We start from the raw sequence: 72,089 nt of genomic DNA on the forward strand, positions 1-72,089 counted from the left end.
GTGTGTTCTAATGTGACAAAAAAATGAGAATATATTTTTGTTTGTTGCATAAATTTGTTTTTTGAATTCAAATTTACAACATTTCATGAAGGAGTGCCTTGTGTTACTATAAATGAACCATTGCAATATATGGTGAAAATGTGTTGTTTCATCAAGAGTTGAAAACTTATGAAACAACACATGCATGACCTATAAATACACATTTATGAATCCAAGATGAAATACACAAAAATTATAAATCCTCTTTCAGACACTCTTCCTTGCATTCGAGTTTTTCGTCGGTCTTACGCAAACTCGACAAAAGGCTGAATTATCCTGGGTATTCCTGCGTTCCAATTCTAAGACATATTGAGAGTGCTTGAAATACTTATAAGGAAAGTAATTTCGTTCACGATTCTAGTCTCGATTCCATTTGACTTGAATTGATTTTTCTAACAATCTTATAAGTATTCATAATGGCAACTGAGGCTCCCGTATCAAGAATCAGGAACAATAATCGTCATCATAAATTCTGGTATGTTCTTATTATTGTCTTTTGGAATTAGAGCACCGTAAAATGAAATTTTCTAAGAATTTTGTCTTATTGAGCAAACCGGTAATAATTGATATCAGAAAATCGATTGTTGATATTGTGATTTTCCAGTAGTTGTTAACTGAAATGTATCAAAACTAATTTTGAGATATAATATATAAATAGTTTTTATAGTATTAATGAACAGAGACGTATAAGACTTGTTCATAATTGAAAAGTAATATGCACGTGCCCTTACCGCATAATAATATGATCCATTACGTGTTCATAAAAGTAAAATAAAAAACGAAAGTCGTATAGGCATGGTAATTACAAGTAGTTGGTTTCATAATCCATATATGTTGTTTTCTCTTGATGTGCATGATAGTTTTGTAGCATATATGCAGCGAATATGAATTATATACTAGTAAAGCATCAGCAAGTGCAATATATCTATGGATATATGTTAATAAGTGGATACATTGATATGTTAAATATTTGAAATGCATGAACATGTTAACTAGTATGCAATTAAACTTTGATTTGATGCTATATAAATAATATATTTATGTTATATAATATGGATTGGTGGATTTATTTTCTACACAAATGAAAAGACATTTGTAGTCAAATCTGTTTATATATTTCTGTTTGAATAATAAATTTGAAATAAAATGTTAGATATGGAAATAACATGTTTATATTCAATAAGATTTATTATTATAAGAAATATGAAGATTATTCAAAGATAGTTCATAATGTCTTTGAAATTTGAGTCTTATGTAACTATTAAATTCTGAGATGTGAAATTTTGAGAACCTTATCGTGGAGGATAAGGAATTTAAGTTTTCGACAAATGAAGAACCTTGTGAGAAAAGTTATCCGCGAATTGTTGAAACACAAATCAAAAGTTCGTCAATGACTGTTGAAAAACAACTCGAACTTAGAATAAGCAGTGAGTCCGAAAGACTAAGGATCTAGGACCGGACAAAATCGATTATCGACATAATTCTTTTATCTAGTAAAAGAAAATAGTGAGAATTTAATTTGTTTGAAAAATTCATATTATTCTTCGAGTGGAAGATGATCCTGAGATTTACTATGAAGAAGTAACTTCAAGGGACTTCTCTTGGAATGATGCTTTCCAAGACGAAATAAATTCAATAATGTCAAACCACACTTGGAAATTTGCCAATCTACCTAAAGGATAAAAATCCATTGGATGAAAATGGATGTTGAGAAGGAAGTATCATGGTGATGATACACTAAACACCTACAAAGATAGATTAATGACCAAGGGTTTAGACAAAAGGAAGATATTGATTATTTCGATACATGTACACTAGTAGCAAACACAACGAAAATTAGAGTTTTGTTTTCATTATTTTCTTAACATGACCTTATTGTTCATCAAAAGGATGTCAAAATGACATTCCTAAATGGAGATCTCAATGAGGAGATTTACATGGAGAAACCAGAAGGCTATGTGCTTCCTAGTAATGAACAAAAGGTGTGGAAGCCTATCAAATCTTTGTATGGATTAAAACAAGCACCGAAACAATGACATCAAAAGTTTGACCCTGTCATTGCAAGATTCGTAAATTAAAAGGGAGACACACAAGTTAGAGGAAGAATTTTCAATCTTATCAAAACAAGAATTCAAAGAGTTTGTAATCATCAAAAAGAGGAAGATTGTGAAGAATATCTTATATCTAGTTTTGATGAAGACAAAGGTTATCAAATAAGAAAAGGATCAAAAGTGTCATGCACGTCAATGATGAAGTTGACTAAGAAGGTTTAATATAGAAATTCATGTGAAGATTTGAGAGAAGTGAGCATAACCAAGGTACTTGTTGTAATTTATATTATACTATTTTAAATTGCTCATAATTTCATCTCTCACTTCATCTAAAAACCTTCTTGCATCATCATGCATGATTATCTAAAAAATATTTCTTCATCTAATTGTTGTGACAAGTGTTTGTCCACAAAGTTGTGTGAGAACATTGTGATTTTATTGTCTCCATATTGATTATATGTTTATCATTATCAACAAGATGAATGGAACTTTAGAAACAAAGAGGTTTCTATATTCGACATTCAAGATGATAAGATCTTGAAATGATAGACACCATTTTTTATCAAAGTAAAGCGAAATAGTGGGGCTTAAAAACATATTGAGAAAACTTCCACATTCAAGATGAAAGATCTTGGACTAGTTGACACTTTTTTGGGGATCAAAGTAATGCAAAAATAGTGGGGGTTATAAACTTAGTCAAATACACTTTGTTGAGAAAGTTCTTGATAAGTTCAAACTATCACGTTTCAAGAAAGTGAATATTCAATTTGATCTTAGTGTCAAAATGATGATGAAAGACTTATGGCTATATTAGAATACATAAGTGCAATTGGTTTTCCAATGTAATGTACTAGACCTAACATAGCATTTGTACTTATTAAATGAGTAAATTTACTAGAAATCCAAATAGTGAGCATTGGAAGACCAACACAAAAAATTTTGATTATCTTTAAAAAAAAACCAAAATCTTGACCTTCATCATGGTAGGTTTCCTACCATATTAGAAGGATATACCAATATGAGTTGGATATCGAGCGTTGGAGATCATAAATTTATAACTGAGTGGATATTTGCACTAATTGGAGGTGAGATTTCTTGGAAAAGCAAGAAACAGACATGCATCACTCTCTTGACCATGGAGCCATGGTGTGTGGATCTTGCTTCCAATGGTCAAAGAAGTTTAATGGTTGAGGGACCTTCTTTCGGAAGTTCCATTGGCTAAATACAGTGTCTCAAAGGTGTTAACACAATATGTTAGTCAAGCCAATTCAGCAAGAGAATTCAGATAAGTGTAAAATGGAAAGTCTAGGCACAGAGGCCTTAGACATTCGTGAGAAAATTGATTAAAGATGTAATCATTTACTCGCATATATACGATCGATCTATAATTTGGAAAATTCATTTACTAAGCCACTGGCCAGAGACTTAGTAAAAACAACCTCGAGAGATATGGGGTTGAAACTCCTTGAGTAAGAGTTCCGACAGCGGCGACAATCCAATCTTACGTTAACAGAACATTAACCTCAATATTTTTAATGGGTAACAACAAGTCGTTGATTTGGATAATTGTCAAACATTTCGTGATAATGTTGACCTTAAAACGAGGGTTGAGTTTTATTTCAAACTCTTAATGAAGTTCAATACCGAGGGTACGTGTCTCATGGAAAAAGACACAATATGAACTTCACCTATGTGAATTTCGAGACGGTGTCGTCTCAAAGTGAGAGTTGGAGTTTCTCTCATGAAACAGGATAGCATATGGCCATAAATAAGTGCTAACTGAGATATGTAGAGGAATAGCCTTTAAAGAGTGTGTGTGAGGTAATGTCGGTCTAATCACATGGATTAATGGTTTAAAAGCATTGCTACCTAATATTCCGATTAAATTTTGCGTTATTCTCACTAAGGTTAAGTTTTAAATCAAAAAATACCTAACTGTATTAACACTCTTTATATCTTTATTTTTGGAATGAGTTTTTCTCATTATTAGAACAAGTGGGGGATTGTTGGAAATTATAAAATAATAATTACCATAGTGTGTTCTAATGTGACAAAAAAATGGGAATAGATTTTTGTTTGTTGCATAAATTTGTTTTTTGAATTCAAGTTTACAACATTCAATGAAGGGATGTCTTGTGTTATTATAGATGAACCATTGCAATATATGGTGAAAATGTGTTGTTTCATTAAGAGTTGCAAACTTATGAAACAACACATGCATGGTCTATAAATACACATTTATGAATCCAAAATGAAATACACAAAAATTATAAATCCTCTTTCAGACACTCTTCATTGCATTCGAGTTTTTCGTCGGACTTACACAAACTCGACAAAAAGCTGAATTATCCTGGGTATTCCTGCGTTCCAACTCTAAGACATATTGAGAGTGCTTGAAATATTTATAAGAAAAGTGATTTCGTTCACGATTCTAGCCTCGATTACATTTGACTTGAATTGATTTTTCTAACAGCTAGAGTTTAATTTCGTAGTCTCGCAATTATGTTTATCAATTTTTAATAGTTACACTTCATTTACATATAAAAAAATTTACTCTTTTCTCTCATTTTTCGTAAAAATATACACTTACTCTTTTAAGACAAAAAATATTTTGTTTTAAATCAATTTTATTTGTTTTGATAATTAAAGCTAATGTATGTTTTATAATATTTTTGTCAGCAAAATATCAATTTACTTTTTCTCCTATCTTCATCGTCCAATCAAAGATGTAAACATCGTTGCAAATTAATCTAATAACTAATCATACAAGATCTAGATTTTATTTGTTTTGATAATTAAAGTTAATGTATGTCTTATAGTATTTTGTATTGGCAAAATACCAATTTATTTTATCGTTGGAAGAGATAACTGATAGTCATTTATTAGGAAAAAAAAGAAATTTTCTTTATGTATTTCTAAAAAATGCTAAATATTTCTGTAAAATTTTAATAGTTTTAAATATAATCTCACATTCATTGTATGAGTATGTGCCAAAAATAGAGTTTTTAAGGAATATGATTAAATATATTTTACGTCTTTATAAACAATTTAAATTCGATTTTAACTTCTATTAATTTTTTTTAATTATGGTCCTCTTAAAAATTTGCATTCACACTTTTAATCTCTTATGCTAAAACAGTCTCTAATTCACTCGCTAAGTAAAAATTATCGTTAAAATCGTCGCTAACTATATCGCTATATTGTAAAAATTGTCGTTAAGTTGCAGGAAGGATCAAAAGTGTAAAAATCTCTCCCTATTGGATATATGATTGTGACATGTTACCTCATTTTTATGAGATCATTCATATAATGATCCTGAGGAAGTTCAACCACTGACAACTGTTGAGAAATGATGTTCTAGACATTTGATGCGCACACATACACTTAAATCTTTTTCTAAATATTAATCTATTCTCAAAATATTCTCAAAAATGGTTTCGGCTCAAGTCTAACTGATTAAGAAGCGTATTTAATCAATTAGAAGGTGAATATTCACTCTCTAATTGAATAGGAACATTTATCTAATCGATTATGGAGAGAATTCACCCTATAATCAATTAAGAAGCCTTTTAATTGAGTAGGCATCCGTTCTATATTTTTCTTTCCTAAAATGCTAGGTCATAATTGATTAACATTGGTGGTTAATAGATTAAGGAGCGGCGGTCCAAAATACTTTTCTTTTTTGGCCAATTTTTTTTATATAAAGACGACTTGTATTCACTTTAAAACAACACAAGAAATAATATTGCTCTTCTTAAAAAAATTATACACTTTGAATTATTATTATTTTTTGAAAAAACTAAATTATATTAACCACAAAACAACTGTTCAAGCACAAGATGTACTAGAAGATTTGTCCAAAAAAAATACAACCATACAAAGACAACCAAAACCCCCAACCTAGCCACCATTGCCTGTGATACACCAAAGCGGATTAATCCTCCAAACCTGGTACTCAACCCCAAAAGAAGACATGTGAGCCTTTAGCCACCAGAAGGCATGGATTTTAACCTTATTACACATAGTCATCAAAGAAAGGCTCTTATTCTGAAAAACGTGTTGGTTCCTCGTTTTCCAAATGAACCAAACAGCTACCCAAATAATATGTAAATCCTGAATACATTCTTTTCTCCAATCATCCAAAGACACAAATTAGTCATAATGAGTCTTACAATTTTCTTGAAAAATAAACTCAATCTCTAACCGCTCAGACAAATACAGCCATAAATATTTTAGTGTTCAAAAAGTGAAATATTTAAGAGTTGTGCTTGTGTAACTGTTGTTTGAATTTGATTAAGTTGTAATTGTAAATCAAGAGTATCATTATCCTATAACAATGATATTATTATAAAGGTTGAACCTGGGTAAAATTTTGGTGTAAGAAAGTTGTCGGTTAATCATGTGATAAAAGCTTAAATAGTTAGTGGAACTCTCAAATAGAAATCTTTAGGAACTAGAGTACATTGTATGGTTTAAGATCAAACCTATATAAATCATGTTGTGCATTTTGCTATCTCTTATCTCTTTTTTTTTTCTGTTATTTATTATTATGCGCTGAAATTTATGCTTAATATCTTTTCTTAAAATTGACCAAATAAATTCAATTGTTTTTTGTGAAAATTTTTTAATCACGACCCCTCCCCCTGTTTTTTTTTTCTCTTGTGTTGGAAGTAATTTGGTCAACATAAAATATTATATAGGCATGATTCAGGGTCACGTTTATATAGAGAATAAGGTTAAAGTAATTTGGTCAACATAAAATATTATATAGACAGATTCATGGTCACATTTATATAGAGAATAAGGTTAAAATCATTCTCAATTTGTCGGGCTGGAATGGGACAACTGTTAGATGTAATCAACGGTTGAGATGTGGAGGAAGTCGTGCTCTTATATGGTATTTAAAAATGAAGGTTCATATGTGAGTCACTGAATGAAACTATTTTTGTTGGATTAAGCCTATGAGTTTGTCAGTCATGCTTGTTTTTTCTATAATTTTTACATGAAGCAGGTTAATGTTTTAGTTCAATACATTCTATTATATTCTTTTTTTTAGGTTTTTAAAGGACGGTCTAAACGAGATGAACATATTCGTTTGTGATTCCTTCGTCGCTGTCTAATCTAAAATAGTTTGTAAATTAATATAATATATCTGCTTTTTTTTTTTATCATATCAGACGGAATTAACTAATTAGTAATGAAAATAAGGTGTTAAGAAATCTCTCATTCCTTAACAAATTTAATATTAAATATTATGTTTAAAAAGAAATGGATGTCGACAAATACATAAGCAAAAAATTATATACAAACAAAAAAAATCCGTTGTGTTTAAAGTATTTGAAGTGAATGAGTCTAGTCAATATACTATTGAAGTAACTTGATCATTTTATGAAACAAGCCATTTTTTTCTTCAGTATTAAATTGAATATTCTGTTTTAGAATTCAAAATTTTCAGCCCTCTAGTTCTCTAACATTAAAGCACCAATCCAAATCTCGCCATCTTTCAAGCTTTCACCATCAATTCTTGGGTATACTTTGACGAATTTCACTACAGTTAATTGTCTTGTTGTTCTTCCATGAAAAAAAAAACACTTTCTTATTTATATGTTTAAATTTATTAAAACATAATTTTATAGAGCATTTTGACAAAAAAATATATTTAAAAATAATTCTGGTAAAAATCTCCTTGTTTTTAAAAAGTAGATTGAGAAATTTCTTTTTTTAAAATCATATTAAAATCATTGTTTCTGGTATGAAAAAGACACAATTTTATTTGTCATTCGTTTGAGTGATATATAGAACCTGTTTGTTTCAGCTTTAAAAAAATGGATTTTTTCTTTGTATTTTTTAAAATAGATTTTGTAAAACTGTTTTTCAAAATATTACAAGTTTTTTTATATTCGATTTTTCTAAAATGAAACACTAATTTTGACATCCTATAACATAAACATATATTAATGAAGATTCAAACTTTGTCAAAATTGTAATTTTTTCAAAAAATTGTATTTCAAAAATGATTTTTATGAAAATCTATTTGAAATAGCTTCAAAATTAAGTGATTTTTTGAAATTTTGATATCCAAATTTTTTCTCCATAAATAAATAAGATATCTAAAATTACATTTTAAGAATAACTATTCAAACAAGATTTTCATTTGAAGCTTTTATAAAAAAAAAATTTGTAAAAATTTTTTTCACAAAATTATGTAACACTATAAAAATCTTTTTCAAAAAAAGTCAAAACAAACGGGGCCATAATAGGACAAAAAATGTAAATAAAATATTACAATTAAAACTTTTGTTTACTTTGTAAAAATATTTCATAATTATGATGCAATTGAAAATTCGAAATGAATAGTAAGCACTAAATTTAAAATGAAAACACAGGATTGCAAATATGAGCTCTAAAATTTACCAAATAAAAAAAAATTTATTATGATAAAAGATAATTTTTATGGTCATTTCAAAGGTCTTTAAATATAGAAAGCAAAGAATTTCTAATGGACTTAAAGAGACCCTAATGGACTTATAATCCAAAATAGAAATAAAACTAAAAATTGTTTAAAAATTAAAATAAAAAATTGATTAAATATTAAAATACTTTCCGACGCGCGATTTCTTCTTCAATACACGCAGTCGGCCTTCCTACATCGGTCTCTTCTACCTCTAAAGAACTCGACTCCGAGTTCTCTTCTGGATAAAGAGCCTCATTTGCTTGATACTCATGAATGTTAGCAACATTAAAGATATTGGATATGTTCATGACATTCGGGAGAGCTACCACATAAGCATTATTTTTTATCTTTCGGATCACTTTGAACGGGTCATATTTACGTGGCTCATCTTGTTATAAGTACCAACTGAGAACCTTTATTTGCGCAAAAACACCATCACGTCGTCTCCTACATTGAAAACTTTTGCCAGCAACTGCTTTATTCTTCTTCTCAGTAGCCTCTAACTTAGCCTTGAGAGCTTCTTTAACAACCATCATTTCCTCGGCCATATTATCAGTTGTCGCACTAATCAAATCAACTACATGCTTAGGAACATAAATGTAGACCAGAGAGAATGGTGATTTCCCTATAACTAAATGCACAGCCCTGTTGTAAGCAAATTTGACCTGAGGAAAAACTAAATCCCACTGTTTTGGCTTGTCACCACAGACACTCTGAATCATATTTTTCAAAGTTTTGTTGGTTACCTCAGTTTGTCCACCAGTAAGAAGATGATTTGTAGAACTCCTATTCAGCGTAGTTCCAAACAATCTCCATAGAGTAATCCATACATTACTGAGAAATGTGGTGTCCCCAAACAATCTCCATAGAGTAATCCATACATTACTGAGAAATGTGGTGTCCCTGTTTGACGTAATTGATTTAGGAATCTCGTGAAGACGTACAACCTCCCTAAAAAATAGTTTGGCTGGACGCATCAGCAATCTTCTTACAAGCAATGAGATGCTAGCTAGCAATTGTGTATTTTTCAAAATAATTTGTCGACATTTATATTGTTTCATAAAAGTATATGATTATTGCCCACATAAGAACATATTTTCTCGTTATTAGTAAGAAAAATCAATACATATTTGAAATATAAAAAAAAATATATATATATTTTCTAAGTGCACGTAACTTAATTGTCATCCCTAGTGTTTGTCATGCCTAATTGCAGGATGACAATTTCTTTGTACACTTATGAAAAACACCTCTGAAAACCTCAAAATATTTTTCGGAGATAAAAACATCCAAAAAATTAAAATTGAAAATTTTAGGATATTGGTTATTTCGGATGTGCGTCTCTGAAAACACACACACACATATATATATATATATATATATATATATATATATATATATATATATATATATATATATATATATATATATATATATATATATATATATATATATATATATATATATATATATATATATATATTAAAAGAGAAAAAGAGATATGCTCCAATATTATTAAATATTGAGTTAAGATAGTGTTGTAGGGTAAGAAAACAGGGATAATTTTTCATCAAGTTTTTGAAAAAAGTACAAAATACTGGAAATTAAAGTTTTTTTTTTAAGAAAAGAGAGAGAAATAACACTCTTTCGTCTTCTGTTTGCATATCTTAACAAAATTAATATTGGAATTAATGTGAAAGGGGAGTTCAATGCAAGGTTTGTAGGAAATACAAAGTGTTAGAATGAATATGAAACTTCAACTTACAATGTTATAAAAGTTCAAGAAAGGGCAACTAGAATAATCACTAGAGATAACATTAGATTTCTATACCTTTTGCATTAAACCATTTCATCCATCTCATATATGGTTATCATCAACATTAGATTTCTATAACATTAGATAACAACACCGAGCCAAATAACAATGGTTATCATCAACAGGTATGTCTCTTTGTTCTAGGTCAGCAAAGAAATTCAAGAAGATAAGCATATACCTGAGTGAAAATGTAACTCTGCATTTGCAAAGTTGCAATTCTTATAAAAATTTCCAAACTCCTTTCAAAATTGGAGTTTTAAGCTAGCTCTCTCATAAGCTGCAACACTCTTTAAAATAATCATCATGACTTATGAGATACAGTATTCTCTCAAAAATTATTAGCGATGATCAAAAATGCAGATTTTATCCCTTCAACTTCAGCTTTGTATCAAAGTAGAAGTGACATCTTGAGCATTGTCTACATCTTGCAAGCTCTAGTATCAACTGCTCACTAGTTCTGGCAGATTCTGACTCCTGATTGAGTGATAATGCGTTGATCATTGTCTCCATCTTGCAAACTCTAGTGTCAAAGCAAATGATGAAAATGACAACTAGTAGCCTCGCCGGGGCGTCAGAACCAGAATCGAATCTCTCAATTTCAAACATTGTGTTAGAATATATAGGGCCTTAGCAACTTGTTCCTCTACAGTTACTGTTTGTGTTGGTTGAAGATCACCCCTTGTATATTACATATAGACCATAAAAGGCGCTAGGACTCGTTCTTATTATCTTCCAACCTTCACTAGTTGCAACTACACTCATTATCTTATCTCCTGCTCTCTCCTTCTCTAGACTCAAACTATATCCACAATCTTACTTCAAATTCAGATTTTAATTATGTAGTAACGAACTAAAAGACATACAACATGAACAATAGTCATTCAAAATATTTCTCTCCATCTACTCAATGCATTGATGGTTAGATAATCCATTTAACAATTGAAACCTAAACTAAATAAAATAGAAGTGATTATGTTTATTTTCACCAATGGAACAGCTCCCCTAACAAACAACTGCCCTATAATAATTCACCAGCTACTGAAGTAAGTAGTACTAAAGTTGTAGATGCAAATAATCAACAATTTTCTGCAAGCTCATATAGTAACAAAGGCAAATTATACCAGGTAGTAGAAAATCAGATTCATCTTCATACATAGCCTTCATGAGTGGAGTTCCAAGGTTCAAAGTATTAGGAAGTGTTGATCATGAAAAATCAGTTACTATCCATTTCAAACCTCCTCTAATATATCACTAAATAATCTTAATAAATGCAATTAGCTGAGAGACTACAATTAATACTAAAAAAGAAAGAAAAAAAATATGAACACAATCTACATATATGAATTTAAGACTTGTATTGTAAATGTTGCTGAAGGATATAAATTGAAATGATCAACGGAATTTCAAAATTTGCTACACGTTTATTTATGCTCACACATTGATCAGGTGTACAAAGTTTCCACCATTTAACACAAACTTAAGCTAGTAACATAGCTACATAAAATGGGAGAGTGGTTGTCACTACATGATAGACATCAATTGAGGCAATCATGATGATGATGTCTAAGTGTTGAAATGATTTAGGACATTCACAAACATGATAAGGTTTCTTGCATGATGCTTTTTAGGCTCTTTTGTTGGACTGTACAATAAATAAGATGGAATATAATTTGTTTTTGAAAATGCTTCTTCATAGAGACCTGTCTGACTTTTCATGATATCTATTATCATATTAGTCATGCTTCTAAAGGAAAGTAGCTGCTTCATTCTTGTGTATATGGAAACAAATACAACCTCCGTCCCTTTTTATAAGCATCCTTCAAAAAATAGTGCTTAAAAAAAGACGGAGGTACTACAATTTCATTGCAGAAACTAATTCGGAAGATATAAACTTCACAATAAAAATGATAAACGTAAAAACGAACTAATCTCTAAATCTTTTAAGTAAGCATATAAAAGGAGCGCGTGTCTTTTCTTACTTGGTGCCATCAATTTCACAGCAATATCCAAAAAAATAATTTATACAAAAAAAATATTGCCTATAATCAACTATATCATTAATACAAATGAGAATGACCAGTTAGATAAGCCAGCTTTACCTGTGTCTCACCATTGGTCTTTACACGAGCACTGGCCATTAGAGAAACAGTGAAATCCTGAAGAATCTCTGAGAAAAATGTCCCTCTTAGTGACAATTGATACATATTTCATGAATGTATGGCAGTCCCCACAAAGAAGGATGTTCTTTACAATCCGGATGGGCTTCCCTGGCTTTGTCATCAATATTCCATAAGTTGCGGCTAGTTTTGAACTGTGATGGAATAGAAATTTTTTCTTTTGGTGCTCCTCCACTTCGTGAAGAACAAAGCGCGTGTCAGGTTCATATCCCATTTTTAGGCACTCAAAGATTAGAATCTCCAACCCACTATATATGTCTTTGTCTTGCGGATGAGACCTATCTCTTGCATAGAATGAATGCATTTTCTTCTGACAGATAATCCAACTTTGAGCCGGGTATTTGTGAAATCCCTTTTTTCTCATATTTTCCCTAGTCATCTCGGAGCAATCCCATCTCCCAGAAGATGAATACAAATTTGAAACAAGTATATAAGTAGATGGATCTTTGGGTTCCAGGGCAAGAATATTCTTGACAGTCCATTTTTCAATCATTGTATTCTTATGGAGTCTGCAACCATCGAGCAAAGCACGCCAAACAAAAGCAGAAGGCTTAAAAGGCATTTTATTGATAGTTTCCAGCGCCTCTTCCAAGAGACCCCAGTGACCCAAAACACTGATGAAGGATGCATAATGTTGAGATGTTGGCTCAATGTGATAAACAGTTCTCATTGAATCAAACAAACTACGGCAGTCATCAACCAAATTCAAGTTAGTTTGCCTATAGGCTGAAATTATCAAAATGAAGGTAACTTCATCAGGGGTTATGCCCTCTTCCCGCATTTTCAACCATATTTCTAATGCTTTATCGCCCTGCCTGTGCATAACATACCCAGAAATCAAAATATTCCATGAAACTATATCGGTAGAGGACATGCGACTGGACATCTTAATTGCATCATCTACATTCCCGCATTTAAAATACATACTAACAACAGCATTTCCAACTTTCACTTCAGAATGAAAGCCAAATTTAAGAACTTGACAATGGATTTGCTTACCCATATCATGATAGCCAACGGTTCCACAAAGACCAAGCATCGTAGATAGTACAACTTCATCCATAATCAATTTCCCTTTAGAATGACCAAGATGGTAAAGAGAAATCGCCTCCTTCGGTTTCCCGTTTCGAGCAAAGCCACACATCATAGAAGTCCAAACAACAGAGCTATCTTTCTCCAATTCTTCCCACATGCTAAACATCTTCTTAGCATCTACCATTCTCCCACACCTTGTGTACATTTCAAGCAAAGCCCCTTCAACACAAACATTTGATCCAAATCCAAACTTGATTGCAAATCCATGCATCTGCTTGCAAACCCCATAATCAGCAAGCAAACTACACGCATTAATCCCACCACTCAAAGAGAAATCCGTTAACTCCATGCCCTCCTCCACCATTCTAACAAACAACTCCATAGCCTTTAAACCCTCACCATTTCGACAAAACCCAGACAAAACAGCATTATAAGTCACACAATTCCTTTCCGGCATTTCATCAAAAATCTTCAAACCCAAATCCACATAACCAAACTCCATATAAGCCCTCACCATCTCCGTCCAAGTTATAACATCTCTAACACCCATCCTCTGAAACAAACAAACAACCCCATCAAGACTTCCACAATTCATATAAAACCCAATAAGAGCATTCCCAACATTCAGTTCAGTCTCCAACCCAACCTTAACAGCAATCGCATGCACTTGCTTCCCTTCCATCACCAAACCAGTTGTCATAGCACAAGCAGTCAAAACCGTCGACAGTGTAAAATAATCAACTTTCAAAGAATCTGTTATCACCAGCATGTCGCGAAACAACAGAAACGCGGTGTCATACATGAGTCCATTAACAGCACAAGAAATTACAGTGTTCCAGGACACAATATCCCTCTCACCCATTTCATCAAACACCTTAAAAGCAGTTTGATAAAACCCACATTTCAAATAAAACGACATGAGCGCGTTGGAGACAAAAACTGAATCCAAATACCCAGTTTTAACAACCGCAGCATGTAACTGGAGACCGAATTGGAGGTATAAGATTCGAGTGCAAGCGGTTAAAACCGCAACGTAAGTGTAACCATTTGGGCGAAGAGGTGAAGCGGTTATCATGTGAAGGAAGAGGAAAATGGCGTGGGGTTCACGGTTGGATTTGGAGAAAACGGAGATGAGAGAAGAGTAAGAGACGATGATGGGGCTTTGTTGTGGGGTGGAAATTGGGAGTGGGAGAATGGAATGGGTTTTGGTTTGGGTGATGGAATGGAGGGGGAAATGGGTTTTGGAGTTTTTGATGGGAAAGTGGAAAAGGGGGTGATGGTGTTTTGGTTTGAAATGGGAATGGTGGTGAGGAATGGAGGAGATGGAATTGGGGTGGAATTGGAGGAGTGACTCCATTTTTCCATGTATCCTTTGTTTTCCACGGCAATTCTAGTGTGACATTGCGTTTTCGTTTCATTTTATTTGGCGCTAGATATAGTGATGTAATGTACCGCTAGAGATAGATAAGTAAAGTAAAACAAACCAAGTTGTTGCTGAATTTTTTAATCCTCTCTTCTTTTATGGCTCTATGTCATAGTCAAAAACAAGACTGGCAGTAGATATGGAGTCTTCTATTATCTACTATTTAGCCTTTACTCATCAATTAACCAAACATCCCAAAATCTACTTTACTATCTAGCCTTTACTCATCAATTGGCAAAAATACCAATTTCTCAATATTTTATTACAAACACAAAAGGGTAAATTCGTAACTAACACCTATTTCTCATAATTTTCCTCTCTTCTCCCTCTTTTTCCCTCAAACCTAAAATTCCGCTGCCAACAACAAGCTTTCAGCATGGTTCAGCCGTGAAACAACAACAAAACAGACCTCATGTTTTTCATTTCCAAATTCACTTCTCAAAACTAACTCGGGGATTTATCAAAGGTATGACTTTTTCCAACTATTGCTTCGTGTTTATGTTCTCATATTTTTTCAGATTTCCTTCTCACAACAAAGTCTAAAAAATTTTCAAGGTATGTTTTGTTTCCTTTTTGCAGTTACACCACTTTAAAAGTTTCTGTTGTTTCAGAAAAATTGTTAAAGTTGACTGACATTCTCAAGATATGGTCCGGATCTGATCGCGTTTGTTTTCGTTATTGCATCTCTTTCAAGGTTTTTCCTTTCTTTTTATTCTCTTTCAATGTTTTCTAATGATTATATTTATTGTTGACTAGTTTTAACATGATTTTCCACCAAAGTGAACTTTCAAAACTTTAATTTACTTCATTAGTGCTGAAGCGGTAAAGCAACAAGCAACAAAAATTTTAGAAGTATTTATCCGGGAAATTATCGTCTCCATAGGGACTAATGCATTGAACTGTCGTTCAATAGTTTCCACAGTTATGAGTTTGGTTTGAATTGGTTAAAGCATAAAAACGGAAAAGTAAATATCAACACAAAAAGAATTCATTTTTCAGAAAGAAGAGACTTATCAGGCATTGCATATAATCTACTTCTCACAAACTTAAACTTATCGATCAGTTACACTCAACCTACAATACTCATCAATGTCACCCGGCATCGCTCACACCCTAAGTCATTTCTAACCCAAAGTAGAGAAGACTACTATATCATCTCGGCGACGATCTCTCAGCACACCTCAACAACAAAACAGACATCCATATCAATCGTATCGACGATCTCTCAACCGACACAACCAACACGAAAGCATTAAGCTTTGACACCCATAAAGATTGTTAACTCTAAATCTATCTCTAAAGTTCAGAAACTAACAGATAATTATCCTAGATAAGGATTCAAGAAGTCTATCTCTAAAACAACCCAAATCCCAAGCACAGAGCAAAAATCTAAAACAACAATCAACAAGGATTTGTAAAGCAAGCTTTATATAACGCCATAGGCGACAAATATACATGAGTTCAAAGTAAATATATATATACAAAACCCAACTAAGAGAAATACATAGAGAGAAAGAGAGATAAAACCACAATCTTTCGGTTTGCCAGTGTCGGTTGATGAGCAATCCACCTCCGAATAACCGAATGCATGACCCATAGTTGTTATCTAAGCTAATCCTAGAGAAAAATGGGTGGAATTGGCATGGGAGCACAAAAATCCCCAAAACCAACCACACCAAACCTAAAATGAAATGAAATTGAAATATAAACAAAATCTGCTACGCGACTTTCTCCCGGTGAAACCTTTATTCCTGGCCACACAGCCTCTGCCACGTCAATAAACTGGCAAAATATCTTCTTTCACCCGGCGAACAAAATGCCTCGCCCGACGACTCCTTCTTCTTCCGCCTGGCGAACAAGAGGCGGCCCAAGGCAGAAGCAAGATCATTATTTTCCTACGTTCGCCCAGCGAGCCAATTGCTCCGCCGGGAGACTCAGACCAGTCTGCACTTCTTTATTTCTTCAATTGCTTCTTCTTTTATTGATCCAAAATTGTACCTTTGAAGCTTTATTACGCAATGCTCCATACATGCTCAAATACCTACAAAAATGAATGAAAACTATTAGTCGGTACATAAATGAATCAAAAACTCGATTCAATACAAAGTATACGTATTATGTGGAATATACACTAAAAATCGTCTAAATTGAGGAAAAAGAGAAGATAAGTGTCGTAAAACTATACACAAAATAACTACATTTTGGCACTTATCAATTAGCTAACAGAGTTTATGGCTTGAATAATGATATACTGATATATTGTTTCATTGGTGGTTTAAATCATGAGATCTGACTTGAAGAATGAAAAACAATTGTTTTGTTAAGTCTTGGACTATTTGCACATGGAACTCTGGCAGCCATGTTTACAACAGTTGGTTGTATAATGACTTCTTGTTCTTCTTCAGCAAATAGTTCGTGAAAGAAAAGTCCTTCTGACGATTCGTCAATTGTTTCTAAGGTTTGTGACGATGTCGCGGTTGCGTTGTCTCTTGCCCTTGCTATGTTTGTTCTCCTTCGTGTTTTGCTGTTTAACCTCCTAGCGGTCCTCTCGATCTCGGGATCAAAAAGAAGTTGATCGCTGGAAACCTTGCTGCGCATACACTAAATTATGCAAAAACTAACAAACGCATGAAACAACCAATTATATTTAAAAACTCAAAATAGAAGCTATTGCAATGCGTGCAATATTGACACTAATCCCCGACAACGACGTCAATTTGTTGAAAGTATTTATGGGTAAATATCTTATATATATATCGTATCCACAGGGATTGGTTTAATATCACTGTCGTTCTATAGTAGATTATTTTGAGTGAATAAAAATAGTTGAGTTTGTTTTATTATTCTAAATATGCTATGAAATCTAAACAACTATTAAAACTAAAATGCTGAAAATTGGTTAACAATGAAAGAGATATGTTGAGATTTAGAGTTCATCAACCTATTCCTATGCAATTTATCAATTAAATCATAAGTGAACCATCATTCGAATTATTATCTTCACTTATCCTCAAACTTGATCCCACATCTGCAGATCAAATTAGATGAACTTCTACCAGTATGAGATTCGATCTCTCAGAATCTCAATATCGATAAGAGTAATAGACCACGATAATTATGAAAACTCATTCACAATTCCATCTCTGCAAATTATGACTGAATCAATATAGCAACCTAGGGCAAAAGTTTAAACTTTTTATTTCAATCAAAGATTCAACAATAATTTAACATAAAAACAAGGTTTCTTATTGATAATAAATTCAAACAATTTTTCACAGAAATTAATCAATGGTATTGCATAATTATAGGTTAACTACTACCTTAAACTCAACAAAAGAGAATTAGTTCTCAATAGACATGAAGAACACACAAGGGTTGATTGATGAATTCATCATGATCAATAAAATCTCTTCAATTGACATAGAATCTTTCTTCCATGGTTGCTCTGTGCTTCAGGATCAGATTTCTCTCTTAATTTCGTTCACCAAAAATCACTTCTCCTAGTTGGCAGCTAGGGCATCTATTTATAAGAGTTGGGCTGGATACGCCGTCTTCGCAGCGTGGCATGGAGTTCGCGGTCCAAAATAGTGGGTTTGGCGCGGCGCGCTTGCATCCCTCGCGACACGACCTTGCTAGGAATTCTCCTTTTTGCTTTTCTTTTTATTCTTCCAGTTTCCTTTCCTCTTCATGCTCTTATAAGGCTGTTTTTCAGCTCCAAACCTGCATCAATAGTACCCAAAGTGATTTGATTTGCTTCACAACATGAACTATACACATGCAGTCCAATTCTCACTAAAAACCCATGAAACTATTACAATTTGCTTAAGTTTAGAGCATAACATAGTTACAATAACCCATGAAAATACCATAAATTCATCCCTAACAGCGTGCAGGTAGCGAAATGCTGAATTATCAATCATTTTTGCGCATTTTTTATTCTTGGACATTTACGGTTTATGTATGAGCTCATGTTTTTCTTCTCATGATACTATATACATAAAGTTAGGCATGGACATGGCATGTAAGTTTTCATCCACATGTACTATGATTATGAATTTAGATGTTGTTATAACTATAATATTTCTATTAAAATTGGAAATTAGACTAATCTATTTCTTGGTTTGGTTCTTCTCAGATTTAGTCAGTTCGTGAGCTGAATGGGCAGATATGTCAGATTTGTGCAGAATGAAGGTAAGCAATATGAGTATTCTGTGATGACAGTTATTCTTTAGTTAACTTTCTGATGATTTTTCACTTAGTTTCTATGAGAGAAAAGACAGTTAAACTTCTTGGTAAGAATCCGTTAACGTTCACTTTTTTGTATAGGAAATCAATATTTGGAGGCTCTACAATTTAGAATAATTTAACATTTGCTTAGGCTTGGTCTAAGCTGCTTAATAAAAAAAAACACATTAATTGTGAATTTTACATAAATAAGGGATGTCTTAAAAATGTGAATCTTTTACTATGGTGATGAAATATTGTTGGCAAGTGTTTTGATTTAGATTTTTGGAACAACAACCAGCCTCCAAACCTACTATCATGGAACTAGCTTAATTTCAAAACAATAGTACTAGATTCTGATTCCCATGCCCTATGATGTGTTTTAGTATATTGGAGTATAGCTAACAGTATGTTCAATTAGTGGTAGCAAGCATTATATTGATTAGTCATTTATAAATTTGTAGTCGATAATGTTGTTGTTATATCAGAGCGGTATGGTTGGTTGACAAGAAGTATGAGCGTTATTCTGATGTATAGTTTATGTGTTGGTTTGAGTATTGCGTTTTTTTCTCTGTTCGTCAAGGGAGGTGCGGTTGGGGAAATCGTGAATTCGGTAATAATTCGTGTGGTTTGTCTGTCAAGTGCTGCAATATGAAGAGCAGTAGTATTTATTTATTTTATCAAATTTGTAATCATTAACAATGAAATTTTATAAAGTCCAATGTCTTACTTAATGTCAAACTGCAAAATCAAGTCATTGACCTTAAAAATGTATAATTGTCATTGAATACACACTTCAAAATTCAACATTTTACCTACATAAATTTATAAATGCATGGCTAAATATATAAGTCCAAGAATGGAGGGAATTATTGCATGATGTAAAGTTTAGAAAAGATCACCCAAGCTTAGTATTAATTTTAAGCCAGAAAAAGCACTTGTTGTAAAGTGATAACTTTCTCACATCTGGGAATTATTGCATGTTTTAGTCATAGTTTGGAGCTTATCTGTTTGTATTTGAATCACTATTGTTGTAATATTCCCGACATAATTTATTTGGAATTTATTTAAAGTATTTTTTGTACTAGTTTGAAGCACTTAATATAATATTATGTTTAAATTCTTTATTTCTTTCTATTGCTTGTTTCACTTTATTGTACTTGCATGTTTTTATTTATTATTATTATATTTGTTATGTTAAGCATGAACATGAATATCATTTGTTTTTGTTTATTATTATTATATTTGTTATGTTAAGCATGAACATGAATATCATTTACAGTAGTAGCATTCACGTAATCAATATGTTTAGCTAATTATGTCGAGTCCGGAATGTGAGGACCATCGTACCGACGTTGCTCTAATTATTAGTTACAAATTGTAATTAAATTAGGAATTGTTTTTGGCCAAAATTATTTTCTGTTTGTAATTTTTTAAGTTTACAGCGAAAGCATAAACATAGCGATATCAGTTTCGAGTCGAAAGAACGAAACTTTTATTTGACTGTAGGAAATTTCGTTTTTTGGTTTCAAACATTGAGAAAGCATTTTTTAGTCAATTAGGAAAGAATCAGTTTTCAAAAAGGCAGTTTTAAGAGTATAAACAGACAGACGAAAGCGGACGTTTATACGCTTACAATTTGGTACTGGACGTGCGAAAGTAGACAGTACATTTATATTAATTTTACTACCTTAAGCAACTTTTCGTGTAATTAAAAGTAATTATTTTTCAATGAAAATTTTGCAATGTAACACGTTGGGCACGCGAAAGCGGCCAGTTAGATTACTTGTTAAAATTTGGTACCGGTCACATGAAAGAGAACAGTACCGTAAAAGACTAATTCTTTTTCTACAAGAAAATATTGTCTCATTTTAATTATAAAGTAACGACTTTGTGAGTACTAACAGTCAGCGAGAATCAACATTCCAGTCTCCCTTTTTGATAATTTGATAACTATTTGCATTTCTTACCTGCTTAAACGTACCAAACCATTTGTGTTGCCTTAGATAAACAAAGAAACAATAAAATACGATACTTGACATAGGTCTTGTGGGATTGATAACTTTTTATACTATAATTGATGTTTACGTGCTCTTGCGGACCTATCAAGTCTTTTTCGGAGACCAATTATGCCAATATAATACTCCGTTGTTACATTGTCTAGACTAAGGCACTCATATTCTTCTCTTTTCATCGGTTGTATACCAAGTACCCGCAACTCCAAGGACGAATTTAAGTAACTGATAGACGAAATTGAGTGTTTTCTCCTCTTTAAACGTTGAATAGAATAACTTCATGCTCAACACACTATCTAAATGGTTGAGAGCAATGATAGCCTTCCTCTTAAGGACTTTACCGTCCCATCCCAGGACGATCCGCACTTGAGTATTGCTAACACCGCAATCCTGACTAACAACTTTGAGTTGAAATCCTCTCTGTTGCAAATAATGCAGCAGAGGACCCAAACTTGCACCTCTATGTGTTCGTGCAGTACACTGACATGTTAAAGAGCAATGGCGTAGCCCTGAAGTCATTTGGCTGCGCCTATTTCCTTTCTCCCTGAGGGACAGAGCCTGCGCTTGGCTACAGTCCCTACCGCAAAATTCTATAACGACATATAATGAGCTAAGAAAAAATTGACTTATACTATTTTGTCACGTCTAATATTGTTCTGGTCAGCATTTCTTAATTTGCAAATCAAACGCACATTTAAAGGATTGAGATCGCTCAATCATATTCTTTAGAAGAAGATGTAACTATTTATCTTCATAGCATTTCACCAACCTCTTACATATTATGTTTTATATGATTTATGACATTTCTCCTTCACTATTCACTATCAAAAGTTTAATTTGTATAATTAAATTAGAGTCATAATGGAAAATCGACTTAGATTACAATGGCTCACATACATAATATTTAGATTTTTTTAAAGCAAAAAGGGACTTATCACATGATATATAAAAAGAAAATAGGTATAAATATGAGGGGCCAATGATCTGACCTCAAACCTATCTATATCTAAAAAAATTCAACCGAACACTTGAAGGAACCTCATTCCACCAAGTAAAACAATTAACTTATAAACTTAAATTAACAAATTTATCTGCACACTAATTATTCTCCCTAAGTATGTGCAAAGCAAAAAAAAATTAAAATTTACGCAGCTTAAATAAACAAATATTCCATCTATTCCTTATTCCGCGAAATATCATAGAATTGCTTAAATAAATAATCTTTAGAATTATTCTTCAATAGATAACATTTTAATAAAAGATAAAACTAAATATGTCCTAAGGGCATAGGTTAAAATACACATTAATAGAAAATTTGTCTTGAAACAAAGCAATAAAAATACTAATTATAAATTTTTAATAAAAATATTATACAATTATAAAATTTTAATAAAAATATTATACAATTTTGGGTTAACAGTGGTTTATCCCTCCGTAATATGAGCGTATTTCGATTTACACCCTACTGTTGTCATAGGTAGATTTTGGCAACAGTTTTTTTGAAAAAACCGTTGCCTAAAGGTAGGGAGGGGAAAAACAAAATTCACTAACATTGAATTACTATTAACCCTACAATTTTTAATAAAAAGTTTCTACATTTAGCTCTTAATATGTTATCATTACCCTTTAATAAATCTAATTAATTAATTTAATTTTTAAACATTAATTGTTCACTTTAGTAACTAAACTGTATACACACATCAACTAGTTCTTAAAATATATAAAACTGTCGAATAATAATAATTTTTGTTATTGATAATTTGAAAAAATAAAAATGTCAACTTACCAAAATAAAAATAAAAATAAAACTAACTTTTCTTTTTTCTTCGTTCTTCGTTCTTTCTTCTGAATCAAACTCAGTTGCGGTTAACAGAGTAGAAATTCGGGCGAGAGATAAAGTAAATCTGTAGAAGAAATTAACAGAAGATTACAAAAGAGTGATTAATTTAACACAGTTTTGTTAATGGATTTCAGCATCAAACCTCACTTCTGATCCTGATTTTCCATGGATGCACCTCGAAAACACCAGGTACTCTTGTTAGTTATACCTAAATCTCGTTTAATTTTGTGTCAAAAAACGATTGAATCGCTATATATTACTGCTACTTTTGTTCAGGTATCGTTGCGAGGAGCGAGTGCGAAGGAGATTACGCGAGATGATCTTCTTCAGAAGGTTTCGCGGGAAAGAGAGCTTCGTAATTATGCAAAACGTGCTGCTGCTGCTGCTCTCTTCGTTCAGGTTCGATATCTTTGCCGTTTTTGTTTTTTGATTCGCATAGAAATTTTAAGATGTAAGTTGATAGTTCCTTGATTGCATGCTAAGAAGTGTAGATTATATAGGACTTGTTAATTGTAAAAGAAGGGATGTGTAATGTTGCGGTGAACTAGTTAGTAGTTTTATACTGATAATCAGGCTATATTTGGATTGATGGACTAGAACGGAGCGTTGCAGAATGGAACATGATAGAATGAAGTAGAGCGGAGGTGAATGAGATAGAGATTTAATTCCATTGTTTGTGCATTTTTTTTATAATTTGACGGAACAAAACAAATTAGTTCTTTCCATTGCATACATCTAAAATAGGGGAATGAAAATTGAAGGATTGGTTGAAATAGGATGAAATGAATTTCATCACGTTCCACTCCGCTCTATCTATTATTTGCAAATCTAAACAATGGAATCTGATTATACACCACTCCATTCCATCATGTTGCGGTGAACTAGTTAGTAGTTTTACACTGACATTCAATGTGAATTCGAGATTGGATTTATGGTAAGACTAGACAGGATAAGATTAGAAATGACAATATTAGAAAGAGTACCGAGGTAGCACCTATAGTAGAAAAAATGGTGAAAAATATACTTATTTAGGTGGTTTGGGCATAGAGAGAAGATCTGTAGATTTTTTGGGAAGGAGAATAGACCAGAATAAAAGAAGTAAAACAACTAGAGATAGAGGAAGACTTGGAAAATTATAAGAGAAACTATTGATCTCAATTAGTTAATATAAAATATAAATATACAAATCTTATCTCAGAAGAAAAATTAATATTCTAAACGTTAGAGTAAGTCCTTGAGTTGAGACACAGTGGAGTTCTATTTTTTTTTTAATTGAGACTGGATCAATTATTGAACCTGTAGTTATAGGAAATAGAAAGTTGAAATGATTTTGTACCGACTAAGAGTCTAACAAATAATAGTTTATCGCATAAGTTAAAAACAACATATTTGCATGCACCTCATGTTTGTATCAAACTAGAGAAATGACAACTTTTTCTTAATTTTGAAAGAGAGTATGGAGGCGCTTCAAGGTTACAAAAATGGTTGCTCTTCAGCTTCAGCAGGAGTGGGAGACATCGGTGAATAGTTATACTGGGGTGATGACTGCAAATTGGATTTCAAACAATTTGTTGAGGCCATTTCTGTTCTTTGTGACCCGGTTCTCAAATCGGCATCAAAAGTTTTATAGCAAAAAAACATACTCTATGAAGATGTGCTTTACAATCTTATTGGAAAGCCTGAATTCTTCTGGTATATTCCCTCATTTTTATCCTCTTATTAGGCTTCAAGTTAGTGTTCCAATTATGTTGCTCATTTTGACATTATGGCATGCCTACAACATCTTATATCAAATTATGAATGGCAAGATACTTTCTGTTGCTTTGTTTTTTGTAGCTTTTAGAATTCGATAGACCTATTTTCCCTTTTCTTGTTAGCACACATACTTAATATATGTCTAATGGATGTATTCCTTTCTTTGTATAGATTCAAAGCTGAACTATTGCTTTTTGGCGATTGGTACCTCTGCAGAGAGAATAATTTGGCGTTACCAGGCACAGCGACTTGCTTCTCTTAGTTTTTCGATTCTTTCAGAGTATAGTGAATCCAATTCAGGGGCTCAAGATATTACTATTGTTACATCTCTAGCAATGCGTATTCTTGTAATGTTAACTGATATAAAAGGATGGAAAGGCATTACAGATGACGACTGCTTAGATGCAGACTTAGCCGTGAAAGGTTTAGTTGAGTTCACAGGGAGTAGTAAAAGTGGCAGTTATGTTTCTATTGCCAGATATATAAGTACATTGGATAAACACTCTTCCCAGATGAAAGTTGTCACCCAGGCCGATGAGAAGTTTTTTATTACTGCAAGTGCAATAACTTTAGCTGTGCGGCCCTTTTCTCTGACAAACTTTGATGGAGAAAGGCCTTGTATGCTGAATGGCAACCATGCTGCTAAGCAGTATATTTTATATCTAATGACTATTCCTTGGCTAGTGCAACATATCCCACCTGTTCTTCTGCCTGCTTTAAAACACAAATCGATTATGTTCACATGTTTTCAGGCACTATTGGTAAGCATACTTAAAGCAGAACAATTTCATGTGCAAAATTAATAACTGTCTCTTTTGTTTTAATGAGAACTTGTTCTCTTTTATAGTTTTTATTCATTATAAAAATTTCCATTCTTATATTTTGATGTTTCTAATGTATCATGCAAATGTAACCCATATGTTTATGTATAATTAATTCCAACTTGTGACTTTATGAGTTGATATTTCATAATTATGCATGTACATTTTATTTCTTTATTCTTATGTAATTTGTTGGATATTGTAGTTGTAAGTTTTATACATCAGAGATGGATCTTTGTTGTTTAATAACAAAGTTTTGTATTTGTTAGTATCTGTCTTTTATTAGTATTGGAGTTATGATAATGCAAATGGCTCTAATATTCTTTTTAAACTGCTCTCTAATTATATTTTCTCAGTATTTATATGTAGGAATACTCACACCCAACACACAATACTTCTTAAACTGAAAAAACTCGAAGTTGTTTAATTTGAATATGTAATGGTTCTTTACTTATTGACTCTATCTGTAAAAGATATAAAACAGCGGCTCTGAAGTATTAAGATGCTGCCATCATATCTGTCTAGAGTTAATAAGATCATAGATTTGTATAACTTCATAAATTATGCTTTATGATTCAAACATATCAGAACTGATCAAAATCTGACAGGTGATGACAGATTTTGAAAGAGGATGTTTTAATGGAGATGTCAGAGTTGGTAAAGTCAGAAGTTCTTGTCTCTTTCAAGGCTATTCCACCAGTTGGTTGGTCTCTCGCTAACTTTATATGTCTAGCAACAGGGAAGGAAAATAATCATGCAGACTCCGGATCCTTCAATCAAGGTTTAGACTGTGCATTGTATGTCCATGTAATTGTCACTCTAACAGAAAGCCTACTGGCTTGTCTTGATAATATTGAATGGCTCAAAAAGAAGAAATCTCTCCAAACTGATGCTGAAAGTTCAACCCACGAGTCGTTAATAATGTCATACATGGATCAATTTAAGCCTGTCTGTCAGCAATGGCATCTCACAAATCTTTTGGCATCAGTGAATAGAGATGCCACCAACAAGGCTGAGACTTCAAAATCAAACAGTCTGGAATATTTGGGGAAGCTAGATCTGTGTGATGTTGCACTTTTTTATTCTAACTTGCTTAGAGTATTTTCAGTCTTGAGTCCAATTCGGGGATCATTACCAGTTCTTAACATGCTATCATTTACTCCTGGATTTCTTGTGAGATTGTGGGGTGAACTTGAGGATTCCTTTTTCTCTGAACACAAACATATGTCAGATAACCACTCAAGTGAAAATGGAAACCATAAAGCTTTTGAGAAGATTCCAAAACAGGCAAGTAAAGATGGGGCCAGTAAGTGGGTCAGCGTACTCCATAAATTTACAGGTAAGTCACAAACCGCAACAGACTGCACAGATCCCATTGACAGTCACTCTGCACCGAGCAAAGTGAATTTAGAACCATCAGATGTATGGGACATAAAACCTATGAGGCAGGGCCCACAAGGCATTCCAAAAAATGTGTTTGCTATGCTTCATCTTTTCTGTGCAACCTATTCTCACCTGCTTTTAGTTCTTGATGACATAGAGTTTTATGAGAAACAGGTAGCAGCTTGGTTTCTTCCTGTCCCAGTCCTTTTATGAATTAGTTTACATTTTCAGAAACTTATTTTCTAGAGAATTTGTTAACATTGTTAGGTTCCATTCAAGTTAGAGCAGCAACGAAGAATTGCATCAATGCTTAATACCCTAGTCTATAATGGCTTGTCTCATGTTAATGGTCATCATAGTAGGCCCCTCATGGATTGTGCTGTCAGATGCTTACATTTAATGTATGAAAGGGATTGCAGACATCCATTTTGTCCTCCTGATTTGTGGCTTTCTCCTGCTAGAAAAAGTCGCCCTCCAGTTGCAGTTGCTGCTAGAACTCATGAAATTTTTTTAGCCAACTTAAGATCTGACGATTCATCGTCTTCCCCGAGTCTAGGCTCTGTTATCACTGTGACTCCCCATGTATTCCCATTTGAAGAAAGGTAATTACTAGCTCTGTGACCGTGACCATTTTGAGGCCTCTTGCTTGTCATAAATTATGTTTTATTGAATTCTGCTTTCTGTACTTTCTATCCTCTTGACATTTTTCATTGTAACATCAACTGGACCTATTAGAATGATAAAACTTAGGGAAAAAGAGATACTGACCACAAGAGTTAAAAAAAGAACGTAATTTTAGTTTTGTTTTTTTGGTTGTGTTAACTCTCCTATTTTGGCAAAACTTTTCACGAGTATCTTCACCGTGTAATACTGTAAAGAGTCCCACATCAGACATTATATGGCTTGAACATATGTTTATAAGTAGGGATAGTTCTCACCTTACATATCGGTTTTGTAAGGTTGAGTTAGACTTAACCACAATTGTAAGATGTTATCAGCGCCAGATTCAAGAATTAAGATCCGTTGGGCCACAATGAAAGCGGAATTTCAACGTGGGTGTGTTAAAGAGTCCCACATCGGACATGAACATAAGTGGGGGAGATCCTCACCTTACAAGCCGGTTTTGTAAGGTCGAGTTAGGCTCAACCACAATTCTAAGAAATACTGTCTTTTCTTGCTACTATCAATGGGTTAAATTGAGAAATGGTAAGCTATAATCAACTTAGAATATTGTCGTTATTACATCCTCTACATATTTGAACTATCTTAGTATGTGCATGGAGAATCACTTGCGGATACTATTGATCATGTATCTTGTAAAATAGTGGATATTTCATATATTTGGTTACTTCGTGGTAGTTTAATTTATTTATCCATTATGTTCTATATGTTGATCATTAAGAAAACTTAAATGAAGCAAAGCAACAAATGTAAACTTTGTAAGGGAGAAAAATTGTCAATGAGAGTATTCATCAATGTAATTGAATTGGTTTTTTCTTCATTGTGAGAGTAGAGGGGAAGAGATATTTATTTGCAATACGTCATTAAAGTCATATTCATTTGATATTTCAATGCAACACATGACCGTCTCTGATTGGAAGTACTTAATCACTTGGTTTACTGCTGAAATAGAGTGGAGATGTTTCGTGAATTCATCAAGATGGATAAAACTTCACGCAAAATGGCTGGTGAAATTTCTGAACCTGGTTCACGAGCCATTGAGATTGTAGTACGTCGGGGTCATATTGTTGAAGATGGATTTCAACAATTAAACTCACTTGGGTCAAAGTTGAAGTCATCCATCCATGTCTCATTTGTCAGTGAATGTGGCCTTATGGAGGCTGGTCTGGACTATGGTGGATTATCGAAGGAGTTCTTGACTGACATATCAAAAGAAGCATTTGCTCCTGAGTAAGTTTGAGATGTTATTTTCTATGTTCTTGCATTTATTTCATAGTTATTTCCTCTTCCAGGAGCGACTATCTTAATTGAAACTTTTTCTTTTGGCTGTAGATACGGGCTTTTTTCCCAAACCTCAACTTCAGATAGCCTCCTAATTCCCACTGCTTCCGCAAGATTTTTGGACAATGGTCTTCAGATGATTGAGTTCCTCGGAAGAATAGTTGGTAAAGCTCTTTATGAAGGAATATTACTTGATTACTCTTTCTCGCATGTTTTTGTACAAAAGCTGTTGGGACGTTATAGCTTTCTTGATGAATTATCAACACTTGATCCAGAGCTATACAGGAGTCTTATGTATGTCAAGGTAATCCCAAGAGATATATCCATGTTATTGCTTCTCTTATAAATCTTTTGTCGAAATTAATCATGATGATCCACGCCGAAAGATCCAAAAATTTCAATTGGCGGGGGATAGATTATATACAATAAATATTTGTTTTAAAAGATACATTAAGCTAAAAATGATATGTTATAAATACTATACCAATGCATATCTTAAAAACCGTACCCACCTTCACATTTACAAATTATAATTACTCTTTTCTTGTATTCTTATTTTGAAAGTGTTGTAATATTTTTTTCATTTTCGACACTATCAAAAATATATCTATAGAAATATATTTTATATTTTCTACTATTTGATGAGAATTACATATGTTGTATTTATAGACTGCATAAGGCAGAATTTGAAAGAGAAATCTGACCTAAGAATCAAGGGAATTAATTTCCCATGAATGCTGATTCTAATTACAGAAAAGAACAGGAAATAATAACTAATTAATTACATTAATCCTAATCCTTAATGAGCTGTACAAACAGAATCATTTGATTCTGTATTAACTATTCCACACTCCCCCTCAATCTGGGTGGTAGATGTCTATCATACCCAGATTGGATCTGATATTCTCGTATATGTTCCTTGGAAGGGCTTTTGTTAGAATGTCTGCAGTTTGCTGGCATGATGGAATATAGTTAACACTTATAACTTCATGATCAATTTTCTCCTTGATGAAGTGTCGGTCTATCTCCACGTGCTTTGTTCTATCATGCTGTACCGGGTTCTTAGCAATGCTAATAGCAGCCTTGTTATCACATAATATCTTCATGGGGTGATTGGTAGGAATTTTGATCTCATCTAGCATTCGCTTAAGCCAAATTCCTTCACAAATACCTTGTGACATAGCTCTGAATTCAGCTTCTGCACTACTCCTGGCCACAACAGATTGTTTCTTGCTTCTCCAAGTTACCATATTACCCCATACAAAGGTGCAGTAGCCTGTAGTCGATTTCCTGTCAGATAAACATCCCGCCCAATCAGAATCGGTGTAGACTTCAATACCTCTGTTTGAGTTCTTTTGAAAATAAAGTCCTCGGCCCGGCGTACCTTTTAGGTATTGGAGAATTCTGTTCACATTTCTCATGTCATTTTCAGTTGGATTTGACATATAACGACTAGCCATGCTTACAACAAAACCAATGTCTGGTCTGGTGTGTGTTAGATAGATTAGTTTTCCTACTAGACTTTGATATCTATCTTTATTAGCTGGTACATCCTCGTCTTCACTCCTTTTTACTTGTTCTATGGGAGTATTGGCAGCTTTGCATCCGAGCATACCTGTTTCTTGAAGTAAATCCAAAGTGTACTTCCTTTGAGAAACTGAAATACCATTCTTTGTTCGTGCAATTTCCATCCCTAAAAAATACTTGAGTTGTCCCAAGTCTTTGACTTCAAATTCTTTTGCTAGAATTTTCTTTAACTGGTTGACTTGTGTATCATCATCTCCCGTAATTACGATATCATCAACATAGACAATAAACAAAGCTATCTTCCCATCCAAAGAGTGCTTGACAAACATAGTATGGTCTGTTTGACATTGAACAAAACCATCTTGCTTGACAACTTTTGTTAGTCTATCAAACCATGCCCTTGGTGATTGTTTGAGGCCATATAGAGATTTGCGAAGTCGACACACCATGTTTGAGGTTCCAGGTGATTCAAGTCCCGGAGGAATTTGCATATATACCTCTTCTTCTAACTCTCCATTTAGAAATGCATTCTTTATGTCTAGTTGGTGTAGGGGCCAATCTAGATTTGCTGCCAGAGATAGTAGAACCCGGACAGAATTGAGCTTCGCAACAGGTGCAAAAGTCTCCTCATAATCCACCCCATATGATTGTGTGAATCCCTTAGCAACCAACCGAGCTTTGTACCTGTTTATACTCCCATCAGCATTGTGTTTAATTGAAAATATCCACTTGCATCCTACTGCTTTCTTCCCTTCTGGTATAGCAGTGATCTCCCATGTGCCATTTCTTACAAGTGCTTGAACTTCTTCAGTTACAGCTGCTGCCCATTCAGGTTTCAGCAATGCTTCTTGAATATTATTTGGAATTTCTATGTTGTCAACAGCTGCTACAAAGGACCTGTAACTTTGTGATAGTTTACCATAGGAGATATATTTTTCAATAGGGTGTTTAGTGCAAGTTCTAACCCCTTTTCTCATAGCAATAGGAATATCAATATCTGCTGTATCAACATGTTCAGAGTTAGGAAGAATATTACCTATGGGAACTTCATTTTCTAGAGCCTGGTTTGACTCATGGCCTTGCATTGGAGATATGCTTGACTCTACCTCCTTCCTCCTTCTTTTATAACAAAAACCCTTCCAATTACCTGTTTTTGGATCACAATCCTGTTGAGATGTGGTTGAGATTATAATTGGTCCTGTTTCCGTCATAACTTCATTTGTCCTTTCACTCGGCTGAATGTTAGAGGTTTGTTCTGGTAATTTTCCAGCTGGTTTAGGCATAGGTTCGGCTGATTGAGTGTTGTCGGTTTGGTCTGGTAAGATTTTGTCATGTTCGGTTAGTTCAAGAGGCAAAAGTTGGTATTCTGAATTTACGATATGCTCCCCCTGAATACCATTTTTGGTGTAATAGGGTTGATTTTCAAAGAAGGTTACATCCATAGTGTGGTAAAATTTTTTGGTATGGGGAGAGTAACACCTATATCCCTTTTGGTGAGGGGAGTAACCAAGAAAAATGCATTTGATGGATTTTGGGTCTAATTTGCTTCGGTGAGGGTTGAGGTTATGGACAAAAGTTGAGCATCCAAATATTTTTAATGGAATAGAGGAAAATATTTTGCTGGTTGGAAATAGGTTTTGAAGTGTGGAGAGTGGGGTCTTAAAGTTAAGGATACGGGAGGGCATTCGATTTATAAGGTGAGTTGCGGAAAGGACAGCTTCTCCCCAAAAGTGTTGTGGGACATTTGTGGCTAACATGATTGATCTAGTCACTTCCAAAAGGTGTCTATTCTTCCTTTCCGCTACTCCATTTTGTTGGGGGGTGTCCACACACGAGCTTTGGTGAACAATTCCAACCTTTTGAAGATAGGAATTTAGAGCAAGGTTGCAATACTCACGACCATTGTCAGTTCTAAGTATCTGAATATTGCTTTGGAATTGTGTTTGTACCATCTTATGATAAATTTCAAATATTCTCCCTACTTCTGATTTTTCCTTCATTAGAAACACCCAGGTAACACGTGTGTGATCATCAATAAAGGTGACAAACCATCTCGAGCCTGTAATGTTGCGGACTCGTGATGGTCCCCATACATCACTATGAATTAATGAAAAAGGTTTGGAGGGTTTATAGGATTGGGGTGGGTAATGGTTTCGGGTATGTTTAGACAATTGGCAAATTTCACACCGAAAATATTCCTTGTTTTTATTGAATAAAGAGGGAAACATTTTTTCCAAGTATATGAAATTTGGGTGGCCTAATCTATAGTGCCACATCATTACAGGATTATCATCACTTGAAACTACAGCTGCAACATGATAATTATTCTTGAGTTTTGCTTCTGATTTTTCCACTTGAAGGAGGTAGAGTCCAGCACACTCTTCAGCATTGCCAATCGTCTTCCCCGACTCCAAATTCTGAAATTCACACAAGTTAGGGAAGAATTTAGTAACACATTTCAAATCTCTTGTAATCTTGCTAATAGACAGCAAGTTACAATCCAATTTAGGCACATACAAAACAGAGTCAAGTGTAATATTTGGTGAAATGACAATTGACCCTTTACCCATGACCTTAGAATGTGTACCATCAGCTATTCGAACATTATAGTTATAGGGACATGGAGAATAACTACTAAACAAAGTAAAATCACCAGTCATGTGATCTGAAGCCCCTGAGTCAACAATCCATGATTTTGTTTTTTCCTTAATAGTGCTTAGAGCATGTAAGTAATTACCTCTTTGAGCCACTACAGCAGTACCACTTTTTTCTGCAGTTAACATGGTTTGCTGAAGGAGTTTTTGAAGAGCCTGCATTTGTTCTTTGCTAAAAGGAGATGAGTTAGAGTATACCTCAGCTTCTTGATTGTTAAATGCTGTGTTACCTCTGCCCTCCTTGCCTTTGAACAATTTGGTCTCCGAAGGTTTTCCATGTATGATCCAACATGTTTCCTTTGTGTGGCCTGGTCTCTTGCAGTGATCACACCAGGGGCGGGTTTTCTTTTGTGGTGGCCGGGGCTGATTCCCTCTTGCTGCCATTGCAGAGCTCTCGCTGTACGAAACTGAGTTGGGTGTTCCCAACATGATTTTCTTCCTGCTTTCTTCCCTTCTCACTTCTGAAAAGGCTTCTCGAATTTTGAGAAGTGGTTTGGTTCCAAGGATCCTTCCACGAACTTCATCTAGGTCCTTGTTTAGCCCTAATAGGAATTTGTAAATCCTATCTTTTTCCACCAGCTCCTTATACTTCTTTTGATCTTCTGTACAACACCATGTAACCTCTTCATATACGTCGAGTTGCTGCCAGTGTTTGTTAAGTATATTAAAATACTCAGTAACAGAAGATTCTCCCTGTCGAAGGTCATGAAGAATGCTTTTAATCTCAAATATGACAGATGTATTGTCAACATTTGAGTATGTTTCTTTCACTGCATCCCATATCTCTTTTGCAGTGTCATAGAACATGAAATTTTCACCAATTTCATTTGTCATGGTATTGAGCAGCCATGACATTACTTGGCTGTTCTCAAGTCTCCATTTCTGAAAGTTTTTGTCTCCTTTTTCGGGACATTTAGAATCTCCTGTAGTGTAGCCTTCCCTTCCTTTTCCTTCGAGGAAGATCTTGACTGACCTTACCCATTGGGTATAGTTTTGACCATTTAATTTATGGCCTGTGATGAGGTGAGTGAGCCCTTCGTGTGAACTGGTCGGAAATGATCCAGTCTCCACTTTGAGTGATTCATCGGCTTTGGGATCCTCCATCGTTTGGCAGCACTAGTTTAGGGATGGTTCAGATCGTGCTCTGATACCATATAGAAATATATTTTATATTTTCTACTATTTGATGAGAATTACATATGCTGTATTTATAGACTGCATAAGGCAGAATTTGAAAGAGAAATCTGACCTAAGAATCAAGGGAATTAATTTCCCATGAATGCTGATTCTAATTACAGAAAAGAATAGGAAATAATAACTAATTAATTACATTAATCCTAATCCTTAATGAGCTGTACAAACAGAATCATTTGATTCTGTATTAACTATTCCACAATATCTATGTGCATGTGACCATACAACCATCAAAAGTTTATCTCCTATAAACTTTTGTCTTTGATTCTTCAAAAAATTTAAATGAAAGAAACTCCTTTCATGACCTTAGTTTCTATTTAGAGTCAAGATACTATTTTAAGTGCAGGCAAAAAAATAAATATCCAATAATTACAAAGCGCACAACAAAAAACTTGTGGGGGCAGCTGCACACAATACTACAACATAGATCCGTTCCTGACCATACCCAATGTATTATCACATTGCTTTATGCTAGGATCCATGTTTTCAAAATTTTACATGGTTTGGTGTTGTTTCTCAACCTACGATATTCGTCCTTCAAGAGCCAATGTCTTGGGTGGTGGATGTTATATACTCAGTATTATTCATGAAAACCTTAAAAATTCAATAATTCATTAACATGATCCAGTTTGCATTTGTATGTTCGATGTTCGCCCTTCGCCTAATTTTTAAATTAATTTTCCCATGTTTGACATGGGTGGTTACTGTGTATGTCTGTTCTTGCAATTTAACATTTCACTGGAAAGTTCACAATAATCATTCATGCAGAATTATGATGGTGATGTCAAGGAGCTCTTTTTTGACTTCACAGTTACTGAAGAATCATTTGGTAAAAGGCATGTGATTGAGCTCAAGTCTGGGGGCAAAGATATTTCTGTGACAAATGAAAACAAGATGCAGTACATACATGCGATGGCAGACTACAAACTCAACCAACAGGTTTTATCATCATTGACTGTAGTCTAATGCAACTTACACACTTCTGGACTGTATTAACTGTTGTATCACGGGTATATATATAACAGTGTTTAAATTGCAGATATTTCCATTTTCAAATGCATTTTATAGAGGGCTAACAGATCTTATATCTCCATCCTGGTTGAAATTATTCAACGCTAGTGAATTTAATCAGGTATCTTCTTTAAGAGAAAAATATCTGAATCAATATGCAGTTGCTCACTCATTCACTACAATCAACTAATGATAACTTATACTGAAGATTTTATTTGTGATGAGTTCATTTTTTACTGCAAAATTTCTGAGATACACAAGAATGTAGTTGCTTTCAGGTGGCAATTACGATATTGATGTTGAAGACTTCAAAAATAATACACGATACACTGGTGGTTACAGTGAGGGGAGCCGGACAATCAAAATCTTTTGGGAGGTATTGGAACCTTAATACTACACACGCGCGCGCGTGCGTACACACACACACACACACATTTATAGCAATCTCAATCCATGCACAACAAATTATTTAAACTGATGTAATATTGTGTAGTTTTCTTGATATATGCAAACCTCTCAGTTTTGTAAGTTGGTGGTCATATGACTCATGTGTAGTACGATTTGACAATTTCATTTCTTTCTTGTCGAGTTTGCTTGTTAGGGAGAATTGATGACTTGATGTTAAAAGTTGTCTCCCTTATTTTGTTATTTTCAATATTTTCCCATATGCTTGACATATATGATAATGAAAAATGTTATTTTATTTGTGATTTAAAGCGTATGTTTATAGAAATATTTTGAAATACTAAATTCATAACTTCAAAGTGTAAAGAAAATGTTCAAAAACGCAAAAAAAAAAATTAAAGTATATTATTAGCTAAACAAAGCTCAAATTTTATCCCTTTTAACAAGTCAAGCTCAAACTTTTAGTTAGACTAATTTAAATTAATGACTCAAGCTTGAGCAACCTATTTTTATCATAATCCAAACTCAAGCTTCAAGTGTTCAGCTAGTTTTTGCCCCTAGTTATTCTTTCAAATAAGTTTATCATTCAATTGATGTATCCGAGATCTACACCTTGCTCTCTCCCTCCCCACCTCAAGCGGGGGGCTGCTAGTTTGGTTAATTTGGTTAAATTGCAGTTTCTTTCCCTGTCTAACATATACATATTTGCTTTAGAATGTGACTATTAACCGTTATTTTCAACCTCAGTGGATTATAGTAATGAAGAATTTATGCAAATTATTTGACATTTCTGCCAATTGTATACAGGTGATTAAAGGCTTTGAACCTAAAGAGCGCTGTATGGTTCTTAAATTTGTCACCAGTTGCTCTCGTGCTCCATTACTAGGGTTCAAATACTTACAGCCACCTTTTACCATCCACAAGGTATGTTCTTGATTTTTATGTTCAACAGGCATTCAAGATCATTTATACTAGCACCTGTGTTGGCCCGTTTACTTTGTTTATCGTAATGAAATAAGGCATGGCTTGATTTTTTTGTTACTTGTGGACTGTTTAGCATAACTATAACTGTTTTGCAACCAAATATTTTTTACTTTATGGTTCGTGAAAGAAGTTTAAAATTTTTTATTTTTGAGAGACTAAATAGGGTCTCCTTAAGTACTGTATTTTGCATTGTGAATAAAAGAGCACTGTATTTTGATTCTTGGGCCTGATATTCTTTTTCAATGGTTATTTCAGCATTCTTTTCAATGGTTATTCTATTAAAGGGAAGAAAATACTAGACCTTTGTGTGGCTCTTTTAGCCAGCTTTAGTTTTCTAGAATTTCTACTTTCTTTTTTCTCTCATATCTTAGAATTTCTACTTTCATTGATCTCATAATGGATATTAAAGAAACCCCAAAAATAATGCATTTTTTAGTGAACACTAAAATGTCTTGATTTCATTGATTAGTATCGCTTGGGTCTATTTGTTCACCTAGGTGGCATGTGATGTCCCTCTTTGGGCAACATTTGGAGGACAAGATGTAGATCGGCTTCCATCAGCTTCAACCTGCTACAACACCCTTAAGGTAATAACGAAGTACTTGGAGAACATATCCTTAGTGTTTTTGAAAATCTATGAATAAGGTATTAGGGATTTGACTATGACATTTGAAAGCAAGATTCTCATGTCAATTATGAGTTAGGATGTATTGAACACGAGGATCTTGAAATTTTCACGATCTCATAATTGAAAATATCATATAGATAAACTTTGTAATAAGTATAGGCTTTTGGATCTTGACTTACCAAACACTCCCACTTGGTGATTTAAGTTGTTGAGAGAAAAATGTTGATTTTTTTAGTTGATACCATGTCTTACATTTGAATTGCTTACACTTTTATACTCTTCCTCTCAATGATTACAGCTTCCAACATACAAACGTCCAGGAACTTTGAGAACAAAGCTTCTATATGCTATCAATTCAAATGCCGGATTTGAACTTTCTTGATTTGCTCATATGGTCAGTATTTTTTTCTGTTGTATGATATAATGAAGCCTGCTCAACTTCTGTTGAATCTACATTAATAAATCATGCTCAGCAAGATTAGGGCTTGTTTCTCATTCACACATGCAACGTACTCTTACACGATATGCCCTTTATACTTAATGTGTATGACATGATTTTCAGATATTTCAATGCTGCTGGTGATCTAACTAATTACTTGTAATCTTTTGCATTTCAGTTCTAATTCAAGGAACTTGGGAAGTCTTTTTGCTCACACCACTTTTACATGTCTGTTTTCAGACTCATACGTTTATTGGCGGGCCTGGCCATCATATCCCAAAGAGGCCAATAGGCAGTACTTGTTACCGCAAATCCAGACCACGCTGTTGCAAGCTCTCAGATGCTATCTAAGTTTTCATTGAAGAAAATAGCACCCTGGTTTTCCTTTGGGAAGATATTGGTTTATGCGATGGTTACTCCATCTGTATTTGTTAATTTTGGAAACTATTTATTTTAAGTTTGTGTGTAAATGCAAATAATGATCATTGTGCCATTAAAATATATGGTTGGTTTGTTTTCAAAACTAGAATGGCAATGGCATGTGTAAGTATGGATCAGCTGAACGTATACATATAATTTTTTCTGACAAAATCTATTGAGTTTTTTAAAATTATTTCTATTTTTCTTTGAAATGAAATATAAGAAAAAGGAAAATTGAAATGATTTGATTTTAATTACTGTTACAATGTTCCTAGTGACTTTAGCTCATGCAATGTTCGGACAATACTAGAACTCGGACTCAAATCTATTCTTAATTCAAATCTATTTTTAATAACAGATTAAGATAAAGTGAAAGTAACAAATGGCGCAGACTCGGACTCAAAACAAACATTTTAATGAAATACGATTTGTTAGACTGAAATCTTTTAAAGTGGCCAAGTTTTTAGAAAAATTCAACTAACAAAACACAATTTATCACGTTACTTATGGAGTTCATAAACATACTGTGTGTCTCCGGAAATAGGTACCGGTTTTTGTTGTTTAAATAGCACGACTCTTTATTTGATTTGATTCATAGAATGAAACAAAATATGAGTCTAAATGCATTTTGGTCTCTCATTTATCTAAAATAATAATTTTTGCCTTCCCAATTTCACATTTTAGTCTCAATCTATCCTTTTGCCCCCATAAATGATACATTTTGACACCAAAGGATAGGTTTGAGATCAAATATTAAACTTTGAATAAAAAATTGCATAATCAATCCCGTTTAAACTCAAAAATTTGTAACTACCAATCCGATTTTAGACCAAAATTACAACAACGTGAAGATGGAGAAACCAAAAATCCAAATTTTGAAAAGAAAGACCAAAAATATAAGTGTTGGATTCTATTAACCAAAGTACATTGTTAGTCATTTATCAGCAAAAACCAAATTCAAAATCCCAGGATTTTTGACATTCACAGTTACAAAAAATTATATTCTAAAATCAAGAGACAACATGCTGTTTACTAATCAAAATCTTCAAAGCCATTGATCATGTCTAATTGCTATGTAGGCACTATTATTAAGCATATGTTTGGCACCTATGATGCACGACGGTTTCATCTTTCTCCTAATGGAAACAAACAAAATACAACCACCTTTTAGTTCATTATGTTTTCTTCTTCATTCACTTCATATTCTTCATCGTCTTCATCCTCCTCATCGTCGTCATCAGGTTTATTTATTTGAGAGAATCTGCTTGGCTCTAATCGACCTTCATCTCCCATGAACTCAAGCCCAAACTTTGTGTCACGCTGCTTAACCAGAAGCCAACGCAGTAGTTTGTCTTCCTTGTTTAGGTAGTGCAGCTCTTTGTTGATTTCTGGTGTAGCCATCATGCTCACTTGCATCAGTTGGCCCTGCATTCATTAAAAATAGAAAATGCAACATGTTATTTAACTACATAATTACTATTTAAACATTGAGAAGAACACAGCCACTACTGCTTCACCAAAGACACACTTTCAAACTAAATATTTGCAAGTTTGTGTTAGTATTAGGCCTGGGCAGCAGGTATTTAGTACAATAATTATAAGGAACAAAAAAGTTTCACTACTGGTGTTGCCGTCATCTCAACAACCGGTCACGGGAAGACTGACAGCAGCGAGCAACAACATCAGGAGTGGGTTACCTTCACTTATTTCCTCTTTGTTATCTCATTGTTGTATTTCCTAATTTCCTACGAATTCTAACTCTATTTGGAAGAAGTTCCCGGAGTATAATCAGTAATAGTATAATCAATAATATTAAAGTATAATCGTAAATATTTATATCAGATCGGATCTAACAGTTTGCTAAAGATTCATCAACAGCATCAGCATGTGGAAAACAGGACATTTGATAACGCTCGTTTTAGAATTTTTATTAAGATGTTATTTGAGCTACATTGAAATGTGGAACAGTAATATTGTTAGGGGGAATTCCAAAGAGCTTGTTTAGAATGTATTATAATAACATGCAGAAGTACTTGTTTCAATGGAAGAGAGTTTCATAGTACATACCTATATATTGATTTCATCCTTAAGATAGTTTATAAAAATATTTTAGGTAAAGCCTATGCAAAGCTTATTTCTTGTACTCAGTTTAATTCTATCCAACCTAAAGTGAGTTTTTACAGAGATTTAAAAAAAACACATGGTTCCAAAAAGTATGTTTGCTATGCTTCATCTTTTCTGAGCACCATATTCTCACCTGCCTTTAGTTCTAGATGACATGGAGTTTTATGAGAAACAGACAGCCGCTTGGTTTTTTACTTGTCTCAGTCCTTTCATGAATTAGTTCACATTTTCAGAATTTGTTAAGTTGGGTTCCATTCAAGTTAAAGCAGCAACGAAGAATTGCTTCAATGCTTTATACCCTAGTCTATAATGGCTTGTCTCATGTTAATGGTCATCATAATAGTCCCCTCACGGATTGTGCTGTCAGATGCTTACATTTAATGTATGAAAGGGATTGCAGACATCCATTTGTCCTCCTGATTTGTGGTTTCTCCTGCTAGAAAAAGTTGCCCACCAGGTGCAGTTGCTGCTAGAACTCATGAAACTATTTCAGCCAACCTGAGATATGATGATTCTTCATCTTCCCCGAGTCTAGGTTCTGTTATCACTGTGACCCCCCATGTTTTCCTATTTGAAGAAAGGTAACTACTAGCTCTGTGACTATGACCATTATGATGTGGTGGAATTAATTCAACAAATGTATCTAAATGCCAATAGTATGTTATATTACCAGTTTCAATTAACTAATATGTTTCTCAAACATCCCCATAATCTACGATTTTGACATCCAGACTCCAGTAAATCCAATTCTACCTCAAAATTTATGTTGTTAATCTCGGATAGTGATTTGTAGTGTCGACACTCTAAAATGTTATAGCAGATAGCTGGATAACTACTACTGCAGAGACTAAAAACTAGTGTACAAAGTAAACATAAACCCTCGGAAGTAAACTAATGCACAAAATTCAAGAGATCATTATACTAATAGTTAAAGAACCTAAAGTATAGGGTAATAAAGCTTTACCCAAAGAAGAAGGGAAAAAAATAGAACTTAATAAAATGTAGGAAAAAGAACAGATCGATTTTTTATGAGCAAGAATGTAACATTGCTCTTCAAAGGGTTCAGATTGAAATTTATACCCTTAAAATAAGGGAAACAGTTTAAAACAAAGAAAATGAAGAATTTATCCCTAAAATTCTAATAGCGGGCACAATAGCGGCTGCTACAACCAGTACTGTTGACAGCAGCTCGCAGATCATTAGCGCAGTACCAAACCTACCACCACTGCGCTACTCTGCTATAGCGGTGCTATAGAATGCTACTGACAACAAAGCTATATGAAACATCTTCCCAAATCCTTAAACATATTATCAAAGCCATTTTTACACATCTACCTATGTATCACATTAATTTGTTTAGTTTTTGTAGCATAGCTTTGTTCATTACCAATACAACCCTAATAAAAAAACACAGTAAAGCACTAATGTTACACTAGAGCAGATAAAGGAGGAAAAATGAATAAGCTGTGAATTGCAGCAGACCTGAAAAAATCTGCCATCAAGTTTTTTCACACCATAACCCAACTGAATAGTTCCGAAACTCTTAACCTCAGTGACAACCCCATTTCTTCTACATACATGTTTTCCAATCCTTGCAACTAAACCAATTAGGGCTTCTTTTTTCACATGTGGCTTGAATAGAAGCATGCAATCATAAGGAGGCATTTTTTTGTTGGCTTCTTCTTCCTCCTACCTAAAAATTAATCAACAAATTAAAAGAAATGTTTGTAATTAACAAGCATCATTCAAATTAAGCAATCAAATAGAAATCATCGGAAAATGAGAGCTTCACTTTATCGATGAATGCGTGCATCAAATCAATGAACACTCAGTTGAAAACTCAATCTCAAAAACCATAAGCGATTTGGCACTCTTAAAGTTGAAATTGAAATCGAAACTTAGAAAGACCTAAAAGTGAGATTTGTGAAATTGAGAACTACATAGCGAAGAAAAAAAGAGTACCTACGGGTTTGGAAGTGTCGGCGAGATGGATAAAGAAGAGGAGGAGCTTCGTCGACGACAGCGGAATGTGAAGACCACGCGCCGCCGCTAGAGGGAGGGGCTGTTCAAGTTTTTGTTTTTGCTTGTGTGAAGAAAGAGAAAAGTGTGGGGTTTTAATAACCCAAATCAATATTTTGATTTTTTTTTCTTCTTTCTCTGATTCTTTAATTAGGTATGTTACTATGTTATGTGACATTGTTTATTTTTTCTTATTTATTTTGTCATTATATTTTACAATTTACATATGCTGGTTTATTTTCTTTGTTTTTACCAAACCCTAAATTACTACTCGTCTTTTTCATTTTCAATTGAAGAGGATATTGGTTAATTTCTAAGAATTCTGAAATAATTAGATTATTTCATTGTGTTGCTATATTAACTAGGAATAATTTTGAAATAATGGCCAATTAGTCTGAGCTAGAACAATCTTGCAATGTGTTTGGTTCTAAAGTGAAAAAAAAATCAATTTTGAGTAAATTTATTATGTAAAATTGATGCGGTCTAAAAATTGAGTTGAAACTAAAGTGTTTTTTCTATTTTTGAAGTCTTTGTATTCGAAATTGAGATCGAATAATCTAAAGGGATCAATTTTTCGTCCACTTACAAGGGCGCCGTTTAAAGTCAAAGTAAAGAGAACTATGTGATCTTAAGAGAAAGCATACTCTGATGATCTCAGCCTTCACCACTAAGCCGGCCAACCCCTGGATTGAAGGTAAAGTGTTTTATGTTTGAATTAATTTCTAAAAAAATAAGTTGACCAGTAAATTTTAGTATAAAAATCAATTAATTCAAATACTATAAATTTAAATTTCAAGTAGAATCAATTTTGGACAACATAATCCGTTCTAATCGAGAGCAACCGAACCGAATCGAACCGAAGCTATTTCGTCAAAAAATGCACTTTTGAGCTTCAAGAAAATCATGATTCAACAAAATTATGTAGATGTCAGTGCTCATAAAAACACTGATTAGATATTTGTAGTGAGTTAAGAACAGATTCTAGGACCAGTTTTCCTTGTCTTATAAGTTATGTTACAAATATTCCATTCAAAATCTTTATTTCTTCCAACCATTAAATCATGTAGAATCATATTCATGTTAATTCTTGATTAGGAAATATGTAATCTACACTCCACTCAATCTTAAACATGTGCTGCTGAAATTATGGAACCTTTTACTAACAAAGTTTGAATATTTATATACTGCTTTTATATATGTCAACTATCCAATGAAATGTTAAAAAAATTATATTATAGAGACTGTGAAATTATTAATTAATAACTATTTCTTAGATCCTTTTGCAAAAGCATTTTTTGTTCTCCATCAAGAACAAACAACAATATTTACAGATGCCATTTCCACTTTCCGATTAGCACATAATTAAAAGTTTCCTTTTTCTAAAGTATTTTTTATGCAAAAGTATATTCATCTTTTTTCTCTGTATATTTTTTGCAGATTCTTCATCAGTAACTAAAGGATATCTATGGACAACACTGGATGCAGTGGTGACTCCATCTTCTGCTTTACCTAAGTCAATAAAAATAATCCGTTTTAGCGTTTGATATATAAGTTCATTAGTCAGTAGCGTTCTGTCAAATTCGTTATATAAGTTCATTAGTCAGTAGCGTTCTGTGAATTTTTTTTGTTTTGTCATTCATAGAAGATTCTATCAGTTGTTTGAATCTTGAATTCACCAACAGATTTAACAAGTAACTGTAACTAACTCGACGCATGATCCACCTGTCAGAAGTCATACCATTACATACGAGAACATTTGGATTGTCTCTTTCGTTACTGATAGTGCCACAATTACACAACTCTCTCATAGGTCTAGCCTACAATCATTTTCTGTATTTTAATCATTAATTTCTTTCCACTATGATATTTATATATTTGCGTTTCTTGACTAAAACGAAAGTAAAAAAACTTTGCAAAGTTGAGCAAGTTCCAAAGCCTTTTCTCTTTGCACCTTATAAAAGAGAGTATATTTCTGATATTCATTTCTTCCACCATACATCTAGTATCAATTGGTCCCTTAGATCTTTATATGTTTATGGTAGATTCTTGGAGCCACTTTATTCCATTGCAGTAGCTACGCGTAGCCTTTTTATTTCTTCGATCGCGGCTATATCAATGCATAACAGTTTTCTTCTCCCAATAGTCCGTGCAAAATGATTGTTGAATCAAACAGGAGTCGCTTTAGCTATGTCGTTCTTCTTAGCCTTTTCTTTTGTCATTATACCTCTTCGCAAAAGACCTGTCCAAACTGTGGTTCTATAGAAGTTCCGTATCCTTTGAGTATAGAATCGAACTGTGGTGATCCGTACTATAGGCTTCGTTGTGATCCTCATTCTCAAAAGCTTTACTTTGACACTCTCAATGGAGGTTCCTATGTTGTACTCAGAATCATGTCTTCGATCCAGCGCATGGTGGTGCAGGCACCACCGTGGTTACCTGGTTCATGTGTCACACAAGACATGCTGGTAAGTAATGGAATTTGGTTAAATCAATCACTTCCTTTCAACATAACTTCGTCGAACACAGTGTTCCTCTTCAACTGTTCGCCCCGCCTCTTGGTTTCTCCTCTTAACTGCACTTCGTCTAGTATCTGTCATCGTTACTTGGAAAATTCAGGTCGCGTTGACAGAAAGCGAGCACACGAGTGTGCGAGTGGTCTTCGCCCCTGTTGCACTTTTGTTGCTGGTGGCATGCCTTCGGCTTACAAGATTCGCCTTCATAGTTCCGGTTGCAAAGCGTTCAGAAGCATCCTTCATTTGGACCAAGACAAACCTCCTAATCAGTGGGAGGAAGGTCTAGAGATTCAATGGTCTCTTCCATCTGAACCTGTATGCAGGACACAAGCCGATTGTTCTAGAGACTCTAAGTGTTCGCTTTCTGGTAAAGACAAACTCTTCCGCTGTCTTTGTTATCGAGGATTCCATTGGAACCCTTCTGCGGCAACCTGTGAAAAATACAAGAGAAAATCCAATTGGAAAACCAGCTTGATTGTCTCAATAGCAGTTATTTCGTTTTTCTCATTCGCAATAGTTCTTGTTGTAATCGCGAAGTCCTTCAAACACTCTAAGCTGGCCAATGAAAGAGAAACCGCGATGAAATCAAGCATTGGAGTCGATAAGCCTTACAAAATGTTTCAACTGAGAGAGTTGAAGAAAGCAACGAAATGTTTTTCGCATGACAGGATCTTAGGAAGTGGCGGCTTCGGGGAAGTTTACAAAGGCGAACTACAAGACGGAACATTAGTAGCTGTCAAGAAAGCTAGAGTTGGCAACCTTAAAAGCACACAGCAAGTGCTTAATGAAGTTTCAATACTCTCTCAAGTCAATCACAAGAACCTAGTCAGACTCTTAGGCTGCTGTGTGGAATCTGAGCAACCTTTGATGATCTATGAGTATATCTCGAATGGAACCCTCTATGATCATATTCAAGGTCGGTATCCGAGTTTTCTCGACTGGAATAAACGGCTGAAGATTGCTTTTCAAACAGCTGAAGCATTGGCTTATTTGCATTCTTCTGCACACACCCCTATCTATCATAGAGACGTTAAGTCGACAAATATACTATTAGACGATGAATTCGACGCCAAAGTTTCAGATTTCGGACTCTCCAGGTTGGCTAACCCGGGACTTAGTCATGTCTCCACCTGTGCTCAGGGAACGCTCGGTTACTTGGATCCTGAATACTATCGCAACTACCAGTTAACCGATAAAAGTGATGTTTATAGCTACGGAGTTGTTCTTCTAGAGCTTCTGACTTCAAAGAAAGCGATAGACTTTACTCGCGATCAAGACGACGTTAACCTCGTAATTCATGTGAGTCAATATGCGAGCAATGGCGCAATCATGCAAGTGGTTGATCAAAGGCTTGTTCTATCTATGGAACCCTTGAGTGATAAATTGATCACAAGCATTAAACTCTTTTGGGAACTTGCACATGATTGTCTTAAAGAGAAGAGAGTTGAAAGGCCTTGCATGAGGGATATTGTTGAAAGACTCTTATGCATAATTAGGATTGAAGATCAAGAGTGAAGAAGAATACATAATGTGTTTTATGTTTGATAATATAATAAGTGTATTGTGTGTTAAAAATAGTGAGGCTAATAGACATAAAAATCTAGTTCAAATTTGTGTGTTAAAATATGATTTTATTAGTTATTTATGCTGAAAAACTTAAAGTTGTATTGTTATGTAACAATGTGCAATCTAGTCTTTAAAAGATAATGAGTTGCCCATTGAGAAAGGAACTAAAGTGATTCCAAAACTTGATTTTATTGGATGAGAAAGAAACATTAGAATCATATGCCATATTCTTTAGAAAGTATGAACTATATTATTCAAAAGTATATACAAGAATTGGAATATTTGGAATGTTTTGTCTTGTTCTCCAAAGTGGTCTTCCTTTTGCAACTTAGGAAAGTGTTTTGACTCAAACTTATTAAATGGAAATTTTATTTTGCTATACTAGGAAAGTATGATAAGGCTAAATCCATGAAGGATTATGTGTGATTTTTTGTTTTAACTATTAGGCCAACCAAAGGTTGAGTATACTACATGCTCTTGACATTTTTTCTCCCATAGGTTACATATGATACAAGGGAGGACTATTGACTTTTTAGACATTGTATGGCATTGTTCATGCATGTCGCACACTTAACAATGATTAAATATTTGGTTGATTTATTTTTTAAAAAAAAGTTTTTTTAATGTTTAAAAGTTTTTTTTAACAATACAATAATCAGTTTGTTTTAATAGGAAAAGAAATTCAGATGTTATCTAACATGTTTTTGTTTAACCAGTCATTCCAATAAGATAAAACTAATTAAAGATAAAATAAAACAAATAAAAATAAATTTAACTCAATTTATTATTTAAAATGTCCACTCAAATGTTGGTCAATGTCAATGTGTTTTGTATGTCATGTTGAACAAAAATTATGTGTAATATTAATGGCCAATTTGTTGTCCCAAAAAGTTCTATATTACTTTTACATTGTATCTTCAAATTTTCTAGAACTTGTTTCATCAACAACAATTCACAAATTCTTAGTGTAAGCTTTAAATTTCGCTTCAATGCATGATCCAGTCACTACACTTTGCTTCTTGCTTCTCCAACAAAAAATTTATACAAGAAAATACCATAGTCAAAAGTAGATCTTCGTCCACTTACATAAACTGCATAATCAACATCTATGTATGCCTCCATAGTTAGATTTTCATCTCTTTTGAACAAGAGACCTCTTTCCACAGTGACTTTGAGATATTAGAATTTAGTCAAAAACTTGCAAATGATTTGCTATTAAATCGACTCACTATATTGATCATATAAGTCAATTTTGGTCTAATATGTGCCAAGTAAGTCAACTTTCACACTAATATATGATATTGTATCTAGTCAAAATTGACATTTTCCTCTTCATAACTCATCATGTGAATTTTTCCAATTGGAATGCATGTAGGTTTGCATCAAGTTTTCATGTTTCGTGCAAAAGATCAAGCACATACTTTCTTTGAGATAAAAATATTTTTCTTTGAATAGGATACCTCAATTTTCAAGAGACGTTTGAGTTGGCCAAAGTCCTTCATTTTAAACTTTGCTGATAATATTTTCTTTGGCAATTATATTTTAGTTAAATCATTGTTCGTAATAATATCATCACCATGAACAAGAAGTAAAATTAGTTTTCCTACTTTTAAATGTTTGAATAAGAGTGAGATTTCCTTGGCTCTGCTTATAATTCAAAGAACTATTTCTTTTATGAATCTCTCATACCATGCTTAAGGGGACTAATTTAGTCAATATAAGGTCTCCCTTAATTGACATACCTTGTTGAATGTATGACCATAACTTGGGGGAATATCCATATACACCCCTTCTTATAAGTTTTCATACAAAAATGCATTTTGAACATCAAACTTTTGTAGTTTCTAAGCAAAATGAGCAACAAGATATGATAATATACGAACTAAATTCATATTTTTCTCTGGAGCAAATGTCTCCTCATAATTAATGTCATATGTTTGAGTGTATTTTTTTCACTAGTCTGACCTTGTAACGATCAAGGGTATCATTTGAATTGTGTTTTACTATATAACTCCATCAACATCTAACTAACTTCTTGTTTTCCTATCTTTAAAAAATCTCCCAAGTTCTAGTTTTTTTCAAGTGCTTTTATTTTTCCTTAATAACTTAGACATAATTTTTAATTTTTAAAACCTCTTGAACAGACAGTTGAATTATTTCTAAATCAACAACTCCATTAAAAATTTGATAATGTGGAGAATGATGTTTAAAGGAGACAAATGGAAAAATATGATATTTATATTTAGAGACACAAGATCTTTTATCTCTTCGCAAGACAATAAGCACATCATTCATATCAATATCAGAAATACAAGTGTCACTAATGACAAAATTATTTTTATTACTTACCTCCGACTCAGACGATTTTAATTGTTTTTAGAGCATATTAGTTTTAATTTTTCACTAATATCCTATAATTGGTGTAGAAAGTGCTGCTTTAAGAAACACATACAATACTAGAGAAAATGTAATAAAAATATACTAGAGTTTTGAAGTTGAACTAGGAATGCGATTCAAAATAGGTGACACTGGTGGAATTAGAACAAAAATATATGCAGTTTCAGAAGTTTAATCAGGAATACGACATAAAATAGGTGGGGACTTAGATATAGACATTGAAGTGGGAGCCAAAATTTTAGGGAGACTCGGACCAAAGTTCTATAACTTGAATCATAATCAGATTCATTAACATTCTCCCATTGAGAGTAAAGGCTAGTGAAATCTGGTTCTATTTGATATACAGGTTAAAGCATTTTAGCTTTTGATGATGACAACAAAATAATGCAAAGTTTATCATAAGTATCATCATAAAACAATTTATCAAAAAACAAAATTGATCAAGTTCTACTAATGAGACAAAACAAGTTAAATCAAATTCAAAAAGATCAACAACAACGAAACTAGAGATGTGGAAGCTCGTCTAGTCTCTCGGTTAAGTGCTTTAGTATATTTTGTCATTAGTATGTAAAATAGAAAAGAGTAAGCTTTGAAATACTATGGAGATGCACACACGCACTAAAACATTTACAAACTCTTCATTTGTTTCAAATCTTTTCTAAAAATAAATCGTGGCAAATGCTTAATCGATTAAGAAGCGATTTGGCCCATTTAGGAAATAAAAACTTGTTGTCTGACCGATTAAAACTTTCTTCTAATCGATTAAGGATGTGTCGCATTTCTTTAGCAGACTCATAGAACCTTGACTAGAGAACCCTGTTGACTGCCTACTTCTTAGAGAATTGTGGTCACAACTTCTTCTGCACGTGATTATGAACTATGTTCACGTCGCTACCCACGTTTTCTCTCAAGATGAACCACCTACTAAGCTTAGATCATGCCTAGGTGACATACCCTTAGGCGGGCGCCCAACAAGAACATGTTGTTGTATCCTCCATATGAGCTTTTTACAAATATATCACTGCAGAAAGTAAAATTTACAACTTGTATAATACGCTTGATAAATTACCAAAAGAAGGAATAAGTTAAACCTCATTCTAAAATTATCAAAAGAAGGAATAAGTTAAACCTCATTCTAAAATTATCAAAAGAAGGAATAAGTTAAACCTCATTCTAAGTAATAAAAAAGTAACTTATAATAAAATTGGTCCTGGTTGAAAAAATACACACATTGATATAAACATGTGTAAAAAGAAATTATTTTTTATATGGATTGATTTTACGGTGGAAAACTTGATTAGATGTGGAAAATACAACTTTTAAAGGCAAAAACATCCCACTTTAAAATAGTGGAAGATAAGTCAAAAGTAAGTAATTAGCTCCTATAATGCGTTGCATAATTCATTCAAATATAATTTTTTCCATTGCTTTGTCACAGTGGGAGAACCAATTCATTCTAGTTTCCCAAAAAGCTTATTTTTGTATTTGATAATAGCAGCACTAAATTACAAATGTTGGAGTTCATCAATGTTTTTTTATTATTGAAATCGCATTCGAAAAAGGGTTGACATTCTCTCTGATCCGAATGTTATTCATTTCTTGTGGGCCAACTACATGTTCATTACTCAAATGAGATTTTTTCTGTTGTCAGAATGCTTGATAACTTGCTTTCTTTAGTATATTATGTTATGTTCATTGGGATTTAGAGAAGTAGAATCTATACATTGACTAGATTACACAACACTATAATTACATATGCATTTGGATACAAAAATATGGGGAGCTCACACCAAAGAAATCATTCGATCCAATGAGCAATAATATCAAGGTTGTTAAAAATTACAATTTAAAATCTAAAACTCTATAGACTTCCCATTTAAATCACGTGTTAATTCGCGATTTAAAACTTAAACTCTATAAATTTTATGTTTTTAGGTCATCATTTCATGTTAAACTGTGGGTAAAAACGTCGTCTTTATGTAAAATCGTATCCTAGGATAATTTTACCCCATTAAAACTTCTCCCCGCTTAGTGGATGTTTTGAAATTGTTTTTTCAAACAATTCTCTAGCTCCACTTTCAAATAATTTTGTCTTTGATTCTAATATTGAATAACCTTTATCAACTGAAGATGAATTTGATAAATTTGATCAAGTTAACAATAAAGACACTGATGAAAATGATGTTGGAGATGAAGACGAAAAACACTTCCTTTTTAACTTGATAAACTTATGAAACTCTTTGATAATCTTTTGGATGTTGCATTTTATGATTTGATGGGTAATTTATGTAGTTTGATACAACTTTATGAATATTAAAATTTATTATGGTAATTTAGTAATTTTTTTTTATAATTTCGTTAAAATTTTAAATTATTAATACATTTACAATATTATGTATAAGTATATTTATATATGTCGTGTATATAAATTTAATATCTTTTGATGAGGTAAATCCTACGATTTTAATTTTCGATTTTATTTAGATAAAACGAATCAAGATAAAAATTCGATTATGAGAACCTTAAACGCTTACCAGAATATGTTTTACAACTTCAGGACAGATATCCATAAACTTTCCAGCATATTTCATAAGATCAAAATTTGAAGGTTTTGTAATGTATACATCCTCTCCACTCAACCACAATTGAGTTGCAATGTGCCAATGTTGACAACATGTTAAGATAAGTTTTGTATTTAAGTTGTAGTTTGTTGAGTATGATTAGGTACGTTGGTTTTATCCCTATATTTATGGGATTTAGTTGTGGATTTGATTGGAATCTCTTGGTTATATGTAACAAGGCAATTCAACAACTATATATTGTGCTGAAAAAGAAATAAGCTGCATCTATAGCTAATCTAACTAAAGCTAACATACACAACTGTCACTAAAAATGTTGGTTGCAGAAACACTAAAAGAGGTAAGGAGAAAATATACAACTCAATAGGGCGTAGGATAGCTTTAGTGAACCTAAATAGAAATACTCTAATGCAGTTTCCATTTACAATCCATTTCTTGAAAATATAATGCAAACAGCACCGTGCGTCATATGGATATAGATCATCGACAAATACAAGAATACAAATACAAGAATTCAGTCCATGCAAATACAACATGGAGCAGAAAATACAGAACCTTCATAAGAATGACCGAAACTCAAGGGATAAAATATTTTTTGTATTAAGAGTACAACCCTTGCATTGTTAAATATTATTGGAGTTAGAGAAGACTTGAGGTAACACTGTTAATCAGTTCAACACAGGATCAAACAGCAGTAATTACAAGAGGAACTAACAAGCACATGTATAAATAGTAAAAACTATTAGTACTTTGCTTAAAATCTAGTAAACTACATAACCTATAAATCATTTAAATACAATCCTCCCCTCCAGCAGTCTATTTCCTGGCCATCTCTATTTCTGGTGCCAGGACCACTTCACTATAAAAATGGCAGCAACTTACAGGTTCCCTCAAACCAGAAGAAGAAACTCAACAGAAAATGAACCATTTCTTGATTGAACTATCTGCGGTAACGGTGGCGTTTGAAATTGAAGTACACATGCAGAATTCCACGTTCAAATGTGCACTTAAAACCTTTCTTGTGAGAATATTCCCATTCTTTGTTTACAATGCGAAAAGCCTGTCATGGAAGATAAAGGAAATAAGATTTTTTATCGGCAAATTTTATAGAAGCTAGTGTGATCTCCTTATCCCACAAGGAAACTGTTAAAAGTCAGAAATTGTCTAGTGATCAAGAAGATTGGACTTACTATATCTTCATATGGTGGCCCTGCATGGAATCGTATAATGCAAGTCTCTCCATTGCTGCCATCCTTGTCAATAGTGTAGTTAGGGGCTTTTATCTTGTCTACAAGGTCAGGATAGAAAATATTAAATTTGTACCCTTGCACAATCTTTGGAGGTGGGTTGTCATGATCATAGTGAGTCTGGTTATATTTGTTCCATTCATATCCGGTGTGAACACGGTTGAAATACTTCGGCTTCCTTGGTCTGTACTTGTCATGCCACCAATAAACCTGCTCCAACATTAAGCAGTAGTGTCAATAACTTCAAAATTGAAAAGGGTGACAAGAATTTAGACAATATTTTATTTCTCCTTAAAATATCAAAATACATTGAGAGTGTATTTGCTTCCTCTAGTGTCGGCTTTTATGGCGGAAAGAAGCAATTGAAGGATATGGCAGAATGATATTTTAACAGTTGGCATAAGACTCATCTATGATACTCATCCACATTTATAACTTTCAAATATCCAAATTATTCTATCCTATATAAAGATATATTTTTTATTTCCCAAAGAATGAAAATCATATATAAGGTCTAGAAACAATACCTGGGAATCAAGGCTCACTTCAGCTCCAGATCCAAACACTGCATCTCCATCCTCCATAGCTCCCATAGCTTTTATGGCTTTCATCTCTAAATTATCTTCCGATGGAGCAGGCTTTGAAGCCATTGCTTCCTGAATTCGTCTTTGCTGCTCTTCTGTTACAGCTATACGTTTTCGCTCCTATATGTACCAACATAGTGAAATTATAATTTCTTTACTCATACTATAAGCATGGGATCGTCATTAAAAATAATAATCATGTTTAAAGAGATTACCAGTATAGCTCTGTCCTCTTCAGGATCAATAGCTTCTTCATTTTCATCATCATGCAATAGTTGTGGTGAAAATGATCCAGCCTCGTCTTCAGCTTCTTGATTCTCTATAATGGGCTCTGGTGAAAATGATTCATCTGCAGAACGGACTACCACTGTAGAGAAATACATATCAACAATGATGAAGATATCGATGAAGCCAATAAAAAAATCTTGAACAACAAAGAGTATATACCTTTAGTATCGTCCTCGGTATATGCCTCCTCAGGTATCATGTCATGAGCAGTCTCCGGTTCATCTTCATCCTCCAATGGTTGTTCAAGACGTTGCAAATGCTTACGTAACATTTTAGCATGGATTTCCTTTAAACAAGCCTATATTTGAAGCAAAATAATAAGACTTAGATAAAACAAATATTTAAAGGCATCTAAGAGAATAATAGGAAAATAATGAGATGAAGAAAACCTTGGCCTTGTATATGTGGAGGTGTTTTAAAATGGCCTCCCAGTACTCAACCACCTTTGCTGTACCAGTACGCATCTCTGACTCAATGTGAACCTCTAGGGCTTCCAACTCTGTACGCGTCTTTCCATGTAAAAGGTCCTTCACATCTGGCTCAACACTGGAATGCAAACCCCTTTGTTCAGCAAGCAGCTCAGCAGGAGGTTCTTCTCCACGAACCCTAGCTCGATCAATTGCATCCTTTTTCCGAGATTCAGCTAGCTCCCAATCGCACACCACAAGGAGAGCCTATATGAAGTTGTCGAACAATAAGTCTTAAAGTCTTAAGCTTAGAAGAAAGTACCAACCATAATGGCCAAAATGTGTTGCATAAAACAATAAAAGGAAGAGATCATGAAATTCATTTAGTTCTTTTGGTCTCCAGTCCAACTCAAATATTTACTTGGAAATTATCTTGAATGCATTGAGTCAGATACGGTAAAACTTATTAATCATATAACCCGTGCAGAACTCAAACTAGAAATCAAACAATAGAAACAGGGTGATACCTCCCAATATTCCACATGGGTTGGTGTTGCCCTGTCAAGATCCAGATGCATTTTGATGTCATCACGAAGTTCACTCATTTCTTTAACAGTCAAACCCTGTACCATATATCAAATCCTTATTTAACTTGTTCAATAATTTTAACTTTCGAAGTTGTGATTAAAACAGTGAAAAGAATAAAAGAATTAAAGAATTAAATGAAAAGGAATTAAAAGCTAGATACTAACCTTGAAGACCAAGTATGGTTCATTTATTTCTATATCCAAATCATCAGAGCCATTGAGGTGCTTGGTTAGGACATCAATTGGCCTGGCACGCCCTTCACGCAATCTAATTTCTGACCTAACTTTGCTTTGATCGAAATGGAACTGCATATTAAAAAGAAGTCAACAAAAAGACAATATTATAGTAAACAAGAACAAATGTAAACAAACTCAGAGCACTGTACCTCTCTTCCTTTTTTTCCCAGTCTTGGAACTCAGCTCGAGCACGTTCTCTAGCTAACAATGCCTGAAAGAAATAATTTGTCAAATGACATTAAGATTACATAGTTTATGACCATTAATCTAACATTTATGTCAAGCCTTGACCTGACTCTAACATATTGCCACCATATATGAACCTCAAAATAAATATTGAGAGAAGTTGAATTATAGAAGCACTGGTTAAAGAAAATAACCGATATGAAGCCATGCAATTTTCCCTTAAATAAATGAACTGATATGTAACCTTGACGTAATTGGTATGCCATATTAGAATAGAACCACAAAACTTTACAGTCACTAGACAAAAGATTTTCTTCCAACAGATTAAAATGAGAACAGCTGAAAATTACGGACTAGATAAAGGAAATAACTGAATGTTTAACTAACAAGAATGAAAAATTGTGATACTAAACACTGATCTAAGACTCTTGTTTAAACTAATATGTCTGGTTAGGTATAGAACATAGTAATACACTACCACTAGTACAGCTAAACAAGCTCAGACTTATAATAATTTACACAACATGACTAAATTCCCATAATACCTATTAAATAACAACAAATAATGAGAGGACTTACCATTTCTTCTTCATGTTGTGCTTTCTCAAGTGCCCTTTCCTCTCTCCTCTTTTTCACCTTTTCAATTTCTGCCTGTATTGTAATTGTGAATATAGCAACCGTAAGCAGCAAGAATACTTAGTTGTTTGAGCAGTAGTAACAGATCACAGAACCAATATTGGGAAAGCAAAGAAGAAACATGCAAAGCCTTATCTCAAGCACACAAGTTAACTAAATAAGGCTACTGAATAGCTGAACTATTTTTAATCTATTCCTAGTTATGGTTTAACAAAACCAGAACCCCAACCCAATCATCCCCAATGAATACTAATAAATAATTTGGAATAAGATCTCCAGGTAAAAACAATTTACTGATTCAGACAGAATAGTATAATATTGTTTAGTGCACATCAAATTTCATTCAATCTAAATTGATAAGGATGGATATTGAAAAAAATTGGCAATTCTCAAATAATAATAAAAAAACAGAATTTTTAGAAAGTGAAAAGATTGAATAAGTGGCAAAAAAATCTATTGTGTACACCGGTCAACCCAGATGCAACAATAATAGGCACCGAGTTTATGTAAAAATTATTTCCTACCCAGCAACCATTGTCATGTTCTAATGTAAAATCAAAGCAGAGATGTATCTGGCAAGCCCTTCCCCATGAAACTTACATGGAATGTTAAAGGCGTGAAGCATGTTATAAATGATAGGTTATATGATGAGGTTAACATTCCTAATATGTAGGGAAAAGGTCAGGCTCTTAAATTTGGTGCAACACTTAATCCACCAGAGTTGTGTAAGTAAGATCCTGCTGAGGACTGTTACACCTATTGAATCCTCTGGATAGTGTAAGTCTAATGTTCCCCTATCATTGACTTTTTTAACTAGCCTCGTCTTATTAATACCCAAATTTAAACACCTACATGGTCCAGGTGTTTAAATTGGTATTTAGATACCTTTACACTATTATTATTTTAAGATTCTGTATGGGACATGTTGCTGAGGTTAAAGAGACGAGTTCTTTCTTTTACAGCAGGCCTAGTGTTATTGTTGCTATCTACTCATGTCATGCTTAGTTGAAATATCATCTATTAAAATAAAGCTAAAAGCGAAAGGAAGAAGAAAAAAAGCAACAAAAATAGCTGCTCCAGTTCAAAACTGTTAAACTCAAAACACTAACCAGATACCAAGAAATACTCTATTACAAAAAAAGTAAACTTCTGGGAGTGGAACACATACCATCCTATCCACTTGTCTTTTCTTCTCAGCCTTAACTGAAAAGGATTCAATAGATACACCTTGAGTAACATCGCGTTCAATCTTCTTGCGCCAAACAAACCTACAAATAACATTCTTGTAGGTTTATAAATCATATATATCTCCATATCGTCGACCAGTATTTATCTGCAATATTTAAGTACACTTATAATAAAGAATCTAACATAAGTTTAATGCAATTATCAAAACAAACTAACAAAAAACAAACAATGAAAAAGAAAAAGAGGAGAGCATACTTTTCATTGAGATTAGAATCACCAAATGGATTAGAGTCATTGGAATAACCCGATACTGTATTCGTCTTTAATTTTTTAGCAACTTTTGTAGCCTGAACAACAACAACAACAACAAGAAAATAAAGAATTAAACATAATATTCAACATGTGAAATTAAATAATGAAATTAGTAATGAAGAATCTAGTTGAAACCTTTCTATGTGCTTTTTTAGCCATATACTGTGAAATTTCCTCTTCTGTGATTGTTCTCGAAGACTTTTTCTTTCTTCCACTTCTATCATCTTCTTCACTGGAATCATCTGAATCCCGCCGTGACCGGCGACTACTTCGCCGCCGGTCATCGGAGTCCGACTCTGATGCAGAATCATCGGATCTTCTCCGTCTTCGACTTTTTCTACTACTACCTCCCGCCATTTTCTATGAAGAAAGAGTAAACAACATAATCATTATAGTTAGAAGAATAACATTCATTGTTGAACCCTAAATCGTACTTTGCGAGATGTGAAGCTAAAATTGGAAACTAGTTGAGGATAAAATCGATGACGGAGAAAAGGAGGAAGAACCTGGGGCGGTGGTGAATAGACGGAGAGGACGGAAGAAGAGAAATATGATGGTGGAGTATGGCGGCGTGTTGTTGATCTGAAACCTCTGCAATTGCACCACACAAATTTCTTCGTTCACTCTTCTTTCTTAGAGCATCTCCAATGGTGTAACCCATTTTTGGGTTCTTTATGGGTCCCACTAGCCACATCATTTTAAAATAATTTTTATAATTTTTATTTTAATTGTATAATTCTAAAAAGTTATTATTGGGCCCACAACTTTACCTCATAAACTAATTTGATTGGGTACCACAATTTTTTCATAGTTGCATTGCAATGCAATGGTACTATGATGTGGCATGTCTAGGTGGAGAACTCAAAAGAAAATACCACCATTAAAGATGCTCTTAGTTGCTTGAAATTTTAAATAGAGTGAAGACCCAAGTCCCTCACAAAAATTACATAATTCAAATTAGTCCCTCATAAATAAAAGGATCCGATTTAATCCCTTACAAAATTTAACCGCGTCATATTAGTCCTTTTATTAATATTTTTTTCAAACGGATTTTTTCATACTTTTAAACCGTGATAAGACTGCCACATTGGTTTTATATTTTTTATTTTTTAAATACTAAATTGATTTTTAATTATAATTTCATTTTTAAACAATTCTAATTTAATAATATCAAAAAATTCAAAATTGTTTCTTATAAGGAATTTAATCCAAAACTTTTAAACAATATCTTAAGTCTTTACCACTAAGCCAATATGTATTCATGTCAAATAATTCTCAAGAATTTTAATAAAATTAAATAATTCTAAATTCAAAACAAAAATTACAAAATTTGTACAAATGAGGTCTCGAACCTTAGTCCGGTAAATGATAATCACTTTACAATTAGACAAATCAATTTCTATTGTTAATATTCTTAACTTAATAATTTAGAACAAATATTTACTTATTTTAAATAACACACAAATGAATATTTACTAATTTCAAATAATACATCAATTTATAAATAAAATTTATAAATGTAAATCCTCAATATATTTAATCGATTAGAAATAAATTAAATTATATGTAATTAAAATTAAACAACACACAAATAAATATTTACTTATTTCAAACTAATTCAAGATAAATAATAATTAATTAATTTAATAGTAATTCAACTCATTAGTTTAATAGTGATCAATTAGATTAATAGTAATTAAATTAAAATTAGTAATTATTTATTTGTTTGTTATTTGAAATAAATAAATGTTTGTTCTAAATTATTAATAACTTAAGTATTCATTATTAAGAATATTAATAATAGAAATTAATTTGTCTGGTTGTAAAGTGATTATCATTCAACTTGAACGAACTTGAATTTTAGATCTCATTGGTATAATTTTTAACTTTTTTGTTTTAAATTCAGAATTATTTAATATTACTAAAAATTATAGGAATTATTCGTCATGAATGTACCTTGGATTAGTGGTAAAGACTTAAGACATTTGACTTTTTTGATATTATTAATTCAGAATTATTTACAAATTAACTTATAATTAAAAATTAATTTAGTATTTAAAAAATGAAAATATAAAATATAAAACCAATGTGGCAATCCTGTCACGGTTTTAAAGTATGAAAAAAACCGGTTTGAAAAAAATATTAACAAAAGGACTAATATGGCCCGATTAAATTTTGTAAGGGATTAAATCGGGTCCTTTTATTTGTGAGGGACTAATTTGGATTCAGTAATTTTTGCGAGGGACTAAAATGGGTCTTCACTCTTTTAAATAATTTTGTATTTTTCAATGGAGTGAAATAAACCAAGAGCAAAACTACTTAATTATAATTAATAATTAATTTCTTTTACTTATTCTAAAAATAAATCATTTAATAAATTTAAAATTTGTTATTTGTAGTGTTATACTTGTAAAAGGTTTCGCCTAAGGCGTTGCCCTTGGATCACCATAGAAGGACGTCTATAATGTTGTCCAAAGAAAGGTATTGCATCACCCTATCGTTTTTTCCTCGCTTTGCGTCGGAAATGTTTCAAGCACAGAAAAAGCTAAAGTTATTAAATGACCCACGACTCCCTTAGAAATAGACTAAGTGGACAGTAGTCCTTTTCGAGGAGACCTCTATAAATACATATCCTCTTAAGGAGAAGAGGCATATCATAACTTAGACCCAAAATCAGTTACACCATAAAGCTACAACAACTGCTGAAGTATGAACTTGAAATTCTAAAGAGATTTGAGTTAACAAATTGCAAGTCTACAATCACACCTGCTGAAACAAATCACAAGTTGGACTTTGATGTTGAGGGTGATGATGTAAATGCTACAATTTTTAAACAATTGGTTGGCTCATTGAGATATCTTTGTAACACCAGACTTGACATCTACTATGCATTTGAAATGGTAAGTAGGTTTGTGAATAAACCAAAGTGGTCACATTACCAAGTTAATGTCAAGATATTGAGGTATAGTAAGAGGACTCTGAGGTATGAATTTTTATTCACTTCTGGTGCTAAATCTGATTTAGAGCTGATATGCTATTCAGACTCTGATTGGTGTGGAGATAGAGTTAACAAAAGAAGTACGTCTGGATATTTCTTCAAGTATCTTGGAAGTTCCATTTCTTAGTGCTCTAAGAAGCAACCTCTAGTTGCTTTGTCAATCTGTGAAGCTGAATACATAGTTGGTGCGTTGTTAGCCTGTCAAACTGTTTGGTTGATGAGTTATTGCAGGATCTGAATATCAAAGTGAGCAAGCTTGTGAAGCTAATGATAGACAACAAATCTGTCGTTAGCCTTGTAAAGAATCCAATGGTGCATGGGAGAAGCAAACTTATAGAGACAAAGTTCCATTTTTTGCACAATCAAGTTCATAATGGGTGCTAAAAATTGTTCACTGTAAACTCAGAAGCAACTTAGAGATGTTATGGCTAAAACTATCAAGACTAAACACTTTATCCACTTGAGGGATGAAACTGTTGTTGTTGATTTTAATTAGCTGAATGTTAACTAAGAGATGGTGTTAGATGTAATTTAAATTCAGTTTCATTTTAACTTCGCATTTTGATTGCATTTAAGTTTGGTTGTATAAATACTAAAACACAATTTTTAATTTGTAGTAATTAGTAGAGAGAAATCACTTGTAAGGATTTTCTGCTTTAAAAAAGAACTTAGTTACAAATGTACCAACAATTTATAGTTACTTATTATATTATTTTTTAATCAAGTGTCTTTATTCTAGTGATTGTTTATTGTACTTTTTTTTTTTTGAGTTTTTGAAAAAGACAAATGCTAATTATAATTCATAATTTCCTTTTTAATCAAATGTCTTTATTCTAGTGATTGTTTAGTGTATTGTTTTCTTGAGATTTTGAAAAAGATAAATGCTCATTATAATTCATAATTTCCCTCTATTTGTTTAAAATCGATCTTAATTTAAATCTAAATTATTTGATAGATGGATTATTTGTCTATAAAAAAAGACAAATGCTAATTAAAAATCATAATTTCACTCTATTTGTTTAAAATCCATCTTAATTTGAATCTAAATTATTTGATAGATGAATTATTTGTCTAGTAATATAATATAAAAATCATTTAAAAGAAGGGTAAGAATAATGGTTTAAAAGGTTTTTCAAATAAAAAAGTTCAGAAAAAAAATTAAAAAGTTTAGAAAAAGGTATAAGTTTGGATCACCTTATAAAACAGTTCGATTTAGAAAAAGAAAGTCTAATAATGGTTCAATTTGGTTTAAAATTAAGAACCCGTTCACCAAACCACTACATAATGGTTCAAAATTAAAAATTGGTTCACCAAAGCATTACTTCATTGCGGTTCTAGAAAAACAATAGTAGTTCATTTCAATTATTCTAAACATATGTTATGGTTTGGTTCACTTCAACTCAGTTTTTTTTTTTATTATTGAATTGAACCATGAACAACTCCAATAAATGGTGGTGTAAGTACCCAAAAATATGTAAGTAAAAACAACCATCTATAATAAGTCTAATTGGCAAAGAACTAAAATTCCTATAGATTAAGAATTTGCATTCAAATTGTGAATACTGAAAGTAAGAACTTGCTAAAATGATATAAAATTGTGACGTATTACTCGATTCAATGAAAATATTGAGCTAATATTCATCGAAGTTAATCCATTCAAAACAAAGTTGACCCTAAATCTTACTATTTCTGCCAATTCTTGTCAGCCCTAAGGTAGGAAAACATAAAACTAAAAGTTCTTTTCATGAAGAAATATGCATGTCAAAACTCATGTATCAATTTTTGCATTCCTAGAGGTTAAAGTCTTCAGTTCACCGCAACCTCAGATGTAAGGAAATTCGAATGAAGTACATCCTGTCCAGAAACTTTAGCTTTAGAGTTCTTCAGCAGCTGGAAAGCTTCTTCCACCTTAGCAGAAAGAGACTCTGGTGATTCCATTAGAGCCATCAGTTTATCACTATCCATCTCCAATAGCATGCCAGTAATCTTTGCTGCCAAGTTAGGCTGTTCAAGGTAGCTTAGTGAATACACTTTAAGAGTTCAAAACAGCAATCTTAAATACCCAACAAAAGAGAGTAGTGAATAGTTATACCTTGATTTTCTGGACAAGCATGTATAGATGCTCACCAAGTATCTCTTTCTGCTGCTCTGGAGTAGCATTGGCAACCATGAGATGCAGCATTTCTGATACTTGTAAGCCTCTACCAGAGTTTGAACCACCAGATGAGAATCCAGATCCTTTTTCCATCTCATGGGGGCGTCCACTAGGTACATACTTCGCCTGTCTGGTTTTCTGCAATGAATTCAAACTTGAGAAAACAGAACCGTGTATGAAACAAATGTATAGAAAGGGATTAAAGCACCAGTTTTGAAATAAAAATACGAACATCTTCACTATTTTATATCCAAGACAACAGAATTTTCTAGTCCTAAATTCAAGTGCAGTTGCAAATTATTTTTAGGGCATTATAAAGCCTTGTTCAGAAAAACAAGTAGCACTGGCATGTCGAGAGACCTGATAGTTATGTAGAGAATGTGCTATGCATAGGCATTTACTACTACATAAAAAACTTTAACATGTTAGAATCATGTTCTATTAGGGGAAGGGGGGGAAAGAGAGAGAAAAAACCTGCTGAGTACTTGAGTCTCTTGAAGATATCACAGACTGAGAAGTCTGCTGGGTTTGTGGCATAAATGTACCAGAGTGAGTCTTTCCCTGAGATACTGCATGGCCATTCATCCTGCCCCTATTTTGCCTATGCTGCCTAGTATTGTTAGAAACCTGTAAATGAAAAGCATTAATACAATTGACTTGTTAAACTTCCATTGAAACAGTAACAGTTTCTCCAAAAATAAAATGAATGTCGCCATTTCTCCATGGTAAGTTTTTTTCCCTCAAGTTTCCATGTTCATTCTCCCTAAATCCTCAATGAAAAATCGCAAAAAAATGAATGAAATACTTTGTGTTTCTAACAAAGTTGTTACTTACAACAGGTGCAGGTGACTGTTGGAATGACCTAGCAGGAGGTGCAGAGCCATTAGCCCTCAACCCTGGCCTCAATGACATAGGCTGATACATTAGCCCGGCCCGAGGAGGAGCATGTGGAACAACACCAGTAGCTGTGTAGTAGAAAGGAGGATATCCCCCAGGGACAATTGCAGTTGATGGCCCAGCTAGTCCTGCAATTTGCTGTGCGTACTGAAGCTGCAATTGAGCTTGTCTGACCTCTTTCTTCTGAGCAAGAGCCACATATAGTGGTTTACCATGGAACATGAATCCTGCAATAAAATGGTGTAAAATGTAAATGTCAATTACTTAACAGTATTATAAACCATCAAATAAAAAAACTTTAAAAGGAAGATATGAAAATTTGCAAGATCTTCAATTCCAAACTAGTATACAAAAAGTAATATGAAGAAAAAATATATTTTCAGATTTATCGAGTATCCTTTATTTCCATTAACATATAAAGTTGATCGCGTCTCATATCAAAGACCTGGAAAAAGCTCCTTTAAAATGATCTTGTTAAAAGATGCAGATAAGATATATTCACCCTACAATTTAAGTAAGTTAAGATCATAATGTGCTTTAGATTAAATCTAGAGTTGATATATAATTGTAAAATTTACAAGTTCTTTTTAGGAGCCTTATCCCATAAACCCAATGGATAGTCGTGACATTCTCTGCAATTCAAATAAAGAAGAATTTAATTGTCTAAAATTAACCCAGCACAGTAAAATGTACACAAGGAACCTTCAACAACGACCAGCCAGAAAACATACATACATAGTCACACACACACATACAGAAAAATGAAACAAAATTACCAACAAAAAAAACTTGAAAAGGACTAGGCTGGAATTCAAGCAGTTATGGAATGGAACCCTAGTAAATGACACAGGATAAGATACTGAAAGTTCTATAGTAACAAAAAACTATAAGCTTTGATACTGTCAATATTCACTTGATGGAAAGATGCATGAAGAAACTATATCTAATCTCTCAAATTGCTCCCAATAAATATAGCATGCAGTTCTTACATTCTTTTATTGGAACTAACATCATGCATTTGTTTTCCTATTTCATCTATATTTCATATCACCACCAGACAACTTAACTACTCTAAAATATGTATCGTTTAGGAACACATCCCATCGACAACTTAACTCACTTACCATGAAAAGTGTTCACAGCTTTATTCGCTTCCTCAGGAGTGGAAAAACACACAAAACCAAATCCTTTGCTTATCCCTCTGTCATCTCGCATAACTTTTGCAGAAGTTATAGTGCCGCATGCACAAAAATGATCCCGCAGTCCTTCATCACTTACAGTGTCATCGATATTCTTCACATAAATGTTTGAGCCCTGGAAGTTATATGATGACACTCTAAGACAACTGAAGAGAAAAATGGCTGATTGTATATATGATAGTTGTAAGAAAGTTACCTTATATTTCAAGACTTGCTCCTTTCGTTTCTCTTCGAATTGCTGATTCAAGATCTGCTCACGCTCAGCCTTCTTCTGTGCCCTGGATACATACAGAATCTTTGAACCTGTTGATACAAACAAAAACAGATAAAATACAGGATCAATAACGAGAAATTTCAACCTTGCCAAGCCTAAAACCTACACAGTAATAGAATAAATAACCACCAAGTTGCAGTCCATTCATTGCTTCCATTGCCCTTTTAGCATCATCTGGTTTATCGAAGTTCACAAAGCCAAAACCCTTTGACATCCCATTGCTGTTCTTTGCAACAGCCAAGCTAATGATTTTCCCAAAAGAGGAAAACTTTTCCTGCAGAAGTGTTTCTGTAATATCTAAGTCCAAATTCTTCATGTACAGGTTTGTATATCTAGCATCAGGGCCAGACATTACGCGGTCACTTTTCTTGACAAACTTCCCAACATATCTGTGACAGGAATATCTTTAATCAGATTAAATCAATCTCAAGAAATAATAGGAGTACAGAAATTGAATACAGCATATTAACGGTAAACCCACCCAAGAATAGTATATAATTCAAAGCATGAATATATAAGGAAGATTAAAAAGTTACCACAAAACAATGCATAATCTTACTTACATCTGCTTATTATCAACAGTAGAGCCATTCAACTTCTCAATAGCAGTATTTGCAGATTCCTCCGTTTCAAATTGAACAAAGCCATATCCTTTGCTCTTCCCATCCTCAGACATGACAACTTTGCTTGACAAAATATTCCCATACTTTTTAAACATCTCTTCTAGTCCAGAATTACCTATTGATTCAGCTAAATTCTGCCACGACACCAGAAACCCCCTCTCAGAAACAATAACCAACACCAAGCACATATTAACTATTTCAAATCAAGAGTGGTAGATACGTACCTTAACAAACACGTTCCCTATGCTACTTTTCCTCGCATCAGGATCACGACGTGACCACATGACTCTTATCGCTTTTCCACTCAAGATAGAATGATTCTTCACCTCAATCGCACGATTTGCTTCATAACAAAAACCAAATAGAAAAAAAAAACAGATTATTAATTAACATTAACAGAGCAAGCACACTCAGATCTGCATCACTACATTCCTCTCTACATTTCATATCTTTATCACAACATAAAACGACTGAAACCGGTTTTAAATGTTTCCGTTTATTCAATCAATAATCAAATAAAACGCTAATTAAAAAATGCAATTCATGAAAACAAGATCTCATCATTCAAAGAAAATAAAGCACAACAAGAATCATCAATATCATCACTCTAATTATTGTTGTCACTATAATCATCAATATCATCACTCGGATCTTGATCACTACATTTCTCTCTCTATCTCTCTTTACTAATCACACCTTAATCACAACATAAAAAGATGCAACCGATTTTAAATGTTTCCGTTGATTCAATCAGTAATCAAAGAAAACACTAACTAAACAATACAATTGAAAACAAGATCTCATCATTCAAAGAAAATAAAGCACAACAAGAATCATCATCATCATCATCATCATCACTATAATCATTAACAAAAAGAATTCAAGAAATGATAACAGATGCATGATTAGAAAACCTAACGAAAAAGAACAAGAAAAGAAAGTAATAAACGATGAATGTAACTACTAATTACCGTCTTGAAGAGAGAGGAAGTTGACGTAGCCATAACAGAGTGATTTTCCGGTGGAAGAGTCTCTGCAAATGCGAACGGAAGCGAGAGAACTGAAATCGGAGAACGCTTCACGAAGCTGAGCGTCGGAGACATCGGGATGAAGATCGCCGACGTAAAGAGAAGCTGGAGTGGTGGCGACGGACGGAGAAACCGCCATTGATGAAGCGCGTTTTTGTGAGGGGTGAAAAAGAGAGAGAGAGAGAGAGAGAGAGAGAGAGAGAGAGAGAGAAATTGGAGAGAAAGAGAGAGAGAATGTGAGTTTGTGATGTGAGAGAGAATGAAGATTCAAGATGATGATATGAGGAAATGGGAGAGTGAGTGTAGGAGGGACTCGGCATGCATGGCCGTTCAGGTACTACCAAAACAAGAAACTTTTTCACGCGCTTTTACCTTCCGTATTTCTCACTCGCTGCCTTTTCTTTTTTTCTTTTTTTTTTTCTGTTAAATTTGACTTCTGTTTTTTGCATGCATGTTTATTTATTTTGAAAGTTCTATTGATGAATTAATAAATGATCTTCAAAAGTCTTTTTTTATTTTTTCTTAATGAGTTAGAAAAGGTGTTAATGAGCTCACTTAAAATATTACAGTATTTTGTAATTTATGAAAATAAAAAGAGACAGATCCTTTATTAAAAATATATGAATTAATAAATGGAGCATTGCAATAAAATATTAATAAATAATATATAAGTTAATAAATGGAATATATTGTTAGTAAAAATATATTTTGCTTGGTAAAAATATGAAGTACTCCTGTTAGTCATAAATAAACAGTTATGTTTAGTTTAGAAATGAATGCACATTAATAAAAACGTTTAGAAACTTGTTACTTTAATTAAATAACAACTTGAATTTAAACTCTACGAACGAGTAAATAAGCATGAGTCTTCCTCCCCTTTAGTTTGTTAAGATAAAAAAAAAAACAGATTTTAGCTTTTATTTTTCAAATTTTTATCGATAAAAAAAATAATGTTTTTACGCTTTTAGAGTTTTCTGAAATGTTGTTTGAAATAATTTTTGAGTTTATAATTTTTAACTTTTTTTTCTTTTATTTTTATTTTTATCATTATAACTAAAATTCATTTTCATCTATTTTATGATTTATTAGCAATAATAAAAATTAAATTTTTGGAACTATTTTAAAATATTATAAATATTTTATTGCAATGCTTCATTTATTCCTTTGTTTGTCGTTTTCACTTCTACTACATCATTGTGTCCGACTTCAAAGTTTATATGGTAAATTTATTTTAGTTTTATGTTTAATTTTTAAGATATATTTAAAATATTACATGTGTTTAATTATAAATATTTTGATTGTAGAAAAATATTACAAATTTTTACATACATTGCGTAATAATTATAATGATAAATAAATTTAAATTACATAAAAAATATATAACTTATATTTATTCCTTAAATTTTCATATTTTAAAAAAAGTTTAATAATATTTTAATTATTAACACTCAAAATATGTCATTTGTCAAATATGTTTTTGAATTTTGAAGTCTACCATAACTCTAGTGATTTTTTAAAGCTCAATTCACCTAAAAATTAATAATTAAAAAAAATGATATTTACTATACATAAAATTAGATAATTGTTCAATCACTCTTCCTTCTTTGGAATGCACATTCTATTCTATTCAAAATTTAATACCGTTTTTTCTAAAAAGAATATCATATTATAGAAAAATCATTTCTAAAAATTTGCAATATTAAAATTTTAATAAAAGAGTGAAAGAATTTATATTACACATATAGAAAAGATAAATTGAAATAGATTAAAATTTAAAACCAATAAAATAAAGTTATGATATATAGATAATTTTAAATTAGTGGAACTAATTAAATTTGCCGGGGCTATAAAAAATATATGTCAATAATATGAAGAAAAAAAATTGTGTTTCTTCTGGGGGCTTGAGCCCCAATGACATTGCCCTGCATCCCCCTATTATATTATATAATATGTAATTCACATTTATCTTTTTTTTTTCAAGTTTTATTCATAGTATGTAAATGAATAAACTGTTTCAAATTTTTTGCATGACTAAATTTTTTTTAATCTTAATTATTCACTGGGTTCATCAATTGTTCATTAATGTTTATTTCAATTATTCAACTTCATAATAGAAAACCAAAAATACTTTTAAGATTAATTTAAATCTTGTGTTTATCTCAAAAATCAAAATAGATTTGTTTTTGTTTTTAGGCCTATATTGAATTTAGAATGGAGTTTTATATAATAATATCTTATAACATTTTTTTTTATATATTTTCAGAGGTATTTTCTCAGTGGCACTACAAAACTAGTAGTACTTTTGTTCTTTCAAAATTGTTCTTATTTAATTAATCTATATGTAATTAACACTATAATGATTAAATGAAAGTTTTATCTTATCTTGTTCTTGTTTGTGTTTGTGGATGGATAGAAACACATTGCCAAATAAAATAGAACATTGAAGCATGTGGTGCAAGATAAAATAGGCAATTTTTTCTATGGCAATGTATTATTATAGGGTGCTTTTGGAACCTTACTAACTTTAGGCTCTGCCTATGGCAATTAATATTATCCATTAATGGCAGTATAGTTACTATTATGATGAAAATAGCATTATCTATTTAAGGCCCTAAAATAGGAATGTTGTTCAAATTTAGACATAAATTTGGTGAATGGTTAAGACGATGGGATAGTGGCGCGTGTGTATATGAAATTTATATGGAAAATGGAATAACAAGTCTTTTTCAAATTCAAACAAATAAGAGATAACCAAAAAAATATTGAGTGTAATTAATTTCATTACATTACACACAAACCATACTTATTTTCCGTGAGGATGCAACTTCGGTTGAAAATGACTTCTCTATCATTTTCTTTATTAAGTAAAATTAACAAATTAATATAAATTAAAAAGTAGTTAAATATAATTATTTTTTATAATTTTTATTAAAGCTTTGTTTGATAAAAATAGTAGTTGGATGATAACTTACAACTTATAGTTTTTTATTGATGGCTGATGACTGATACCTTATAGCCGATGACCGATGACTGACGACATATAGCTCTAATAAATTAATTGAAGTGTTTGGTAAAATTAACGATTTAATTAGTAAATAAATTAAAATGACATAAAAAACATTTAATATATAATTGTTTTATTCTAAATTAAAATAAATTATAAAGGATAATAGTGGATTTTAATTAAAATAATAAGAATAAAAGTGAAAAAAATGATAGTAAGTTATAAGCTAAAATGCTATTTGAAATAACGTCTAAAAAATAAGTTATAAATTAGTAAAATAAACTATAAATTCGTACTCCCTCCGTATCACAATAGGTGTTTTCTTTGAGATTTTCACACTTTTTTAAGAAAATGATTAATTATGTTGATTTCAATTATAAAATGAATCTCATTTATTAAAATAACTTTATTAATAATAGATAGTGGAGTACTTAAATGAATTAAAATATAACAAATAAGGGTAAGTTAGTGGAAAGAAATAATAAATATTACATTGATATTCTAAATTGACAAATAATTTAAGACAAATAAAAATTGGAAAGAGAACACTATTGTGAGACGGAGCGAATAATAAAATAACTGTTATTAAATAGGTCTTTTATTATTATATGAGCTTATAAATTATAAATTATAAATTCAAAAAGTGTCTTATCAAACAGAGCTTAAATGTACCTCAAAGGGTAGGCTCAGTTGGCAAATGAGTTTTCTCCAAAAATATAAGTCAAATATCTTAACTGCTTGGGAAAATTATCTTATTGATAGGAACCAAAACATGTATGTGAAAGTATAAGGAAATTAACAGGAAAATTTTGTATCTAAAGAAATAACTTGACTCATATGTAGCCATATACAATGAATAATTGAAATAAAAATTATTCATGTTTTCAATCCACTACTAGCACTTTCTACTAACATGGTAAGACTAATTTAAAGGAAATAACTACTCCTAAAAAACAAAAAAAAATCATAATACTGACTAACAAATTCTCTCTTAAATTAAATGCTATATGCAATAAGTTTATATTACTCTCTAAACAAACTCTTAGAGATTTGTGTATCTAGAGTGGTTTTTTCACGATATCTGCTAATTGTTCTTGTGTGTTATAATATATTATTTCCTCCGTCTCATAATAAGTGTCCTCTTTGAGATTTTCACACTTTTTAAGAAAATGATTAATTATGTTGATTTCAATGATAAAATGAGTCTCATTTACTAAAATAACCTTATTAATAATAGATAGTGGAGTACTTAAATGAATTAAAATACAATAAATAAGGGTAAGTTAGTGGAAAGAAATAATGAATATCACATTGGTATTCTAAATGGACAAATAATTTGAGACAAATAAAAATAGAAAAGATGACACCTATTGTGAGACAGAGGGAGTATGTATCAGTTCAACAGTTCTAGTCTTTGTCAGACCCTGAAGGAAATGAAAACGAACATTAATATGCTTATAATGACCATGCATTTCTGGATTATTTGAAAGCTTAATAGTAGAACTACTATCACAATAAATCACAATAAATTTGCTTTGATTTTCACACAGTTTTCCCATCAGTCTTTTCAGCCATATGGCTTGACATGCACATGAAGCTGCACCTCTAAACTCTGCTTTTGTGGTCGATATACTCACAATTGGTTGTTTCCTCGATGACCAAGAAAAAGTACCTGAACTCAACAAGAAAATATAACCCGAAATACTTTTCCTATCATCCAAGTCCCCTCCATAATCGCTCACTACTTTCTTCCTTCATGTAGAAGATTCCAAACTTGTTCCTTTTAAAAATCTCAACACCATTTTGGCAACTTGTAAATGCAATTCATTAGGATTATCCATATACCTGCTAATTAGATTCACCACAAACATCATATCAGATCGAGTAGATGTCAGATACACAAGGTTTTCTATAATTTGTCTATAGTAGGTCTTATAAACCTTCACACCAGGCTCATCTTTTGTGAGTTTAACACTAGGAACAATTGAATTGTGCACTGAATTGCTTCTATCCATTCTAAACATTTTCAGCATCTCTACCGCATACTTCTTATGACATAAGAAAATGCCATCTGATTGTTGCATCACTTCAAGACCAAGAAAGTATCTCATTTACCAAGATCAGTCATGTCAAATTCACGCTTCATAAAGCTTTTAAATTTTGGAAACATCAGCTCGTCATTTCCGGTAAAAATGAGACCATCAACATCAAACTAACAATTAATACTTTACCTTTTTTTTTGTCTTCACAAACAAGGTATGCTCGTAGCCACACTTCTCAAACCTTCCTTCAGAAAATATGCTTCTATACGACTGTACTAAGCACGTGGTTCTAGCTTAAGCTCATAAAAAGCCTTTTTATTTTATAGACATGATGATCATTAGCTTTTTTTTGTACATAACCACAAAGTTGGTCCAAATACACTGTTTCATTCAACTCTCCATGCAAAACACCAGTGCAAATACTGTATGTCTACCTCATACTCTCGTGCATACCCCTGCAATACTAGCCTTTCTTTGTACTTGTCAACTTCCCCATTCTCTCTGAATTTTGTCTTGTAAACCCACTGCACTCCAATTTTCTTTGCTCCTTTAGGTAATTCCATCAATTCTCATGTGCCATTTATTTTAATTACCTCCATCTCCACATTCATAGCTTTCCTCCATTTTTTAATTTTAATAGCATCATCAAATTGAGTAAGATCACCATCATCAGCTGCAAACATGGAAAAATTAACATAAACATTTCCTTACAAAATTCCTTCTATACTTTCATAGTCTTCCA

The 72,089-nt window shown here is 32.8% G+C and overlaps 6 protein-coding genes across 9 annotated transcripts; 2 read left to right on the plus strand and 4 right to left on the minus strand.

Moving 5' to 3' along the window:
* Positions 1 to 10,361: 10,361 nt before the first annotated feature.
* LOC131641456 (pentatricopeptide repeat-containing protein At5g03800-like) lies at positions 10,362 to 14,985 on the minus strand. Its single transcript, XM_058911748.1, has one exon. The coding sequence runs from the start codon at positions 14,927 to 14,929 to the stop codon at positions 12,467 to 12,469; it is 2,463 nt and encodes an 820-aa protein (XP_058767731.1). The 5' UTR covers positions 14,930 to 14,985; the 3' UTR covers positions 10,362 to 12,466.
* An 8,061-nt stretch (positions 14,986 to 23,046) lies between these two features.
* LOC131641464 (E3 ubiquitin-protein ligase UPL7-like) lies at positions 23,047 to 38,336 on the plus strand. 3 transcript variants are annotated; one of them, XM_058911755.1, is made up of 15 exons: positions 23,048 to 23,263; positions 23,351 to 23,473; positions 24,526 to 24,766; positions 25,001 to 25,590; positions 26,269 to 27,207; positions 27,301 to 27,635; positions 28,666 to 28,944; positions 29,047 to 29,299; positions 35,139 to 35,309; positions 35,410 to 35,502; positions 35,650 to 35,757; positions 36,594 to 36,710; positions 37,268 to 37,357; positions 37,697 to 37,792; positions 38,016 to 38,336. In XM_058911755.1, the coding sequence occupies exons 1-14, from the start codon at positions 23,240 to 23,242 to the stop codon at positions 37,778 to 37,780; spliced, it is 3,447 nt and encodes a 1,148-aa protein (XP_058767738.1). In that variant the 5' UTR covers positions 23,048 to 23,239; the 3' UTR covers positions 37,781 to 37,792; positions 38,016 to 38,336. The 3 variants fall into 3 exon arrangements, 2 of the variants coding, with proteins under 2 accessions (XP_058767738.1, XP_058767737.1); XM_058911754.1 differs by having other exon boundaries at positions 38,078 to 38,336; XR_009295554.1 differs by lacking the exons at positions 35,650 to 35,757; positions 36,594 to 36,710; positions 37,268 to 37,357; positions 37,697 to 37,792; positions 38,016 to 38,336 and having other exon boundaries at positions 23,047 to 23,263; positions 35,182 to 35,309.
* Positions 38,337 to 39,109: 773 nt separating this feature from the next.
* LOC131641465 (uncharacterized) lies at positions 39,110 to 42,518 on the minus strand. Of its 2 annotated transcripts, none has more exons than XM_058911757.1 (3): positions 42,344 to 42,518; positions 41,864 to 42,070; positions 39,110 to 39,682 (listed from the first exon to the last, which is right to left on the minus strand). In XM_058911757.1, the coding sequence occupies exons 2-3, from the start codon at positions 42,044 to 42,046 to the stop codon at positions 39,425 to 39,427; spliced, it is 441 nt and encodes a 146-aa protein (XP_058767740.1). In that variant the 5' UTR covers positions 42,047 to 42,070; positions 42,344 to 42,518; the 3' UTR covers positions 39,110 to 39,424. The 2 variants fall into 2 exon arrangements, with proteins under 2 accessions (XP_058767740.1, XP_058767739.1); XM_058911756.1 differs by having other exon boundaries at positions 41,864 to 42,074; positions 42,344 to 42,517.
* Positions 42,519 to 43,794: 1,276 nt separating this feature from the next.
* On the plus strand, positions 43,795 to 46,523 carry LOC131641458 (wall-associated receptor kinase-like 20). The gene has a single exon (XM_058911751.1). It carries the CDS (start codon positions 44,554 to 44,556, stop codon positions 46,426 to 46,428), a length of 1,875 nt encoding a protein of 624 aa, XP_058767734.1. The 5' UTR covers positions 43,795 to 44,553; the 3' UTR covers positions 46,429 to 46,523.
* Positions 46,524 to 52,011: 5,488 nt separating this feature from the next.
* On the minus strand, positions 52,012 to 57,770 carry LOC131641467 (splicing factor Cactin-like). Its single transcript, XM_058911760.1, has 14 exons — positions 57,634 to 57,770; positions 57,263 to 57,487; positions 57,071 to 57,162; positions 56,796 to 56,895; positions 55,571 to 55,642; positions 54,948 to 55,016; positions 54,734 to 54,874; positions 54,509 to 54,604; positions 53,964 to 54,248; positions 53,734 to 53,872; positions 53,502 to 53,653; positions 53,230 to 53,406; positions 52,646 to 52,912; positions 52,012 to 52,515 (listed from the first exon to the last, which is right to left on the minus strand). The coding sequence occupies exons 2-14, from the start codon at positions 57,482 to 57,484 to the stop codon at positions 52,396 to 52,398; spliced, it is 1,932 nt and encodes a 643-aa protein (XP_058767743.1). The 5' UTR covers positions 57,485 to 57,487; positions 57,634 to 57,770; the 3' UTR covers positions 52,012 to 52,395.
* Positions 57,771 to 61,694: 3,924 nt separating this feature from the next.
* On the minus strand, positions 61,695 to 66,536 carry LOC131641466 (polyadenylate-binding protein 7-like). Its single transcript, XM_058911759.1, has 10 exons — positions 66,245 to 66,536; positions 65,498 to 65,616; positions 65,214 to 65,407; positions 64,780 to 65,039; positions 64,573 to 64,679; positions 64,302 to 64,491; positions 63,115 to 63,404; positions 62,755 to 62,907; positions 62,218 to 62,418; positions 61,695 to 62,129 (listed from the first exon to the last, which is right to left on the minus strand). The coding sequence occupies exons 1-10, from the start codon at positions 66,438 to 66,440 to the stop codon at positions 61,932 to 61,934; spliced, it is 1,908 nt and encodes a 635-aa protein (XP_058767742.1). The 5' UTR covers positions 66,441 to 66,536; the 3' UTR covers positions 61,695 to 61,931.
* Positions 66,537 to 72,089: the final 5,553 nt, after the last annotated feature.

This window comes from Vicia villosa, unplaced genomic scaffold (assembly GCF_029867415.1).
Source record: "Vicia villosa cultivar HV-30 ecotype Madison, WI unplaced genomic scaffold, Vvil1.0 ctg.003769F_1_1, whole genome shotgun sequence".
NCBI classification, from domain to species: Eukaryota; Viridiplantae; Streptophyta; class Magnoliopsida; order Fabales; family Fabaceae; genus Vicia; species Vicia villosa.

Bases quoted from the DNA above. Each gene is read 5' to 3' on its own strand.
- LOC131641456 (XM_058911748.1), bottom strand. From the start codon at position 14,929: ATGGAGTCACTCCTCCAATTCCACCCCAATTCCATCTCCTCCATTCCT.
- LOC131641464 (XM_058911755.1), top strand. From the start codon at position 23,240: ATGGATGCACCTCGAAAACACCAG. The intron at 29,300-35,138 runs GTAATCCCAAGA...TCATTCATGCAG, and splicing joins GGAGTCTTATGTATGTCAAG to AATTATGATGGTGATGTCAA. The intron at 35,310-35,409 runs GTTTTATCATCA...TTTAAATTGCAG, and splicing joins ACTACAAACTCAACCAACAG to ATATTTCCATTTTCAAATGC.
- LOC131641465 (XM_058911757.1), bottom strand. From the start codon at position 42,046: ATGCCTCCTTATGATTGCATGCTTCTATTCAAGCCACATGTGAAAAAA. The intron at 39,683-41,863 runs GTCTGCTGCAAT...TAATGAATGCAG, and splicing joins TTGATGGCAGATTTTTTCAG to GGCCAACTGATGCAAGTGAG.
- LOC131641458 (XM_058911751.1), top strand. From the start codon at position 44,554: ATGATTGTTGAATCAAACAGGAGTCGCTTTAGCTATGTCGTTCTTCTT.
- LOC131641467 (XM_058911760.1), bottom strand. From the start codon at position 57,484: ATGGCGGGAGGTAGTAGTAGAAAAAGTCGAAGACGGAGAAGATCCGAT. The intron at 53,407-53,501 runs GTAATCTCTTTA...TGGTACATATAG, and splicing joins AAGAGGACAGAGCTATACTG to GAGCGAAAACGTATAGCTGT. The intron at 52,913-53,229 runs GTATTGTTTCTA...ATGTTGGAGCAG, and splicing joins AAGTGAGCCTTGATTCCCAG to GTTTATTGGTGGCATGACAA.
- LOC131641466 (XM_058911759.1), bottom strand. From the start codon at position 66,440: ATGGCGGTTTCTCCGTCCGTCGCCACCACTCCAGCTTCTCTTTACGTC. The intron at 62,908-63,114 runs GTAAGTAACAAC...TTTCATTTACAG, and splicing joins AACAGTCACCTGCACCTGTT to GTTTCTAACAATACTAGGCA. The intron at 62,130-62,217 runs GTATAACTATTC...TACCTTGAACAG, and splicing joins TGCTTGTCCAGAAAATCAAG to CCTAACTTGGCAGCAAAGAT.